Consider the following 72,089-nt stretch of genomic DNA (forward strand, 5'->3'; position numbering starts at 1 on the left):
CCCCAAGTGCTGGGACTAAAGGCATGTACCACCATGTCCAGCACCTTTGGAATTTTATGATCACAGATAAAAAATGAAATTCAAATGTTTATGAATTTGCATATATGTCTATTTTTGGTATAAAGTATGAAAGGCTAATTATAATAAAATCTAAACTCAACTTTGTACATAAACTGAAATAAGAATATTAATTTTTAAAATATATATATTTAAAATATTTCATTTATTTTTTCATGAGAGAAAAAGAGAGAATGGGCATGCCAGGGCCTCTAGTCACTGCATATGAACTCCAGATTCATGTGCCCCCTTGTGCATCTGTGTGTCCTGGGGAATTGAACCCAGGTCCTTAGGCTTTGCAAGCAAATGCCATAGCCACTAAGCCATTTCGCCAGTCCTCTAAAAATATTTTATTTGTTAATTTGGGAGAGAGGCAGATAGAATAGGGAAAGAATGGGAGCAACAGGGTCTTAAGCTACTCCAAATGAACTTCAGAATGCATGCTTCACCTTGTGCATCCAGCTTATGTGGATACGGTGAATGGAACCTGGGTCCTTGGGCTTTGGAGGCAAGCACCTTAACTGCTAAGTCATCTCTCCAGCCCCAAAATATTAATTTTAAGGACAAAATGAAACTGCCAAGGATAGTCTTTTCTGTAATTAAAAAATATATGATGGTATGTTTTGTAACAGTATATTTTGACCAACTGGGTAATTACAAAGAATGACAGAATGCTTGTCTTTAAATGGTCAAATTTTACAATATATTAGAAATGACAGCTTTTAAACATTTTATGTATGTGATAGGAAATTTTATCTGTCAACTTAAAAAATTTAGAGGAAGTCTATAGTTTCTCAAAGCTATTTTAGGACATACACAGCCACTGGTTGCCTCACTAAAACCATATTCTAAGGAATACTAAATGTTGTAGCCACATCCTTAGAGCTGGGTCAAACATCTAACTGGTCACAGTTTATGGGGGGAAGGGGGTTATATCAGGCTTACAAAATCCAGGGGAAACTCCATCAATGGCAGAAAATGCTAGCTCACTCCACCATGCATCACAGCAGAGAAAGAGAGAGGTGAGGGGGAGAGAGATAACACCAGGAAGCACTAACCACCCTAGCTCAAAGCTCCTCTGGACAAACCCACTAGGGTTGGACTCAGTTTTACCCTTGTAGTTTAAAAGGATGGCCCCCAATATATTCAGGATTTTACTAAAGTTTGTAATTTAGATCTACAGCCACATGGCTGGAGGAGATGTCACTGCGGGTGGGTCCTAGAGTCCTGTCCTAAGGTGTGTGATTGGATTTGGAATTTCAGTCTAAAGACATACAAGGTGCTTGAGATTTGCCTGTAGTTTTAAAAGTATGCTTGCTTGCTTTTGGGTGGTGGTTTTCTCTCTGTTTGGACAGGGCCTGTGGAAGTGGTATAACTTCTGTCATTATGGAACTTCCCCTGGATCTGTAAGCTTCAAATAAATTTTCTTCTTCCCATAATTTGTGCTTGTGTTGGAAGCTTATTACAGAGATACGTGGTTGATGAATGTCATTGGAGATAAGATGGGGGCTGTGTTCAATACATAGATCACTATTTGTAATATGAACCTTTTAACAATATAAATTCTGCCAATCCATGAGCATGGAAGGTCTGTTAATCTTATTGTATCTTTTTCAATTACTTCTTCCATAGTTTAAAATTTTTATTATTGTAAATTTCTTTTGTCTCTTTGGTTAGGTTTATTCCTAGTTATTTTCTTTTGGAGTAACTGTGAATGGGATATTTTTCTAGATTTTTTCCATCAAGTTCAGAAGAGGTTTTAGTGCGTTGGTTTTGTATCCTGCTGTTTTATTAATGGTGTATATCTTAGGTAAGTGTTTTTTGTGTCATCTTTAGTGGGTTGCATTCCTGGAATGAATATCTCTCCAGTCTTGGGCTTTGCTTTTTTGGGAGGTATTACTGCTTCAATCTCATTGTTGTGGCTCTACTTAAGATGTTTATATTCTCCTGAATTAATTTTAGTGTGTTATATATGTCTAGGAGTATATCTATTTCTTTTAGATTTTCTAGTTGCTTTGAGAATATAAATTTTTCAAAGTATTCTCCCATACTTTTCTGGATTTCATTGGAATCAGCTAAAGTGCCTCAATTTACATGTCTAATTTATTAATTTAAATTTTCTCTACTTGGACATGAAAGTACAAGTAAAACCTCATTTCAATAACCACTTTCATCAATCAGATTAAAGAAACTTCAGTTAATCTTTACCATAGATCAAACAGACTTAACAGACACTCACAAAATATTCCATCTAGTCGCCTCAGAAGGCACACCCTTATTGGCAGCCCATGGTTTGGCTAGGAGTTTGTCAATGTTGCTTATTTTTGCAAAGAACCAACTATTCATTTAATTAATTTTTCATTGTTTTTCAATTTTCTTTTAATCTCCATTTATTTAATTTATATCAGAATTTTTTTTCAACTCTTACTATCTCCTGTTTTTAGGTATAGCTTGTTTTCCAAAGGAGTAGAGATATGTCATTATGTTTTATTAATTTGAGATTTCTCTGATTTTTTAAATTCAAGCATTCATAGGCATAAACTTCCCTTGTGAGACTGCCTTTGTTGTTTCCTGAAAGGCTCTGTAAATTGTAGTTTAATTTTCATTTTAAGTTTTTTTCCCTGATTTCTTCAGTGACTCAGTAAATATTTGAGTGCATTATTCAAACTACCTGGCAACATGGCATCACCAGCTGTGCCCCTTATAATAGCTACTCTCCTGAGTGGCTCTGTAGGAGCAACCAAATGCAAAACCTGGCTAGCTAAAAGGTGGGCTAACCTTGGACACCACAGCATTTGTGTGTTCTATGTATATTACATATAATGATCATAGCAGTTTCTCAGGATTTGCCAATCTGTTGAACTGTGAGTGTGGGAGAAAAAAATATATGCAAATAATATCAAGTCAGCATTTGTGTTTTGCATCATTAAGTAAAAGAAATAAAAATATATCAAAAATAGTGTATCATTCAGTATCCAAGTATTTGCGCAGTTTCTGTGGCTTCTTTTGTTAATGGTTTCTACTTTTATTTTGCAGTGGCATAATAAGACACAACAATCCCAGTTCCTTTGAATATTATTAAACTTGCTTTATTGCCCCAAATCTAATTTCTTTTAGAGAAAATTCCATGGGCTGCTAAGAAGCTCTGAAGCTCTTTAATAGAATATTTGTGTTTCTTAAGTGTATTTGATCTATGGCGAAGATTAGTTCTGATTGACGAAAGTGTGTATTAAAATGATGATGATTATTATTATAAGGTTTTACTTTTACTTTTAATGTCCATTAGTGTCAGTTTTATGAAACTGGGAAGCCACAATATTTGTTGCATATATATTTTCCATTGTTATTGTAAATCTATTTTCTTTATTAAAATGTGGCTTTTGGCTGGGAACACAGATCAAGAGATAATTGTGCTTGCTTGAAAAGCTTCTTGATTTGGGTTCTATTTCCCAGTTCCCATGTAAAGCCAGATGTGCAAAGTAGTACATACATCTGGAATTCATTTGAGGTGGCCAGAGACTCTAGCATGCTTGCAGCAGACAGCTTCAGGTTCACTGAGATGAACTTCCAGACCAGGCACAGTTATAGGGAAAGGGATATTTATTGAAGCTTACAGATCCAGGGGAAGTTCCATAATGGCAGAAGAAGCTGGTCTGCCTTCACAGGCCCAAGCAGAGAGAGAGAGAAGAGAGAAGCACAAGCCAAAAGCCAAAAAGCCACACAGCACAGCACACTTCAAGAACTCTAGCTAGGTACACTTTGCATATCTTTAGATTGAAATTTGAAACCCACCACCACACCTTAAGATCCACCCAGTGATACTGCCTCCAGCTAGGTGGCTGTGGAATGCAAACCACAAACAAATAAACAACTGAATATATTGGGGGCCATCTGTTCTATTCAAACAACCACATTCCACCCTGGCCCCCAACAGATTTATAACCATCACACATTGTAAATTGTACTCAGATCAATCAAAAAGGTCCCTACAGTCTTGACCAATTTAAGATACTAAGTCCTGTAAAAATCAAACAAGTTCAATATTTCTAACACATAAAGGCAAAGAGTAAACATTTTCAACTGGAATAAGGCATAGCAAGGAGAGACTAAAACAATGCAAACTCAACCACCATCAAACAAACATCAAACTTCTGCAGTTCAAGTCTGATACAACCAGAGAATGACAGTCTTCACATGTTCCAATTCTGCCCCTCCAGCTGGGCAGAGTAGCCAGGGAACACTTCCATCTCAGGCCAACAGTGCGCTCTATGGTAACCCTTGCACAGTCCTGGTATATACAAAACATCTTGAGGTCTTCATGCAAACCATAGTCCATCTTCCAAAGGCTCTTTCAGCCTATCAGGGCATCAGGCCCTATCTCATGCCACATCTCAGTGGCAGCTCCTGGAAGCATGTGCAATTCACTACCACTCCTTGCATTTTTCATGCTTCTGAAACCAATATCAGGTATGCAAGACACAGCCATTTCTTAATTCACAGGCAAAATAAATCATAATCTTGAAAAGCAGTTTCCTTCTCCAGTCAACTCTTTCCAAAAGTACTTGCATTTCTATGATAGTCTTTCTTCAGACATCCTTTCCATGGTAAATAAATTGGACCATCTTCCTTTAAGATTGTTAATTTGTTTGACGATAGCAGATTCAGTAACCTAAAACCAGTCTCAGTGCCTGTAATTTTAACTTGCTTGAGGTTTTCCAGCTTAAAATCTTAAATCTCTCAGTCCAGTATCTCTAGCCAAGTACATCAGTCCATTACAAATTTAACCTTGATCAAACTGTCTGGGCCTGGGCAGCAGGACACAGACAGCCCTTATGCCAGTAGCCCAGTTCCAACAAAGTTGTCTGCAGTCTTTCCTTTCCCTTACAAAGCTCATAAGCCAAGCCTTGAAGGTCAATGCTGCCTGAACTTAGCACTCTCAGACTCTCATCAGAATAGTCCATAAAACTTGGCTTACCACTCCAGAAGACATCTTCAGTTGCAAGCACAAAGTCCATGTGTATTCCTCCAAAACAAAGTTTTCAAAATATCAAAATCAAAATGGCCAGGTTCATCTCAGTCTACTACTAGGTACCAAATTCTGTAGCAGACAGCTTCAGGTTCACTGAGATAAACTTCCAGACCAGACACAGTTATAAAGGAAGGGATATTTATTGAAGCTTACAGATCCAGGGGAAGTTCCATAATGGCAGAAGAAGTTGGTCTGCCTTCACAGGCCCAAGCAGAGAAAGAGAAAAGAGAAGTACAAGCCAAAATCCAAAAATCCACACAGCACAGCACACTTCAGGAACTCCAGCGAGGTACACTTTGCATATCTTTAGATTGAAATCTGAAACTCACCACTACACCTTAAGATCCACCCAGTGATACTGCCTCCAGCCAGGTGGCTGCAGAATGTAAACTACAAACAAATAAACAACTGAATATATTTGGGGGGCATCTATTTTATTCAAACCACCACAATGCTCATTCTTTCAAATAAACAAATGAAATAATTTTTTAAATGGGACTTTATGTCTTCTAATTTGGGCTTGAAGTCTACCTTATCACACAACAAAACAGTTGCATCAGTTAATTTTGGTTTCTATTTGCTTGATAGATTAATTTCTTTTTTTTGATTCAGTCTGTGGGTAGGTGACTGACTATGCCAGTGATGTATATTTCTTGAAGAAAACAGGTAGACCTTATTTAGCACATTCATACATGTTTACAATGGTTTGATCACACTCATCCCCAATAACCCTCTCTTGTCCCCTCCACTAAAACAATTATTCACAATCCCCATCCTACTTATATGTCTTTTTTTTTGACCCACTGAATTATTTTAGGGTGATATGCATGATAATGGGTGTGAGGCTATTGAAGAATGGACAACCCACCAGTGACTATACCATTGAAGGGATGACTTCCCCTTTTCCAGAAATCACCTGCCATTAGCCACTCTGGGAGGTCTGAGTCTCATGAACCTCCTTCCCCATCCATGATGACATATTGACAGACTCAACCTTGTGCTAGAAACCACAGTTTCTGTGAGTTAATGAGTGTAGAAGTCACATATCCAAAAGACAGCATTCCATGGCCATCATTACTATCTTCTTGCACTTATATTCTTTCCTTTCCTTCTTCCTCAAGTTTCTCTGAGCCTTGCAAGGTATTGTTTAGAGTACAAACCGACCACTTATTCATTAATTTTGAAGCTACTATACACCTTGGAATTAATCACTTCCCATTTAGTAAGAAACTTCTGTGATGAAGGTTGCAACCAGTGCCAATATATGGGAATGAACATAAATATTTAAAAGGCAGTTTGACATGTGGACCCTTTGGCATAACCAAGTAGTGAGTGCCCCTGTCGTCATGGCTATATCCTAGCCATAGGCTTTTGCCCAGATTTATACTCCAAGGCATGATTTCCCTCTTGTGAAGTGGGCCTCAAATACATTCAAAGAGTAGCTAGTTACTCCTGCAACTTTCATGCCCCTTTTCACTAGTGGGCACATCTTGCTTGGTAGGTTGGTTCTAAGGCCCACAGCTGTGTAAGGCCATTTATGACTTTTCTTACCCTTTAGTTTGCATTGTACCTTCTGGCATGAAAACAGAAGGATCTTCCTGAGCCATTACAGCTGGGTTTCTTTAAGTCTTGCAACCAAAGCATGTAGTACCTTCAGCAATAGGGACTTACCATCAAGATTTTTCAGGCAACCAGAACAATGACAATAGCCAATATTATTTTAGAGGCCTCTGTAGTCTCCCTGAGCAATAACTCATTAAGAGGTACCTTATTTTTTTTCTTTTTCCTGTTTTTTTTTTTAATTTTTATGAATATTGTTTTGTTTAATAAACTCTCCAAATGCATTTATAGCACATAATTCTTCTTTAAATTATCATTACTATGAATTATTAACAACAAATTTTGTATGGATACATCATGTGTTGGTACCCTCTTTTCCCTTATCTCTGCCCCATTCCACTGGGGACCCTCCTCAGTGGGGTTTCGTTACAGATTTGTTGGTAGGCCATATAATTCACCTATTTAAACTATGTAAGCCAGGAGCTGGAGAAATAGCTCAGTAGTTAAAGTGTTTGACTGCAAAGTCTAAGGACCCACATAAAACCAGATGCACAAAGTGGTGCATATGTCTGTAGTTTACAGTGGGTAGAGATCCTGGTGTGCTATTCTCCTTTCTTCTCTCTCTCTCTTTCTCTTAGCCTCTTTGTCTCTCTATTTCTCAGTTAAATAAATAAAATATTTAAAAAATATATAATCCAACCTGGGTGTGGTAGCTCACACATTTAATCTCAGCACTTGGGAGACAGAGGTAGGGGGATTACCATGTGTTTGAGGTCACTCTTAGACTACATAGTGAATTCCAGGTCAGCCTGGGCTAGTGTGAGGCCCTACCTCAACAAACCAAAAATGAAAAAAAGGTAAGTCAGTGGTGTTTAGCATAGTCATATAGTTGTCTGACCATCTCCACAATCAATGCCAAACATTTTTTTAATTTTTTTTGTTTATTCTTATTTGAGAACAACAGGGAGAGAAAGAGGGAGAGAGAGAGAGAGAGAGAGAGAGAGAGAGCGAGAGGGAGAGAGAGAGAGAGAGAGAGAGAGAGAGAGAGAGAGAGAGAGAGAATGGATGCACCAGGGCTTCCAGCCACTGCAAACAAACTTCAGATGTGTGCGCCCCCTTGTGCATCTGGCTAACGTGTGTCCTGAAGAATTGAGCCTCAAACTGGGGTCCATAGGCTTCACAGGCAAGTGCTTAACCACTAAGCTATCTCTCCAGCCCCAGTGCCAAATATTTTTGTCATGCAAAAAGATCTTCATACCATTCAACCACAATTCTCAGACACTAGTTTGCATTATTTATATATAGATTTGCCCATTCTACATTTTTCATATGCATGGAATCATACAATATTTAATCTTTGGTGACTGGCATATTTTCAGGATTCATCTGTGTTGTAGTATGTGACTACTTCCAATCGTTTTTATGGTCAACTTATATTGTTTTCTGGGTAGACTATGTACTATATTCTATTTATCAGTTAATTAATTGGTAAACAATCAGCTTAGTTTTACTTTTTAGGTTTAATGGATAATGCTGCTATGAACATTTGTGTACATGATTTTGCATGATTAGATTTTAATTTCTCTTAGGTTTATATCTAAGAATGAACTGTGGATCAGATGAAAAGTCTGTATTTAGCTTTGTGGATATCTGTCAGACTGCTTTATAAAGCCTCTGTACCATTTTATATTTAGCATTAAAATTCACATTTCTACAAGGACATTAGCACTTATTTTCAGATCTTTTGAGCATTTTCATCTTAATTGATATGAAGTCTTTGCATTTCCATAAGAACATAGTTACACTTTCATGTGCTCATTAGTCATTTGTATATCTATTCTGCAGAAATAACTAGATAGATACTCTGCCATTGTTTAATTAGGCTATGTTTTTTTTTAATACTGATTTATCTGTGTTAATCTATGCAGAGACATAAATATATAATATATATAATTTGTGAATGTTTTTCTAATTAGTTTTTTCCCATTCATATAACTATAAATAAGGCATTGTATACATGTGTGTATATATGCATATATACATAAACCTGATATGAATGAATCTTAAATAAACAAAGCCAGTTAATAATAAAGTTTTAACTTATATACTTTGGTACATTCATGTATTTATCTTTAGATGTGTATACCCATGTATTACATAATACTATTAATTTAATACATTGCAAAATTTGATTTTCTAGTGTTTGCTAAGGACTTTGTGAGTAATTTTTTGAAATAATATATGTTGTTTACACTTCTGACAAGTTCATTGGTTCTTTACACATATGCTGGCCTCATAAAGTGGGCTTTTTGACAAAAAGTGCAATATCTAGCCGGGTGTGGTGGCACATGCCTTTAATCTCAGTACTTGGGAGGCAGAGATAGGAGAATTGCTGTGAGTTCAAGGCCACCCTGAGATTGAATTCCAGGTCAGCCTGGGTTAGAGTGAGACTCTACATTGAAAAACAAAGAAAAAAAGTGTAATATCTTTCTTACAGTATTGTTAGCATCCATATGTGATGCTCATTTCACTTTTTAAATTTTTATTTATTTATTTTAATTTTTGATACTTTCAAATATGTATATAATGTATTTTCATCTTATTTTCCCAATGACCTTGTCTTATTCCCCCTTACATTAACACCCTTCATCTTCTTATATTACTTTCATGCCCCATCCCACACTGGGTTAAATTAATGTTTCTGGCTTGATCATAAGTGGAAGACTATTTATCATGTAATAGGCAACTGGTCCGTGCCTACACCACCAACATGACTTCCTGTCTCCCAGAAACCACTGGCTTCCATCATGTACTCTGGAAGGTGTGGAGTTTCATGTATCCTTCCTCCTTTGAAAGTGATATATTGACAGGCTTAGTCTTGTACAGGAAACCACTGGTGCTATAAATATATTCTATTTATTTATTTAAGAAAGAGAGAGAGGACTTCCAGTTAAGATGGCGGCGTAGGCACCACACCAAAGCAGCCTAGGGAGGAAAAAGACCAAAAAAACTCAGCAAAATACACACTTTTACTAAAAAGTGAGGTGTATAGGAAATTGAAGCGGCAGCAGAGAAGTAGAAGAGTTATAGAGCATCCAGAGCCTGCACAGGCGGGAAAAGCGGCTCTGGCAGCTCGACCAACCGCCGCAGCTGCGGCACAGCAGAAAGCCGCCAGACTCGGCTCGAGCCGCAGGAAAAGCCAGGTGCGGGATTTTCCCTTTACACCGTGCTCTCCGCAACTCGGGAAACGTGAGGGGAGAGTGGCAGTGAGCAACGGAGGAGCAGACCGCGAGGTAGAAGAACACGTGGAACAGTGAGAGAACCAGAGCAGCCGCGGCTCCCTCCCCTCCCCCACCGCCTGAACCCAGCTCCAGCGAACAGAGCAGTGGCCCGGGTCCCGGCCACACCAACTTGGGCTGACAACAGGACCCAAACAGGAGCAGAGTTCGGCAGCAACATCAGCGGCTTCAGCACCGGTAACAGCGGCCCCAGCAGCAGCAGACCCAGGAGTGGCAGCAGCGGCAGACTCGGCAGCAGCAGCTTCAGGGGGAGCAGTGGCAGTGGACACAGCAGCAATAGCTTCAGCAGCAGTGGTGGCTCCAGCAGTGGCAGCTACAGCAGCAGCAGAGGCAGCAGCAGTGGCACAGTTTGCCCCATAGGAAAAGCAAGTGCCCAGCTTCAGAAATCAGAACAGCAGCCCGACGACCCAGGCAGGGTCAGAGGGAGGAGGATCCCCATGAATTCGAGGCCACCCTGAGACTACATAGTGAATTACAGGTCAGCCTGAGCTATAATGAAACCCTACCTCCAAAAAAAAAAAAAAAAAAATGAAGGCTGGAGAAATGACTTAACAGTTAAGATACTTGCCTGCAATGCTAAAGAAGCCAGGTTCAATTCCCCAGAGCCCACATAAGCCAGAGTCACAAGGTGCAGCATACATATGGACTTTGTTTGCCCATTCTCTCTCTCTGTCTGTCTCTCTCTCATAAATAAAATAAGATAAATTTTAAAAAGTTAAAATGGAGGAGAATGATTAAAGAAAACACCTGTGGTGTTTTGAATTAGGTATCCCCCATAAACTTATGTGTTTTGAATGCTTTGTTCCTGGCTGATGGCAGTGTGGGAGGTGGAGCTTGGCTGGAGGAGGCATGTTGTTGGGGCAGGCTTTGGGAAGTTATTTTAGCCAGCCCCCTTTGCTAGTGTTGGGCTCACTCTTCTGCTGCTGTCCCCTGATGTTGATAAGGATGATGTCCAGCCTCTGCTTTACAGTCTTTGCCTGCCGATTCCCCTCGAGACTGTAAGCCAAAATAAAAACGTTTCCTCCCATTAGCTGCTTTTGGTCAGTGATTTATCTCAGGCAACTGAAACAACACCTACAATCAACCACTGGCATCCATCACACACACAAACACACACATCACACATGAATATACATACATGCACACACAGACACATAAAAAAGATATGTGAAGTGATAAATGAAGAAATGAAACAGATATCTGGAGTGCTTCCCACATAAGTCTATATGGCAATAATGTGTGCCTTTTCCTTCATACTCAGACAGCAAGTTGTCACTCAGCCCAAACCAAGCTGTGGCAGAAGTGGTGGTCAGGAAATAAGGAAGCTCATTTTCATCCATAAATGCACATTCAATGATGACAGTATTCCAAATTTCACCCTCAATGCAGGATGCAAAAGAAAAGGGAGGCAATCCTTGATACTCCATTGCTGCATTAGTCATGCCTTTTAATTTTCTGTATTTCTTATGGCTTGAAGTTCAGGAGCTTTCCCTGAAGTCTTCCCCCTTAGAACTACAAATCTCTAGAGACATTAATTAGCTCACCTCCAAGAGCACCTTTCCAGTGAACCCATCCTATCTAATCTCCTCTGTCAGATAGTCACACTACTGTTTTCTTGCCTTAATCACCCCAATCATATACCAAACAGAGACAATTTCTACACCACAAACACACTCAAATCATTCGACCAACCAAACCAAAGCTATTGCCTGTGCCAATGCACCTTACCATACCAGACACAAGGTTCTCTTGCCCATGCTTCCTTATTACTCTCTCTACCTTCTGATGAGCCCTGATCTGAGTATGGTATGTCTCTTAGGAATTGTAACATACTACCATGTCTGAATAATAATAAAGCCTGCATTTTAGAACCATGGCTTATAGTCTGGTGAGGAGAAGAGCACTTCCATATGACTTCTCAGTGAAGTTAGAGGAGTTCTGAAAGGATCAATGGGAACATAGTGGGAGAAGCAACTGACATGAGCACCACAGAAGGTTTAAGTGGGGACAGCCAGCCTGAGTCCAAGCAACACAGGCAGCTATCCAAAGCCCAGGCTGGAAGGAGCATCCAATAAAGAGGAGTTGGCCTAGGGGAGAATTCAGGAAGAGAGCTAGAGGTACTGGTGAAGAGAAAAATTAAACAATATTTTGGGAGATGGGTAACTAAAGGAAAATTAAACTAACCTTGCTGTTTTTCCCTGGGAGAAACTTACATTGAGACTGTTGAGCAAACATATTCAGTCAACACAGGCTGGAAGAAGTTTATTTGGAGCCAAGAGACACTCTCCTTATAAAAATAGAAGATAGATGGATGCCATTTGGTTCCCACCTGTAGAACATGGTGGTTACTGTGAAGAGAGAATTCTGACTATTAGGACAGTAATCTCAGTCTGTACTTCAGTTAAAACAGGTTGGTGGTTGTGGAATCCTTTTATAATCCATATTTTTAAAATATTAGGGCTGGAGAGGTGTTTCAGTGGTTAACAGTACTTTCAAAGCCTGATGGCCCAGGTTTGATTCCCCAGTACACCTATAAAGCCAGATGCACAAAGTGGCCCATGCATCTAAAGTTCATTTGCAGTTGTAAGAGGCCCTGGTGAACTCATTCATTCATTCTCTCACTCTTTCCTTGCAAATAGGTTAAAAACTGTTTTTAAGAACATTAACATTAAGAATTTTCAGTTATTTTGGATGCAGTCAGGTGTGTAGAGTGAGTGGGAAGACTCCATGTTTAAAGGGTATTCCCCTCCTGATGGTCCCTGACTCTTTCATGTAGGAAGTACAGGGTTATATGTGGCATATGTCTTGAAGGGGAGGGTTGTGTCCCTTGCCTGCAAACTTTTCTGTAGATGTACCAGCCCATAATATCTCAGAATGTGACTATTCCCAAAGGAGGCTCTGACTAGAACATTGATGTTAAGTAAGGCCATAAAAGTGGCCTGTAATCCCATCTGACTTATGTTTTTTAATGTGAGGAAATTTCCTTCCCTGGTGGTCTAGTGGTTTGTATTTGGTGCTGTCATAATGTGAGGAAATTTTTACAGAAAGAGAAATGTGAGAGAGGTCACACACAGAGGAAGGAACATGTGAGGAACAGGTTGAAGCCAAGTACACAGGACTCAGGAGAAAGGCAACCTGCCAACACACTGACCCTGAACTTTCATCCTCCACAAATGCAATAATAACTTCCTATTGAGGAAGCCACACAGTGTATGATCCTTTGCCATGCAAGCCTAGCAAATGAATAAAGGTAACAACAGACAAGTTGTTAAAAACACAAATTGTCCAGGAAAATAAACTTCCTCAGCAGAAAGCTACAGAATTACCCTCTGCTGTCTTTCAGGTTCAACCATTCACTTGGGCAGTGTGTTGACTAATATGATACAATTCCACATAATCAACACTAACTAAAGGCCAGTCATAGTGAGGGACATTGAACAAAAACATATGTAATTCTTCAAGGTCATAGGTATTGGAGAATAGGAAAGAAGGACATGTTAATCAAAGTCCAACTTCAGCCAAAAACCCAAGACATCCTCTCTCACAGGTGTGACAAGAGTCCCAAAGAACTGAGAGCTATCCCTTGATAAGAACTGCCTTGTCCTGCAAGAGGAATGTTTAGGAAGGAAAGCAATTTGTGAATATCCACAGAGAAGTAAGGGTGGCTCCCTGTGAGGAATTCTGTGATTCAAAGCAGATAGTGGAGGAAGGAGAAAGAACTCTGAAAAATTGTAAGAGGGTAAGGAAATGACTAGATGTGTAAACTACATGTTATTCAAACATGAGGACCTGAGTTCATATCCACAGAACCCACATAAAAGCCAGGCATGGAAAAGCACACCTGTAATCCCAGTGCTAGTCAGGCAAAGACTGGATCTATAGAGCTCAGTGGCCAGCTAGTCTAGCCTACTTGGTGAGCTCCAGGTTCACTGAGAGAACCTGTCTAAAAAAAAAAATAATAATAAGGTGGAAGGAATAGATGGTAAGACCCCATTGCTGAAGACTCCACATACTTAGGCTGCAAAGCTCCGCTGGAACTGAGCTGATAACCTCCTCCATGTAGACCAGCTGACAGAAAGCTGGAGGAAGCCATTCTGCATGCTGTTCAATGGGAGAAAGAGAAAACATCAGTGAAGATACTCAACTGTGGACATTGCAAGTCTTATATTTGGCCATCCAGGCCAAATGAGCCAACAGGGGCAATAGTGGCATATCCATCATAGTGGAAACCAGCTGTCCTCTAATGGGACTGGAGGCCCGCTCCATGGGAGGGAATACATCCCTGATACTGAAAACTTATAACAACTTCTGGTTAAGATGGCAGCGTAGGTACCATGCCAAAGCAGCCTAGGGGGGAAAAAAGACCAAAAAAACTCAGCAAAATACACACTTTTACTAAAAAGTGAGGTGTATAGGAAATTGAACCAGCAGCAGAGAAGTAGAAAAGTTCCAGAACATCCAGAGCCTGCACAGGCGGGAAAAGTGGCTCCAGCAGCTCGGCCAACCGCCACGGCCACGGTGCACCACAAAGCCGCCAGGCTTGGCTCCAGCCGCAGGAAAAGCCAGGTGTGGGCGCTTCCCCTCACACCGCGCTCTCCGCAACCCAGGACATGTGAAGGGAGAGCAGCAGTGAGCAACGGAGGAGCAGACCGCGAGGTAGAAGAACACTTGGAGCAGCAAGAGAACCAGAGCAGCTGCGGCTCTCTCCCCTCCCCCACCGCCTGAGCCCAGCTCCAGTGAACAGAGCAGCAGCCCAGGACCCGGCCACGCCAACAGCGGGACCCAAGCAGGAGCAGAGTTCGGCAGCAACATCAGCGGCTCCAGCACCGGTAACAGCGGCCCCAGTAGCAGCAGACCCAGGAGTGGCAGCAGCGGCAGACTCAGCAGCAGCAGCTTCAGGGGGAGCAGCAGCAGTGGACACAGCAGCAGCAGCTTCAGCAGCAGTGGTGGCTCAGGCAGTGGCAGCTACAGCAGCAGCAGAAGCAGCAGCAGCAGTGGGTCCAGCAGCAACACCTTCAGCAGCAGTGGGTACAGTCCCAGCAGGGGCAGCCTGAGCAGCAGCAGTTCCAGCAGCAGGGGTGCTGATCTGCAGGGCTACACTTGCCAGGCTCAGTTTGCCCCGCAGGAAAAGCAAGTGCCCAGCTCCAGAAATCAGAACACCAGCCTGACGACCCAGGTAGCAAATTGACTGAGACCAAAATCATCCAAGGTAACAGGGATTGCAGCAGGGAAGGGTCTCACTTGGTTGCAAGCTGACTTGAATCCCTCAACAGACCAGAAATCTTAACCTCTTTGTTGATAGAGGATCTGGTCGTTATAATAACTACTCTTGCATACATACTTGGGGCTGTTTTTGATTGAATGTGTACAGTGTTTAGTTAAATTTTAGAATCTACCTGTATTTTATTCCACTCAGCCTGCTTGAATACTCCTATAGCAGGGAAACTCAACCCCTAAGAACATCTTTGTAGATACCCTGAGAGTCTTAAGAGCCACACCTAACACCTTAAGGTCCTACCCTGAAAATATATTACATCAAATCAATTGATACAGCTAAGAATACACAGCTAGCTAGAAAATCCAAGCATTAACTTAATCCAAGATGCAAAAATATATACATTATAACACAAGAAACACTAAAAAGCAAGATGATATAAATCCACCTAAAAGTATTAATGCATCAGAAATGTCCTCCAGTGAGAAAGAGTTAGAGGAAATGCCTGAGAAAGAGTTCAAAAGAATAATTATAAATATGTTCAAAGAGGTCAAAGAACACATGAAAACAATCAAAGAAGAAATCAAAGAGGAAATCAAAGGAATCAAAGAAGAGGCAGGACACCAATTTCATGAAATAAGGAAGGCAATACAAGACATAAATAGGGAAATAGAAATAATAAAGAAAAACCAGTCAGAATTACTAGCAATGAAGAACACAGTTAATGAAATAAAAAACTCTAGAAAATCTCACCAGTAGGATGGATGAGGGAGAGGACAGAATATCTAAGCTAGAAAACCAGGTGGCAGACCTAATGCAGTCCAACAAAGAGAAAGACAAACTTATAGAAAAGCATGAGTGGGAATTTCAAGATATTCGGGACACTATGAAAAGATCCAATATAAGAATTCAGGGCATAGTAGAAGGAGAAGAACTCCACTCCAGAGGCATAGTAGGCATCTTCAACAAAATCATAGAGGAAAATTTCCCCCAAATTGGGAAAGAGGTGCCAATACAGATACAGGAAGCCTTTAGAATCCCAGTCAGACAAAACCCAGAAAGAACCTCTCCTTGCCATATTATAATCAAACTTCCAAACACACACACCAAAGAAAAAATATTGAAAGCAGTTAGAGAGAAAAGTCAAGTTACCTACAAAAGCAAGCCCATCAGGATTACAGCAGATTATTCAACACAAACTTTTAAAGCCAGAAGGGCTTGGAGTGATATATGCCAAGTTCTGAAAGATAACAACTGTCAACCAAGGTTACTTTATCCTGCAAAGTTATCCATTCAAATAGATGGAGAAATAAAGACATTCCATGACAAAAGCAGGTTAAAGGAGTATTTGAAGACAAAACCAACTCTACAGAAAATACTTGATAGAATCCTCCATGCTGAACAAAAGGAAAAGCACACATATAAGGAACCTAGAAAAATCAAGCTATACTCAAATACCAGTTAAAAGAAGAGAGCACAGGTAGAACCAGAAACACACACACACAAAAAAATGGCAAACATAAATACACACCTTTCAATAATATCTCTTAATATCAATGGTCTCAATGCCCCAATGAAAAGACATAGATTTGCAGACTGGGCTAAAAAGCAGGATCCTACTATTTGTTGTCTACAAGAAATTTACCTTTCTACAAAGGATAGACATTATCTTAGGATGAAAGGTGGGAAGACGGTGTTTCAAGCAAATGGGCCTAGAAAACAAGCACGGGTTGCTATCCTAATATCAGATAGGGTAGACTTTAGTCCGACGTTAGTCAAGAAAGATAAGGAAGGTCTCTTTATACTGATTAAGGGCACACTCCAACAGGAGGACATTACAATCCTAAACATATATGCACCTAACATGGGGGCTCCCAAATTCGTCAAATAAACACTATTGGAACTAAGGTCACAGATAACACCAAACACAGTGGTGGTGGGTGACTTTAACACCCCACTCTCATCAATTGACAGGTCATCCAGGGAAAGAATAAACAGAGAGGCATCTGGACTAAATGAGGTCATAGAAAGAATGGACCTAACAGATATATACAGGACATTTCATCCAAAGGCTGTAGAATATACATTCTTTTCAGCAGCACATGGAACATTCTCTAAAATAGACCATATATTAGGACACAAAGCAAATCTTAACAAATTCAGGAAAATTGAAATAATTCCTTGCATTCTATCTGATGACAATGGAATTAAACTACAAATCAGTAGCAAGAAAGGCTATAGAGCATACACAAAATCATGGAAAGAAAGAGAGAGAGAGAATGGGTGTTCCAAGGCCTCCAGCCACTGCAAATGAACTCCAGATGCATGTGCTCCCTTGTGCATCTGGCTTACATGGGTCCTGGAGAATTGAGCCAGGGTCTTGTGGCTTTGTAGGTAAGCACCTTAACTGATAAGCCATCTCTCCAGCCATGGATGTTGAGTATTTTTTAAAAAATATTTATTAACAGGGCTAGAGAAATGGCTTAGAGGTTAAGGCACTTGTCTGCAAAGCCTAAGGACCCAGGTTCGATTCTCCAGGTCCCATGTAAGCCAGATTCACATGGTGGCACATGCATCTGGAGTTCATTTGCAGTGACTAGAGGCTCTGTCATGCCCATTCTCACTGTGCCCCCTGTCTTAAATAAGTAAGTAAATAAAAATAAGTCTTTAAAAACTCTTTATTAGCCATCTGTATTTCTTTCAAGAACTCTGTTCAGTTCCATAGCTCATTTTGAGTATAAGGTTGTTGTTGTGATGTTTGGTTTTCTGAATTAAGTATTTTATATATAAATCTGTCAATTATGTCACTGACAAAGATTTTCTTCCATTTTTAACTTCACTCAGTTAACCAATTTCTGTGTTATACAAAATCTATTAAATTTCATGTGGTCCTATTTGTCAATTGTTGGTCTTATTTGCAGAGTGACTGGAGACCTGTTTAGAGAATCCTTATCTATGCATATATCTTGTAGTATACTTCTTATTTTTTCCCTTAGCAGTTTCATAGTTATGGTATAAAAGTGATGTATTTGACACATTTGCAGTTAACTTTTGTGCAGCATAAAAGAGAAGGATATAGATTCATCTTTCTATATATGTAGATACTTAGTTTAAACAGCACCATTTGTTAAAGATACTCCTCTTTCTCCTATGTGCATTTCTTTTTTTTTTTTTTTGGTTTTTTGAGGTAGGGTCTCTCTCTAGCTCAGGCTAACCAGAAATTCACTATGCAGTCTCAGGGTGGCCTCGAACTCACAGCGATCCTTCTACCTCTGCCTCCCGAGTGCTGGGATTAAAGACTATGTCCGGCCTTTTTTTTTTGGTTTTTGCATTTTGTCAAAAAGGAGATGCTTGCAGTTTCATGGACTGATATACGGGTCCAGTATTTTATTATATTAATCTATGGGTCCACTTGTTGTGTCTGTACCATGCTGTTTTTTTATTACTGTGGCTTAGGAGTATAACTCGAGGTATGGTGATACATTATTCTTTTTGCTTATGATTGTGTTGGCTTCCTGGTGTCTTTTGTGCTTCCATATCAATTTTAGAATTTTTTTTTATTTTCTTGATGAATGGTGCTGGAATTTTTATTGATATTGCATTGAATTCATAGAGTACTTGTGATAGGATATCTATTTTCACAATACTAATTCTTCTGACCCATGAATGTGGGTTATTTTACTATTTTCTAGTGTGTTGCTCACTTTCTTCAGTGTTTTTTGTATTTAATTTTTTAAAATATTATTTAACTTGTTTGGAGTTGGGAAAAGAAGGAGAGACAGAGAGAAAATGGGAGTTCCAGAGCCTCCAGCCACTGCACATGAACTCCAGATACATGTGCCATCTTATGTAACTGGCTTTACATGGGGACTAGAGAATCTAACCCTGGTGTTTAGGTTTTGCAGACAAGCACCTTAACCACTGAGAAATCTCTCTAGCCCTCTTCAGTATTGTAAAGTTTTCATTGTAGAGCTCATTCACTTTCCCTATAAAGTTTTTAAGCTAATGTATATAGGATTGTTTCCCATGTTTTCTTTTTTGTATGTTTGTCATTGAAATATAAGTTTTTTAAATAAAAAATGTCCCCCATATCCTTATGTGTTTTTCATTAAACTTTATACTAAATTCCCAGATGGTAGAATCTTTTGGAGGAGGAGTTTTGGTAGAGAAGATGTGTCACTGGAGGAAGGCCTTGGGATTTTATAATCAAGCTCCACTTGCCAGTTCTAGCAGCATGCTCAGTATGGGGACTAATGTAACAGGATGTGATTCTTGCTTGTGCCATCCTTTCCTCACCATGATTAAGCTTCCCCTTAAAACTTTAAACTGGAAATAAACCCTGTCCTTTTTTCAGGTGTTCTGGTCATGTGTTTTGTTCAAACACTGAGAAGTAACTGACATAGTATATAAGAGATCTGATGATTTTTTGTATGTGAATTTCATACTTCGTCACTTTGATGAAAATTCTTATCAGTTCTAGTAGTCTTCTGGTTGAGTCTTTAGAGCCGCTTATATATAGAGTCATATCATCTGCAAATAAGGACACTTTAGTTTTATTCTTTCCTGTTTATATCCCTCTTATTACTGTCTCTTGACTTATTCATTTAGCCAAGCATTTCAATGTAATGGAAAGGGTGGATAATCTTGTCTATTCTTAATCAGGGTGAAAATGCTTTGCGATTTTTCTCCATCTAGCATGATTCTGGCTATAGGTTTATCATATAAAACATTTGTTACCCTAAGACATATTCCTTCCATCCTTAGCTTTCCCAGAACTTTTAGGATAGGATGTTGAATTTTGTCTGTATCAATTAAGATGACCATGTGATTTCTGTTCCAGAGTTAATTTATGATTCCTGTATGTTAAATTATTTCTACATCTTTTAATGAAGTCTACTTGATGGATTCCCACAGCTGTCTGTCACTGTGAGTCTAGGACAGGTTGAATCCAACCTTCCTTACTTGTATTTTTTACCCTATTCTCAGCCTCACCCATGGCAGTTAAATTTAAATAATAGGTTCCCTATCAAGTTGACACTTAGCCACAGCCCTCTGAGCTGGAAAGAATGACAGAATGGAATTTCTCTTTACTGCTAGCTCAACTTTCCAGAGAAGTCACTGTCTCAGCAAGACTTACAACTTAATTTGAGGCTACAGAACTTGTAAGTATGTTATTTGTGGAGAGGACTACCAGTGTCTTCATTACACTGTCTCTCTTAATTTTGCATGAGGATTCTACTTCTGCTCCATCACAAAAGAAAGCCATGTGACTGTGGCTGGTGTGTTTGGGCTGGCTATTCCCTTTCTCTTGCTTTTTATTTCTCCTCACTTGTCAACTGTTCTCTCACCCCTTTTGTGAATTTCCAAAGCTCTAGATCCTCTTTCTCTTTTAGAGCTTTTTTTTTTTTTTTCTTTCTTATTCTGACTTCTCCTTCCCCATCATCTGGAGATAGCCTGTAATCTGACATCTTACTCAAAAGTACTTAAGCCTAATTTTCACCACATTTAATGGAGCAACAAAGGCCATGTGTTCAGGTTTGGCAGTAATGAGGCAAGAAAAATAATCATCTCTCTGGAAAGATCAGAAAATACTTGGAAACAAAAGTAAAATATCCTTCAGGCAAAGGATTCATACCTATGAGCAGCACAAGATCAGCTGACTAGAGACAAATAGGCTACAGAAGTAGTGGGTACATTATGAACAAAGAGATGCAGGAGAGCCATGAAAGATGTATAGCTTAGGCCTGAAATATGATGCATGAACCATAAGAAAAGATTTTCTATGCACAGTTAAGACTCAGGTCAATGGTAACTTCTAGGTAAGGCTTCCTGCCCTCTCCTTTCTCCATATACCAGCATTGCAAGAACAACTACTTGAAGAAGAAAGGTGGATTGTGGAAACATGACCAAGGGCCAGATACTCTATGAGTGGAGAGACACAGAATCAGTGCAGGCTGTGAACTTGGAAGCTGAAACCTAACTGTTGGGGCAATCCCTCAGTACACAGCAATGTGGGAAACTGAGAATTAACTGCTGAACTCAGCACAGTTGTGACAGAAACTCAATCCAAACAGTATTTTATTTAAACTCCACTGGGTATCTACATACCCTCAAATCTGGTTTTACAAGTCTGAAGTGGAGTTACCAACTACATCTTGCATCAGTGCAGTTTGTCAATGAAGCACCAGATGGAGAAAAGGAATTCTAAACTTGTGCCCCCAAGTAATAAATTCTCACTGATAATATAATATTTTTAAACTATTGTATTTTTATTTTACTTTGTCTTTTATTTTTTTATTCTCCTTATATCTTCAGTCTTTCATGACTGTCTCTAAGTGGTTTTGCTTTAGTTTATGTAGCTTGATTAGGTTGTATGATGGCTTTGCACATTTTTGCACCTATTCTATCATATACTATTATATTTCCTACCCAAATCATATACTTTCTCTCAAATTTTTAAGTAATTTTCCTCTTCTCTTCCCCCTCCTTACTTCTTCTCTATAGTCTTACATAGCTTTAGCAGTTTTTTAGCTACAAGAAATTCACCTCATTATCAAAAACAGACACATTAGAGGAAAAGGAAGGAAAAAGGTATTCCAAATAAATAGAACTAAGAAACAAGCCAGTGCCACTGTTTTAATAACAGAAAAAAATAAACTTCAAACCAAAAATTTATCAGAACAGATAAGGGAACTCATTTTTTATTTTTATTTATTTATTTAAGAGCGACAGACAGAGAAAGAGGGAGAGAGAGAGAGAGAGAGAGAGAGAGAGAGAGAGAGAGAGAGAGAGAGGGAGAGAATAGAATGGGCACGCCAGGGCCTCCAGCCACTGCAAAGGAACTCCAGATGAGTGTGCCCCCTTGTGCATCTGGCTAACGTGGGACCTGGGGAATAGAACCTCAAACAGGGGTCCTTAGGCTTCACAGGCAAGCACTTAACCACTAAGCCATCTCTCCAGCCCATGGGAACTCTTTTTATACTGATTAAGTGAACAATTTGTCAAGAGGAAATTCTAAGTTTAAACACATATGCCATGAACATTGGTATATCTCCTTTCATAAAATAAATCATATTATATGTAAAGACACACTCATAATTGGTGACCTCAATAAATAACTCTCACCAAGTGACAGATAATTCCAACAAAAAATAAGTAGAAAAACATCAGTGTTAAATGACATCATATGTTAAATGGACCTGATATCTACAGAGTATTTTATGCAAAAACTACAGAATATACATTCTTCTAAAAACCCCATGCAAATTCTTTAAAAAAATAGAGATGGTTTAGCAGTTAAGACTGCCTGTGCAGCCTAAAGACCCATGTTCAATTCCTCAGAACTCACATAAGCCAGATGCACTAGGTGGCACATGAGTCTGGAGTTTTGTTTGGAGTGCCTAGAGGCCCTGACATGCCCGTTTTCTCTCTTTCTCTCCAAACTAAAAATAAAATATAAAAATATAGATCATATAATATGACACAAAGCAATTCTTAGCAAATAAAAGACAATTGAATTTTTTATATTCTTATATCACTTCACAATTAGGTAAAATACTACCAGAAGCTAGAGAAACTACATAACATACACAAATTCATGAAGAGTGGAGATTTTTTACTGATGAATGGGTCACTAAAGATATTAAGAAGATGTACAGGTTTCTAGAATTAGTTGAAAATAAAATCCTAACATACCATAACCTCTGCAATGCAATAAAAACAGTCCTAAGTGGGATGTTTATAACTACAAGGGCCTACATTAAAAAATCAGAGATCTCAAATAAATAGATGATGCTCTTTAGGGTCTTAGAAAAACAAGTTTTACTTCTACTTTCATATTATATATTCATACATGAGTTTATGTATTTTTATAACAGCTGTGATCCACAAACAGAAACATGTTTCTGAGACAGATTTAATTTCCTTAATATGTTATTCTCCAGTTGTATCCATTTTTCTGCATGTGACTTAATCCTTATTTTAAAAAAAAAATACTTTATTTTTTAAAATATTCTATTTATTTATTTGTAAGCATAGAGAGGGATTGAGACAGACAGAGAGAGAGAGAAAGAGGGAGAGAGAGAGAGAGAGAATGGACATGCCAGGGTCTCTTGCCATTGCAAATGAACTCCAGACACACACATTACTTTGTGTATCTTGTTGTCCATGGGTACTGGGGAATCAAATCCAGGTCATCAGGCTTTGAAAGCAAGCACCTTTAACCATGAATCTATCACCACAGCACTAATTTCTTCTTCTTTATGATTGATAAAACTCTCTCTCTCTCTTGGTGTGTGTGTGTGTTAATTTGTGGATCATAGATTTCATACTGATACATAAAATCATGTATGAATATGTAATATGAAAGTAGAAGTAAAACTGTGCATGAGAATTAAGTGGACTAATAGGAGAGAAAATAAAAACAATAGGGATGACACAGTGGGAATATGCTCAAAGTACGTTATATACTTTTGTGAAAATATTCGTACAAAACCCATTACCCAGCCCCCAAGAAAAACTCCCAAAGTAATATGTAGACAACAAATATTTTTAACAAGGCAAAATTCTAGAAAAGGATTTGATCAAACAAAAATATACATGCACTTTATTTATTTATTATTTGAGACAGAGAAAGAGGCAGAGGGGGGGGGGGCTTCTAGCCAATGAAAATGCGTTCCAAACACACGCTCCCCTACATGCATCTGGCTTATGTAGTTTCTGAGGAATCAACCTGGGTCCTTAGCCTTTGCAGGCAAGTACCTTAATCGATGAGCTATCTCTCCAGCCCACATGTGTTTTATTATGAAAAAAAGCAATATTGCTGGTATTTATTTTCATTTATTTTTTACAGAGAAGGGGAGAGGGAGTCAGAAAGAGAGAGAGAGAGAGAGAGAGAGAGAGAGAGAAAGGAGAGAGAGAATTGGCACACCAGGGCCACAGCTACTGAAATTGAACTCCAGATGTTTGCACCACATAGTGGGCATGTGCAACCTTCCACTTACCTTACTTTTATATGCCTGGCTAAGTGGGATCTGGAGAGTAGAACACAGGTCCTTAGGCTATGCAGGCAAGTGCCTTAACCACTCAGCCACCTCTCCAGCCCTCTTCCTGGTATTTTAATGTAACCTCCACCCAAGTTTCTTTCTTTAGCTTCTTCAGTAGATTAGCTAGACAGCAAGTCACATGGATACTCCTGTCTGCCTCCCAGGGTTGGAATTACAGGCATTTGCCACCATACCTAGAACTTTATGTGAGTACAAGGGATTCAAACTCAGGTCCTCACACAACAAGCAGTTTACCCATGGAACCATCTCCCCAGCCCTTAGCATTTTTTAAGAATGTGAAATATTTTTGTTAACTCTAGTTACCATGTTGTACAATAGAACTCTGTTAAGCCTTATTTTTAATGGTTAAGCAAAAGCAGTGGAGGTAGTTCATGCCAACAATCCTAGCACTCAGGAGGATAAGGAAAGTAGAGTGTTGTGATTTCACAGCTAGCCTGGGCTTCTTAGTCAGTTCCAGGCTAACCTAAAATGTTAAATAAAAGATAATATCTAGAGAACAATGAAAATATTGGTAAATATTTCAAGAAAGTTAATTTAGTTTGAGAGATGTGAGCTGAGGATTGGCTGTGTTTGTGATTTTCTGTCTGTAACTGTCTTTTAGACCATTCCCTTTTTTTCTGTTGATTTGGTATAGCTCAATGTTCTACATTGAACTTGGAAATGTTGTACATGAGAAAGGACTCAGAAATATTTTACATAGTGATAATCAAATAATTGTGCCTGTTAACAAACTTGTGCTTCTAAAATTTCTGTTTTTGAGCTTTAAAACTATGCAGTTACTATTTCAAAATCATGAAAAAAGGTGAATTGAATAAAAAGCTAGGTCTGATTTTAGAATAACAACAACAAACAACAACTAAGGTATAATGTGTTAACAAAACATGATCGGTCCCCATTTTTTAATGATAATTGTATCAAACTGAGCTCTCTCAGAAAACATTTGCAGAAGATTGGAACTACCTAATGTCTTCTATTTTTCCTATTGGTAAGTACAATCTAAATGAAATCTCAAAGAATTCTAATTACTTGTGTTTTCAGAATTAGTGAGAACAAGTCAGGACTTGTTGGAACTATTCTGAAGACAGATTGGGCCATTTCCATTTCTCTGAAAGTTGATCAATCTAGTCAATACAAGGTTAATTCCTTCCTGAAATAGCTTGAATAAAAGTCTTAGGTGTCTTAAAATAATAGCACAGCACCATTAAAATAAAATGTTATGAATTTAAGAAGTTAGAATAGAAAACTTAATTTCTTTTGAAATCTTTTTGACAAATATCATCAACATCTTCTAAATTTAAACTGTGTTGAACCTTTCCATGTTCTCAGTAGACAAGAGGTGGAAAGAAACAATGTTAATTAGATTGCAGCTTATGACCCCAGAACTTCTCATTAGCTCAGTGATGAATCAACTAAACCAGTTTGGCATAATGAAAGAACTTGATTAACTAACTGAATTTCTAAATATACAAATGAGTGGCTTTGTTTTTGCAAAGAAACAGTATTTGCTCAATAATAGCAACAACAAAAGCATGCATGTGTACACACACACACACACACACACACACACACATACTCTAGTTCACAAAACTAGACTTGGGTGAAATAATTTCTTTAGTCTGTCTTTGGGGCCCTATTTAGGAAAAATAGATGTTTATTCATGTCTTCCCAGAAAAAGTCTCATAATAGGATGTATCTGTGATATCTATTAAGCAGCTCTACCAAAGCTAATTTGGGAACATTTGAACATGTGGCAAAGGCAAATTTAGCCTTGGATCCTCCAGGTTCTCTTTAAATATCCTATTGTGCTGAAAAGCCAGCAGCAGTTATCAGTGTATTTACTATTGCATTCCCACAGGGACATTGGTCCTGAAATACTGAGGGTCAATTGGAATTTTAGTCTATCACCAAAATTTGAAAGATGAAGTACTCTAAACCCTCTTGGGTGCTGACCTAATGCAGCAAGTAGAAAAGTCCACATATGACCTCATATGACAGGTTGCTGGCCAAACATGGGAGTAGGCATGCTCAAGACATTTTATAAGTTCAATAAAACATAAGTGAACTGTGGGTTTAAACTTGGGTCAGATTCTCTAGACAGCTCATTATGTATCTGCAAATATTCTAATACCTCAAAAACTGCAATTCAAGTACTTCCTGCCTGAGTATTGTGGATGAGGGGCACTTGATCTATCATAATGCCTTTAGGCTGTCAGCTTCAAGGAGATATTTGAATTTTCATGAGCATTGGTAGGGATAGCCTGTTTAATGATTTATATTTCCAGTAGATGTTCGTGAAAATGAGGATTGGGAATTCTCAAACATCAACCTACAGATAGTTCTTATGTGCTATTATGGATGCTGGCACATGTAAAGAATACAGGTAGTATAAAATCAGAGCTAATATCCAACATTAATTTCATTCTTCATGCAGCCTGAAGCAGGAGTCCCCTGATATCTCAGGGATATGAGCCTGTTTCTTGAGCAAAGATTGGGATGCTCCAGAAATGAAGAGACTCGGTAGAATAGTAAAAGTAAAATACTTTATTTCAGAAAGCTCCCTTCATGATGGGAGGGCCTCAAGAGCTCTGAGTCCACTTCTGTGGGCAGCAGGACTGGCTTTTACAATCTCTCTCTTGTCATGGTAATGAGGAACTAGAGTTCAGCTCACCACATTAGCTCCCTCAAGACATATAGAATTGCTGGCTTTTAAAAGGTTTTTCTCTTCTTTTCTAACTTCTGCTTTTGTGCTTAACTTTATAAATAAATGATGCCTGGCATTCCCCTGATCCATTCCTTATCTGCCTATCCCCATCAACTCCTCTCATAGATTACTACTTTTATTCCTATTGGAACAATAAAAAGTGAGATTTGAAAATTTGCAACTATTAGACGCTAGGATCAGGAGGGAATGAAGGTATTCAACCATGAAGATTTACTGAGTATTATCATATGTCAGTCTTGAATCAGGTACATAAGTGAGGTAACAGGCAGTGTCTTCCCCCTAATGGTACTTGATAGGATAGTGGTGGGAGCTAAAAAGTAAGCGAACACACATTGTGTTATATGCATATAATTTGCATGTACATTATAATATTGTGAAGGAAAAGGAAGGATAATGAATCAATGAGGAAATATCACTGTGGAATTGGCACACCCCAGCAGTGACTTTGTACAACAGTGCCTTCACCTCCTCCTGAAAACAGATCATGGATGACAGGAGTTCTTGTGAAAGACAGGCTCACTCTGGAGTGAACCAAAACAGGAACTTGGAGGGAGAAGGCTTCTTTTTTACAACAGTGACAAAGTTGTTTGTTTGTTTGTTGTTTGTCTGTTTCCAAAAAATGAGAGAGCATCTTCAGTCGCTGTGTCAAATGAAGCACAGAGACTTGGGACTAAAAAGTGCTCATTCTGTTTGATTACCTGCCCCCTGTGGAGTGCTTCTCTTTTTGAAAGTGACAAAACTTTTCTCAGCTTTGGATAAACTGAGCTTAGAGGTTAGAGCATAGGATACTCAGTGGTCACTAAGCTCCTCAAGCCAGGGGCTCTTGAGTTCTAGTCTTAAGAACTGTAAAGAATGAAGAGTGTAAACACAATAGAAGGGTAGGCAAAGGAGGGTTTACTAGAATGTAAAACAGAAAGTGAAAGTAAAGCAGAAGTCTGGAGCGTGGCAAATGGTATCATGTCCACGTAGACTGGACTGATTACTTGGAATGTACCTGGGTTCTTCTGATAGACTAATGGTTAGATACCCTGGGAGATGGGTTATGATCCTTAAGGTATACTCCCACCTCCAGTAACCCTTTTCCTTCAGCTAGACTCGACTTTCTAAAGGTTCCATAGCTTCACAAAACATGGCCACACATTAGGAACCACATGTGCATACACAGCAGTATGCAGGGAACATTGCAGATCCACATTATAATAGAATCATTGTAAGGAAAGTATATGAGAAAAGCAAAAGAAAACACCAAACTTCATCTCTCCAGATAAACTGTTTATTAGAGAAAATAGCGAAAGTCCTCAGCTTTAACACAGGATGAAGGCTGAAGCACTGAGCCAGGCTAGGGTGTAAGCTTATAAGGAGGATCCAAAGAAAAACAGACTGGACCAAGTGCAATTGATAAGAAAATTGTACCTGTTTGTGTCCTTGTTCAGAATAGGTTTCTTCAGCCAGGAATATCTAAGGGAGAATGAATACTCTGGTCCTTCACAGCCATCTAGGCTAAGGGGAGTCCATCAATCAGGAAAGGGTTCCAAATTTCTTTATTACCCACAAGCGTTAGGGATAGTTATTTACTCTTTATTTCCCTTTAGTTTTCAAGGAAGGCTATTAACCTTTCAATCATAAATCATCAAAATAATTCATGGTGGTTTATTGCCTATTAAATCCTGTTTTATAAATGATAACTTCTGAACTTGAAGACAATGTAGCTCCAATCAATTTTTTAAAAAAAATTTAAATCATAATAAATTTACAAAAAGTCTACCTTTTATGAAGTCTTTTAAGACAGGGAATTATTCACCTGAAATTTTAAGACTTAAATTTCTGATTTCCCTTCTATAAGCAAGAAATTCCTTCCCAGAAGCTTGGGGTGATCTTATACTTGGTAAAACATATCTTGTCACCATTGGGTGGACACTTGGTACTCTCATCACTATAAGATCCATGGTATTGCCTCTTTTGACTGTCGGAGGCATTCTTCCCAAACAGGGCAATGTTGATCCTCTCTACCCAACCAGGGGAGGTGCATAAGCATCACTCTTTCTGATGTTCTTGCCTCTGCCTCTTCAGCAATATCCTATTGGCATGTGCCACCATGTCCAGCAAGTGTCCCTCTTTCTAAAGTACTACATTCTACAGAGGAGGCAAAGCTTTTCAAGTCATCATGTCAGCTACCTTACCCCTTCTGATGCCATTGTTGTGAGGAAGAGCCATCACATACTGCCATAGTAACAAAGACTTTCTGGCCTGTGGATTCACCAGTTAGGCATTATCCAACAAACACATGACACAACTCATTGATCTCTCTTTGCAGTAATGAGATTCCTCTTTGTGGATTTCCTGTTTGTCAACAACAGATTAATATTTGCACAGGATATGCCTGAGGACATGGAACACCATGAGCCTTTGGTGTGAGCTAAGACACAAGGAGCTCAACAGCTTGTACAAAAGACTTGCTTATGGCATAAGCATGTTCCAAACCAAACTGTTTGCTTCAACAACCTATGATATGCCCTATTTCAGGAGTAATAAATATTTTTTCAGTTCAGCCTAAACTGTTCATGACATTTACTGCCTTAATATCTCAGTAAAAGCTTTGAGTAAAGTTAGTTCAAGGCCTCATTCCAATGGACTACATTGACCCTCCTTTAGATTCCATCTTGTGTGTTGCATGGTCATATCATATCCTTGCACATATGCAGATGGGTATCTACACTGTCTTAAAATCGCTAACATGTATAAATGCAGTGATGAATGTATCTTTATGCTACAGCCAGCATCCATTGTGAAACAAAGCAATTGCATTTTTAAAAATTGTATACTTAATTGGGGGGGGGGGACAGAGAATGGGTTTGTCAGGTCCTTCAGCAGCTGCAAAAGAACTCCAGATGCATGTGCATCTGTTTTATGTGGGTACTGGGGAATAAACCTGGGTCCTTTGGCTTTGCAGGCAGGTGCCTTAACCACTAAGCCATCTCTCCAAGCCACAGTTGTGTTTTCTGCCAGCATTCCACAGAAAATACTGTCAAATCATCCATTATCTTTACTTTGAAAATTGGTTATCTTTATTATTGACCATATTGGAAGACAAAAGAAAGAGAAGAAAGAGGAGAAATATGCCTGATTAGGTAATTACACTCTTCTTGCTCTGCAGGAAATTAAAAAAAAAAAAAATCTCTTTTATATTTTCATTCCTTTGAGCTACTTCAAAATGCAGTTAAGGAACTCAGGAAAGAATTCAAATGTTAAAAAGAAAAATCTCAGAGAGCCCCCAGAGCTGCTCCTTGCCTGCCCACCTGCAGCTGTGCGAAAGAAAGGAAAAAAAGAGGAACCCAGGGACTATTTTTCTTTTCCTTTTAAAGACTCATCACTTTCTCTAGTCTTGGGTTCCTAACTCCCCACACCTTCTTTTTGGGGGGTTAACATTTTGTCACATCAATGGACTCGGGGAGACCGAGTCATTTCTGTAGGCGCTGTGAGTCCCACCCCTGCACTTCCCTGGGCACATGACGCTGGTGCAGGGAAGGGTCGCTTTGATGGCTGCAGAACTGGAGAGCTGAGGTTAGGGAGGCACTTGTTGCTGCACCTTGTGGGCTGAAGGAGGTGGCCACGTGTCTGTGTTGTGGGACTGCTGGGGAGGAAGCATCCCGCCGCCGCTTCCTTCGCCCGCGTCTGCTGTGGTCGCGACCTGCCCCCTGGACCAGGAGCGAAGTGGTGTGGGCAGACCGGCCCCAGCCTCCCGCCCTGCGGGTGACTCAGGGAAACGGGCTGCTGCGGCTCCGCCCCCCCCCATACGCCCTTAATGTCACTTGAACAACCTGACGCCCATCCCCAGCTACAAACGAGCATGCTATGCTGTACTGTAGCTCGAAGGACAGTGAAGCCATTTGCGAACATGCTGACTTGCGATAGCGTTTCTGAGAACATTTCTGGTGGACTTGATCAACCAAGTGATGACTATTGGGGACTAGAGGAGGAGGTGTCCAAGGAGTTGTCTTCAGAATGATTCTGAAGGAACTGGACAAGCATTGTAACAGGAGTTTTTAGCCACAATCAATGAGGAGTCTTAAAGATTTAGAGCATTAGATTGTGTATGACTGGCCCAACCTCAAGGGTCTTCTGGGACCAGAGGGATGAACTGTTTAGTGGGATCAGCTGGACATTTCCTGTAGCTTAGCAGCATGGGTTGTAGGAACTTCAAAACCAGAGCATCTAAGGCCTTGTGTTCATGCCTTTCATCCCAGTGCTTGGGAGGCAGAGGTAGGAGGATCTCCATAAGTTCGAGGCCGCCATGAGACTATATAGTGAATTACAGGTCAGCCTGAGCTAAAGTGAGACCCTACCTCAAACAAACAAACAAACAAACAAACAAAAAAAAAAAAACCTGGAGCATCCGTGTCTTGCAATGGCACTAAGTTGTCTATGGCATTCATTATTGATCAGTAATCGTCCCAGTGTTTTCTTAATAAAAGGATATGATATAATATATCATAATAGTACCAATACAATAAAGGACTAAAGACTATAGTTCCATGCTGTACATCTGTAATAGCTTTTTTTTTCCTTTCCCAGGAAGCTCTTGATATATTAAAAACAACAACAAACAAACAAAAAGCCCTCAAGTCCACACTAACTTTTAAGATGCTTTTCAGCTGAAGAACATAAAACCCTGAAGAGTATACAATAATTTTATGTAAGCAGTTTTGATTAGAGGAATTTGCATAGCCACTCTAGTTGCTTTAATTGTTTTCCCCAGTGTTCTCTCATACTAAGAATGAAGGAAGACTCTGGCAGGTAGGGCAGGAATCTGTTCTGTAAAGAAAAGATGTGCCACCATGTTTTTTTTTTTTTATTTTTTTATTTTATTTTCGAGGTAGGGTCTCACTCTAGCCCAGGCTGACATGGAATTAAATATGTAGTCTCAGGGTGGCCTTGAACTCACTGCGATCCTCCTACCTCTGCCTCCCGAGTGCTGGGATTAAAGGCGTGCACCACCACGCTTGGCTATGTGCCACCATGTTGTAGGGTTGATTTACCCTTGCAAAATATTTTTTTATTTTCTCAAGCTAAGTACTGGAATATCTTCACTGTTCTATAACATTTGGAATCACTTTAAAATATTCTTTAGTGCCTTAAGTCCCCTTTGGAAGTGGACATATTCTACATTAAAATTCAAAGGGAATTATTTTTTTTTAATTATTTATTTATTTATTTGAGAGCGACAGACACAGAGAGAAAGACAGATAGAGGGAGAGAGAGAGAATGGGCGCGCCAGGGCTTCCAGCCACTGCAAATGAACTCCAGACGTGTGCGCCCCCTTGTGCATCTGGCTAACGTGGGACCTGGGGAACTGAGCCTCGAACCGGGGTCCTTAGGCTTCACAGGCAAGCGCTTAACTGCTAAGCCATCTCTCCAGCCCCAAAGGGAATTATTTTTGATAACAGTAATGCCAATAGCTTGATCAAATCACATTTTCCAACCTCAGAATTTGGAATTTAAGAACTATAGAATGAATAGGTCACTGTAATTTATTAATAAATGTTTTGTATTTTTATACACACCCTCTATAATTTGAAGTACTTTTAGAATCCCCAAAGTAGCTGATTTTACTTGGAGTGAAACAGCTAACCATACTGCAGTGAGGTCTGTTAACGTGACTGCTGCATCATTACACATGAAATTCTACAGTATGCATTTCCAGAAATCATTGAGTATGAAGAAGAAATGGACTGTGATATTGCAGATCATTTCAAACACCTTGCTCTTATAATCGGTTAATACAGTTTTTTTTTTTTTTTTTTTGGCAAGGAAAAAAAGATGCTTATCATAAGATTATGCTATCTAGATTTCCAACAGCAGAGATATAGCAGAAAGTTGAAACCAATGATTTCAGAAACCCCAAAGCCTGAGACACTAACTTTCCTAAGCTATACCTGAAAGGCATTGTTTTCAGAGACTCTTAGGAACAGCAAAAGCCAAATCATGCTACTCAGAATACTTATTTCTACCTAAAACAGACTGATCCAATGCATGCCTCATCACCCTGGCCTGTGATTTTAGATGATTTAGTAAGATAGCCATGTTAGTAAAATAAAATGTCAAGATCTTTCCATTTGAAGCAATTTTTACAGAATATTCATCCACAGCAAGTAGGTTTTTGCACAGCAAGTACTATTAACAAAAACTACACTACTCGGTTTGTTATTTTGAAAAGTTCTAGTTCCTCAAAAGCTATATAAGGAATGTATATTATTGTACTGTTTTGTAAGCCAGGAACAATGATGTCTAAATACGTATAGCCCTCAATGGAAGGACATCTCAAAAAAATACACAAAAGACTTCCAGTTAAGATGGTGGCGTAGGAACCACATCAAAATAGCCTAGGGGAGGAAAAGCCAAAGAAAACCCAGAAAAATGCACACATTTACTAAAAAGTGAGGTGTATAAAAAATTAAAATGACAGCAGAGAAGTAGGTGAGATCCAGAGCATCAAGAGCCCACACAGGCAGGCCAAAGCAGCTCGGGCAGCAGAGACTCTGGCAGCAGCATCAGCAGAAGCTGGCATCTCTGGCTAGGACAGGGGCAGCAACGGCTCCAGCAGTGGCAGCAATGGCTCCAGGAGCAGCGGATCCAGCAGAGGCAGCTTCAGCACTGGTGGGGCAGTGGCAGCAACAGATCCAGCAGTGGGCCCTGTCAGGTCTGCAGGGCCACAGCTGCCATGCATGCTTGGCTTGCCCTGTAGGAAAAGACAGTGAACAGATACAGAAAACATAACAGCAGTCCAGTGAACCAGTCAGCCTATTTGAACCCACAGGGCACCAAAGGACACAAGAAAAGCACAGCATAACTGGACCAAAATCATCCAAAAAGGTAACATGGATTGTACCAGGGAAGGGTCTAACTTGGTCACAAGCTGACTTGGAACCCTCAACAGACCAGAAATCTTAACCTCATTGTTGATAGAGGATCTGGTTGTTATAATACCTACTCTTACATAAATACTCAGTGATGTCTTTCATTGAATGTGTACAATGTTTAGTTATATCTTAGAATCTATCTGTATTTTGTTCTGCTCAGCCTACTTAAATACTCACTAGGAACATTTTTGTAGATACTCTGAGAGTCTTAAGAGCCACACCTAACACCTTAAGCTTCTACCCTGAAGATAATATATTAGATTGATTGATACAGCTAAGAATGCCCAGCTAGCTAGAAACTTCAAGCATTAACTTAATCCAAGATGCAAAAATATATACATTATAACACAAGAAACACCAAAAATCAAGACAAGATAAATCCATCAAAAAGTATTAATGCATCAGAAATGACCTCCAGTGAGAACAAGTTAGAGGAAATGCCTGAGAAAGATTTTAAAAGAATGATTGTAAATATGTTCAAAGAAGATAAAGAATAAATCAAAGGAATGAAAGAGGAAATCAAAGGAATCAAAGGAGACACAGGACATCAATTTAATGAAATAAAGAAATCAATATAAGACATGAATAAGGAAATAGAAATAATAAAGGAAAACCAGTCAGAATTACTAGCAATGAAGAACACAGTTAATGAAATAAAAACTCCATAGAAAATCTCACCAATAGAATGGATGAAGTAGAGGACAGAATATATAAGCTAGAAGACCAGGTGGCAGATCTAATGCAGTCCAACAAAGAGAAAGACAAAGTAATAGAAAAGTATGAATGGGAATTTAAAGATATTCGGGACACTATGAAAAGATCAAATATAAGAATTTAGGGCATAGTAGAAGGAGAAGAATTTTACTCCAAAGCCATAGTAGGCATCTTCAACAAAATCATAGAAGAAAAGTTCCACCAAATTGGGAAAGAGGTGCCAATGTGGATACAGGAAGCTTTTAGAACACCAGCCAGACAAAACCTGGAAAGAACCTCTCCTTGTCATATTATAATCAAACTACCAAACACACAGTCCAAAGGAAAAAAAAAAATATTGAAAGCAGTTAGAGAAAAATCAAGTTACCTCCAAAGAAAAACCCATCAGGACTACAGCAGATTACTCAACACAAACTTTGAAAGCCAGAAGGGCTTAGAGTGACATATTCCATGTTCTGAAAGATAACAACTGTTAACCAAGGTTGCTTTATCCTGCAAAGCTATCCATTCAAATAGACAGAGAAATAAGGACATTCCATAACAAAAGCAGGCTAAAAGACTATTTGAAGACAAAACCAGCTCTACAGAGAATACTTGAAAGAATCCTCCATGCCAAAGATAAGGATAAGCACACATATAAGGAACCTAGAAAAAACAAACAATACTCAAATACTAGTTAACACAAGAGAGCAAAGGTAGAGCTGGAACTACAAAAAATAGGCAAACATAAATACACACCTTTCAATAATATCTCTTAATATCAATGGCCTCAATGCCCCAACCAAATGACATAGGTTTGCAGACTGGGTTAAAAAGCAGGATCCTACAATTTGTTGTCTCCAAGAAACACACCTTTCAACAAAGGATGGACATTATCTTAGGGAGAAAGGTTGGAAAATGGTGTTTCAAGAAAATGGGCCTAGAAAACAAGTAGGGGTTGCTATATTAATATCTGACAAGGTAGAATTCAGTCCAATGTTACTCAAGAAAGATAAGGAAGGTCACATTATAGTGACTGCAACAGGAGGACATTACAATCCTAAACATAAATGTACCTAACATGGGGGCTCCCAACTTCATCAAATAAATGCTATTAGAACTAAGGTAACAGATAACACCAAGCACAGTGGTAGTGGGGGAGTTCAACAGCCCACTCTCATCAGTTGACAGGTCATCCTGGGAAAAAATAAACAGAGAGGCATCTGGACTAAATGAGGTCATAGAAGGAAAGGACCTAACAGATATATACAGGACATTTTATCCAAATGCTGCAGAATATACATTCTCTTTAGCAGCACATGGGACATTCTACAAAATAAACCATAAATTAGGACACAAAGTAAATCTTAACAAATACAGGAAAACTGAAATATCTCCTTGCATTCTCTCACCACAATGGACTCAAACTACAAATCAATAGCAAGAAAAGCTATAGATCGTACACGAAATCATGGAAACTAAACAATACACTACTAAATGACGAATGGCCCAATGAAGAAATCAAGAAGGAAATCAAAAACTTCATAGAGTCAAACAATAATAAGAACACAACATACCAAAATTTCTGGGACACAATAAAGGCAGTTCTAAGAGGTAAATTTATAGCTTTAAGTTCCTATATTAAGAAATTAGAAAGGTTGCAAGTAAACAACTTAATGCTTCACCTTAAAGCCTTGGAAAAAGAAGAACAAGGCAAACAAAAATCAGTAGATGAGAATAAATAATAAAGATTATGGCAGAAATTGAATGCAATGGAAACTAAACAAACAAACAAAAAACCCAACAATCCAAAGAATCAATTAAACAAAGAGTTGGTTCCTTGAAATGATAAACAAGATTGATAAATACTTAGCAAATCTGACCAAAAGAAAGAGACAAGAGACAGAAATTAATAAAGTTACAGATGAAAAAGGCAGCATCACAACAGATATCAGAGAAATTTAAAAATCATAGGGACATACTATAAAAACATATACTACACTAAGTATGAAAATCTGGAAGAAATGGATGATTTCCTTGATTTATATGACCTACCTAAACAAAATCAAGATGAGATTAATCACTTAAATAGACCTATACAGTTATCAAAAATGTCCCATCTAAAAGAAGCCCAGGCCCAGATGGATTCACTGCTGAATTTTACCAGACATTCAGAGAAGAATTAACCCCATTGTTTCTTAAGTTTTTCCAAAAATAGAAAAACAAGGAATCCTACCAAACTCCTTCCTTGAAGCCAGTATCACCCTGATACCAAAACCAGGCAAAGATAGAACAAAAAAGGAAAATTACAAACCAATCTCCCTCATGAACATAGATGCAAAAATCTTCAAGAAAATATTGGCAAACAGAATACAAGAATATATCAGAAAGATCATTTAGCTGGACCAAGTAGGCTTTATACCAGAGATGCAGGGATGGTTCAACATACACAAATCAATAAATATAATACATTATATAAATGGACTGAAGGACAAAAATCATATGATCATCTCATTATACACAGAAAAATAATTTGAGAAAGTCCAACATCCCGTCATGATAAAAGTCCTACAGAGACTAGGAATAGAAGGATCATATCTCAATATAATATAGGCTATTTATGACAAGCCTACAGCCAGCACATTACTAAATGGGGAAAAAGTGGAAACTTTTCCACTAAAATCAGGAATAAGACAAGGTTTCACTGTCCCCACTTTTATATAATATAGTACTGGAAGTCTTAGCCATAGCAATAAAGCAAGAGATGCACATGAAAGGGGTACAAATTGGAAAGGAAGAGATCAAGTTATCATTATTTGCAGATGACATGATTCTATATATAAAGGACCCTAAAGACTCTACCAGCAAACTATTAGAGCTGATAAACACATACCACCATCTAGCAGGACACAAAATAAATACATAGAAATCAGTAGCCTTCCTATATGCAAACAACAAACACACAGAGGATGAAATCAGAGAATCACTCCCATTTACAATTGAAGCAAAGAAAATAAAGTACCTTGGAATAAGCCTAACCAAAGAAATAGAATATCTCTACAATTAACACTTTAAAATGCTCAAGCAAAAAATTGCAGAAGACACTAGGAAGTTGAAACACATGCCTTGTTCCTGGATTGGAAGAATCAATATTGTGAAAATGGCAATCTTACCAAAAGCAATCTTCACATTTGATGCAGTCCCCAAATTCCAAAAGCATTCTTCATGGAAATATAAAAAACAATCCAAAATTCATCTGGAATCACAAAAAAACTCGAATATCTAAAATAATACTGAGCAACAAAAATAAGGCTGGTGGTATCACCATTTCTGATTTTAACATGTGTCCTGGGGAATTGAGCCTCAAACCGGGGTCCTTAGGCTTCACAAGCAAGCACTTAACTGCTAAGCCATCTCTCCAGCCCAAACTTCACTTTTCAAACAGCTTGAGGGTCTGGATAAATGGTTCAGCAGGTAAAGGTGCCTTGCCTGCAAAGCGTGCTCCACTGGGTTCAATCAATCTTACCACAACCATATAAAATCCAACAAGTGTCCATTCACAGCAGCAAGAGATTCTGAAACAGCTTGAGCTGGCTACACTGTAAATGAAGGAGTAAAGGCATCTCAGCTATTCAAAGAGTAATCTGAAATCAGAACTTTAATCTTTTGTACCAAATATTTAGAATTAAGATTTCAATGAAGCCCTAAGAGATACACTTCAGCATTATCTGAATAAGTTAACTGGGTTTGCCATTGACACATCAGCTTGGAAATACCTTGGCTTTCTAAGGCTACTGACATGAATCCCAGCAGGATTAATTTAGGTCTCCATTTTCCCATGGAATATAAAGAGCATTGTATCACATGCCAGTAAGAAAGCAATTGTCGCTGGGTGTGGTGGCGCATGCCTTTAATCCCAGCACTTGGGAAGCAGAGGTAGGAGGATCACCATGAGTTTGAGGCCACCCTGAGACTACATTGTGAATTCCAGGTCAGCCTGAGCCAGAGTAAGACCCTACCTCAAAAAACAAAAAACAAACAAACAAAAAAAGAAAGCAATTGGAAATTGTCCTTTGGATCTCAGGCATTGGTCAACCTACAGTGTCCAGAGGTTTTTTTTTTTTTTTTTTTTTTTTCTTACTCTAGCCCAGGCCGACCTGGAATTCACTATGTAGTCTCAGTAGCCTCGAACTCATGGCAGTCCTCCTACCTCCGCCTCCCAAGTGTTGGGATTAAAGGTGTGCACCACCATGCCTGGACTCCAGGGGGTTTTGACCCTACATGGAGCAGATAGATCATAGGTAGAGCTCCTTACAAAATATGAAAATTAAACCTTGTAAAACAAAACAAAAGCCATTCTATTTTAGTATGAACTGGATCTGAGCTTATAAAATCATTTACTGTTAAGGCTTATCTTAAAACTTTGTATAAACAAGTTTTATAATGTGGCATGCATGGATGGCAGTAAGATGTATGAGGATTCCCTGTGGATCACCACCAAGCTTGTTCTAAGTGACAAGCCAAAATGAGTCTTGTGGGAATCAACGTAGAATCACATCATCTTACACAGAGGTCCCTCCCCTGGTTTCTAATGGCCAAACTGGATCCCAGCAGAGGAATGAAATGGCTCCTACTCTTCCCTTACGAAATATCAGTCCAGACATGGTGGTGCACTCCTTTAATCCTAGCACTTGGAAGGCAGAAGTAGGAAGATCACTGAGTTTAAGGCTACCCTGAGACTATAAGATTAATTCCTGGTCAGCCTGGGCTAAAGTGAGAACATATCTCAAAAAAAAAAAACAAATTAAAAAAAAAATAAAAAGAGAGCTCAGGCCTCACACTTGTGATCTTAGCACTCAGAAGGCCACAGACCAAGGCAGGAGTGAGTTTCAGGTCAGCCTGGGCTACTGATGGAGGCACATCAAAAGCACTTACCTCAGAAAACTGGTTTAACAAGCAGGGCTTGTTGTACAATGGTAGCATGTCTTTTTCCAGAAAGTTGATTTAAATACAGAGCATTATGGATAGGAAAATATAAGAATATTTTAACTCTGCAGATCAATAAAATCTTCCCCAAACCAGTTACCAGGAGCCTGAGAGGATCTGGAGAATGTGAAGGCAATGACGGTAGCAATGTGGGAATAGTTTGTTGTAGACTTGCCCATCACTAAATTCATACACCTATCTCTTTTTCTAACCTAGAGTTATTCCCTATAGCTCAGAGCAATCACAACACGTTCCTTCAGCAATCTTCAAGTTTTGTTGCACAAGGGAGATCTCAGTAGCCTTATTACATGCCTTATTAATTATAGTACATTTTTCCTTCCACAGAATGGGATAGTTGAATACTAAAATTTAGTAAAGTTTTGGATAAGTAGTAATGAATTATATTATAATTATAGAAGAAGAAATTATAGAAGCTGAGGAGCTTGCTAGGTTAACCCCTCCCAATGACCCCGCCTTGATGATGTATATTGGTCATGCATTGTGGAGTTAGCCCACAGTTATTGGCACGATAAATGTCTGTGCATATCATGACCCAACATGTGACTCTGACATTCTTTCTGCCCCCTCTTCCGCAAAATTTCCCTGAGCCATGTTGGGTTCATTTATGTTCTGCTTCAGTGCTGAGGTGCTGAGGGCCTCTGAGGCTCTGGCTCTCTGATTTGGTAGGAGGTGATTTTTGTTGGTCTCCTTCCCCCTTGTGCTGGTATCTGATTCATCAGGAAAAGAGCACCCTTGCTTGTTTTGTCAATTTTTCTTAGTTTCAACCAGGGCCCTTTTGAGCTACAGTGGGATGGCTCTCTCCTTAGCATCTGCATGTATCTGAAAAAGAGAAGCAGATTCTCCAATGGAGAATAAGTTAACACAAGGAAAAATGAGATAACCCTTACTTTTTTGATAGGCAGTTTAATAGGAGTAGGTCCTCTTGTACCCCATGATTGATGGTAGCTTGATATTGGAGGGTGGGCTTATGTTTGGATATGGTTCTGACTTGTTTTCCAGCTCCAGCTATGGGTCTCGTATCACTGAGCAGATCAGTTAGCTAAATCAAGATCAGTTCGTTCCCCACCACGTATGTGTGCCACTATTGCACTTGTGTGGGCATCATACCAGGTTATTTGTTGCTAATTAGGTTAGACCATGAGATGCTTGGCCAGATATTGGTCATTTCCCCCCAGTCACCCATGTAGCACCTTCTGGCACTAGACACTCTGACTGTGTGAGGACTGACTGTCTCCTGGCCTCCAGCCATGCATTCCATTTTCCGTGTCAGCTGCGTATGGAGTCTTCAGCAATAGGGTCTTACCACTGACCTTTGGTGGGTCATCAAGTACTCTGACAGAAGTCTGTCTTTCTTTTAGGAAACCTTGTAGGTTTATCTGATTAAAAGCTCATTGTGGATGATAGCCCCATGCTGGTAGTGGGGGTTACAGGTCAGTGCCCACTAAGAAAATGAGGAAAAAACATAACTAATATACACGAGTTAGAGAGGAGAGAGAGAAGGGGGGAGAGGATGAGGGAGGGAGGGAAGATGTAGAAGATTTAGGTTAGTCTTGATCCAACCCTCTCCAGTGTCTTGTGGTTCAGGTGTTTCCTAAGGGAATTTTATGGTACCATTGCCATTTGGGTCCAGATTAGTGTTTCCCACCCCTTCGGTGTCCTCCCATCCCTCCCCATCCATCCTAGTGTCTAGTCCATGAGATACTTGCCGGGTATGTAAGGCATCTTGGGTGGATTCAGGTTAGGTGTTGTAGATGAGTGAGACTATACGATGATTTTTTTTTCTGTGATTGGGTAAGTTCACTGAGAATGATCTGTTCCAGGTTCAACCATTTTTTCTCAAATTTCTTTGTGTTGTTTTTTCTTACTGCTGTATAGAATTGCATTGTGTAGATATACCACATCTTAGTTATACATTCTTCTAGTGACGGACAATTGGGTTGATTCCCCCTTTTAGCTGTTATGAATTGAGCCGCTACAAACATGGTTGAGCAAATCTCTCTGGCCTGTGGTCTGAAAGTTTTAGGATAAATGCCCAGTAAGGGTATAACTGGGTCTGTTGGTATCTCTATAGTCAGCTTTTTCAGGAGTCTCCATATTGCTTTCCAAAGTGGTTGTACCATCCTACATTCCCACCAACAGTGAATGAGTGGTCCTGCTTCTCCACATCCTCTCCAGCATTTATTTTCATTTGATTTTTTGATGTTGGCTATCCTTATTGGGGTAAGGTGGAATCTCATAGTTGTTTTAATTTGCATTTCTCTGATGATTAGGGATGCTGAACATTTTCTTAAGTGTGTGTTTGCCATTTGTATTTCTTCCTCTGTGAACTGCCTGTTCAACTCTGGGCCCTGTTTTGTGAGTGGGGTGTTTGTCTTGTTATTGTTTAGAATTTTGAGTTCTTTGTAGATTCTAGAGATTAGGCCTCTATCAGCTGGATAACCCGCAAATATTTTCTCCCATTCTTTGTGTATTCTATTGGCTTTCCTTATTATATTCTTGTCTGTAAAGAAACTCTTCAGCTTCATATGATCCCATTGGTTGAGTGACTGTTTAAGAACATGAGCCACTGGGGTTTTGTTCAGGAAGTCTTTTTCTATATCATGGAAAGTACATCCTAAATTTTTCTTCCAGTATTATTCGAGTTTCTGGTCTTATGTTGAGGTGTTTGTTCCATTTGGATTTGAGTATAGTGCATGGTGAAATGTGTGGGTCAAGTATTAGTTTCCTGCATGTGTTTATCCAGTTTGTCCAGCACCATTTGTTGAAGATGCCATCTTTTTTCCAACCTATATGGTTCAGGCCTTTGTTGAATATCAAGTAACTATAGTTGCTTGACCCAAAATCTGGGTCCTCAAGTCTATTCCATTGGTCTGTACTCCTGTTTTTAAGCCAGTACCATGCTTTTTATTATTATTATTATTATTACTATGCTTTGTAATATAGCTTTAGATCAGGTATGGTGATGCCAACAGAGGTATTTTTTTGCTGAGGACATGTTTGGATATGCGAGGCCTTCTATTTTTCCATATGAAATTTGAGATCATTTCTATCTCTGTGAAGAACACTGTAGGGATTTTAATTGGAATTGCATTAAATCTATATATTGCCTTTGGTAGGATTGTCATCTTCACAAGGTTAATTCTGCCTATCCAGGAGCATGGGAGGTCTTTCCATCTTCTCAAGTCCTCCTCAATTTCTTTTTTGAGAGTTTTTATATTTTCCTTGTATAGATCTTTTACTTCCTTGGTTAATGTTATTCCAAGGTATTTTATTTTATTTTTGTTGGTATTGAAAATGGGACTATGTCCCTTATTTCTTTTTCTGTGAGATTTGATTTGATCCCTGTCATGTTGTGGTGGTAGAGGTGTGTTGGTGTTTTCATGGAATTTGAAATTTTTTGTGTCTATTCTGGGTTTGGTTGTTGTGATCTGCTTCTTGTAGGCATTTGTGTTTGGTTATTTGTTTCTTCTCTGTGGAGAATTTCCTGGAATACTTTCTGTAGTTTTGGTTTTGTGTTCATATAATTGTAAAGCTGAATTTTGCCATGGAAAGTATTTCTTTCCTCATCTATTATGAGGGAAACTTTTGCTGGGTAGAGTAGTTTGGGTTGGAAGCCATAGTTTCTTAGAGTTTTGAGAGTTTATTTCAAGGCCCTTCTAGCTTTTAAGGTTTCCATTGAGAAGTATGAAGTAATTCTTATGGGGTTTCCTTTGAAAGTGGTGTGCTATTTTTCCCTAGCTGATTTTAGGATTTTCTCTTTGGTGTCAATGTTTAGGGTCTTAATGATAATATGTTTTGGGGAGTTTCTCCTTTGGTCCAGTCTGTTTGGAGTTCTGTTCACTTCTTTTATCTTGATGGGCCTTTCTTTTAAGAGACTGGGGAAGTTTTCTTGAATTATTTTGTTAAATAAGTTCTCCATGCCTTTGGTCTGAAATTCTTCTCCTTCTGGTATTTCAATGATTCTGATATTAGGATGTTATATGTATCCCACAGTTCCCTCATGTTTTGTTCACAGGAACTTTTGAACTTACTGAAATTTTTGAACTCTCAAACTATTTCTTCCATCTTGTATTCCAGATCATTGTTTCTATCCTCCTATTCGCTGACTCTATTCTTGAGAGCCTCTAGAAAGTTTTGGACTTGTTCAATTAAGTTTGCATTTTCTACTACTTTCCTATTTATCACTTCCATCATTCTGTCCAGCTCCCTTTTCACCTCATTTTCTGATTTTCTTGATGATTCTTGGAATTCATCCTTGCATTTCTTTATGTTTTCATTTAGTGTGGCCAGCTGATTTTTAAGGTCCTCTTGTTTTACACTCTCCCTCAACTCTCTTAGCTCTCTTTGAATTCCTTCCAATGTCTTAGCATATTGCTCTAGCTTACTGACGGTAGCATCCACACGATTATCGGTCCTTTGTTCCTTTCCTGCAAGTTCTAACACTAGGTTGGTCAGGGTTGCATTGCTCTTAGCTTCCACTTGATGTTCTGATCCTAAAAACTCTTCTATGTTTTGGTTAGATGTAATCCTTGTTGGACTGGGTGATCTATATGGATTTTCTTGCATTTTATTTTTCATGTTATTTCTTTTGCACTGTGGTCTACCCATGACAGTGTATGAGCAGGTAGGTGGGTGGACCAGCCTGGGCTCTAGCGCAATGAGAATCCAAGGTAGCCTGGGGCAATTGCCAAGCAGCCTGGGTTTTTACTCTGTCTTGCCAAAGCCGCCTATCTACTGCCTGACAGGGGTGCCAAAGTTGCTTGAATTCTCACCGAGTAATGCACCAAAGCTGCCTGCCTTCGAGCTTGAAAGGGGAATGAGGTAGCAAGCACTGAAGCTGCCAAAACTCTGGCTTGGAACACTGGGACATGTAAACAGTTGGCATTCTCCCACCAAAGGGGAGTGGGGAATGGGTGGTGACGAACAGGTAGGTGATGGCACCTGTGTGCTGGCGCTAGTGACTCACTGTGGGCTTGTGTGGCCCTTGCTGTGGGACTGGGCCTGCTGCACATGCAATTGTAGTGCAGAGGTAGCTGCTGTGGGCACAGGATCAGGGCACAGCAGAGGCTGGCCAGTGGGCATGTGATCGGAACACAGCAGCAGGTGGTCTGGCAGCCACGTGATCACAGTGGCATTGTTCCCGCAGGTGTGCAAACCGAGCACAGCAAAGCAGGTGGGTGCGCAGGATCAGAGCACATTGGTCGAGGTCCCTGGGGGTGGGGAGATCCCCATGGGTGTGCAAATGGAGCACAGCAGTGGAGTTCCTGGCGGGTGTGTGAACGGAGCACAGCGGTGGAGGTTCCCGTGGGTGTGCGATCAGAGCACAGCATAGCGGTCTGGTGGGCATGCAATCAGAGCACAGCCACTTGGGGCTCGGGGCTCGGTGGCTGTATGGGGGGGTAGCCTACCCACCCAAGAGGGGATCCACGATTCCCTTTTTTCCCCAACTCTGTGCCCTCCCTCTGGCAAGAAAACCCTGATAATCCTTAATTTCTTGCCTTTCTTTCCCCGGTATTTGCAGTGCAGCTAGGTGGTCGCCATCTTGGGGCAGATGATGCACTTTTGTTCACTGTCCCCAGCGTGCCTTATTCCACTAAGGGAAGGAATATTTTCGTGTAAGGATTTTCAAGAGATGAGCAGTGAGTACAATAAGTGGTATTCTAAGAGTCATCACCTGTCACTCTACACCATTTGCAACATTATGCAACATCCTCTTCTGAGTATTCACCTGAGGGACAGGGAAGGAGGGAGGGGAAAAAAGAAAGAGGAAAAGGTAGCCTTTGACTGTTGGTCAGAACTCCCTCCACAAAATAGGACTTAATTGTTTATGTTCCAATTGTTTAGTGGGTTGTTTTAAGAGCTTTCTTGATTTCCTAATAAGGGATTGGAGAATAATTAGAAAATTGCAAAATACAAAATAGTTTCAGACTCAATTGTAATATATAGATATTGTGGGAAATGTTCCCCCTATGGCAATGGGAACCCATGTCTATTTGTCCCCAGATGGGATACAGATAACAAACTAAAGTACAATAACAACAAAACCAATTTGGTGAACCAATGAGTTTAATGAGATTACTTACAGAACAAGGTGAGGGGTGCCTTACAGAAGTAATGGACTACTCAAAGGCAGTTATATTGTGGTAAGAAGCTAAAAGTTGAACTGATTCATTGAGTTACTGAAAGAGTTAATTGCTAAGGAGCTAAACTTATCTTTGTCAACAGATGAAAAAAATCCCAAAGACAGGACTGTCCAGAAAGGGCTCAGAAGGACAATAAGAAGGAACTACAGTTTTGGCTTAAGCAAAGTCAAGTGGATTCCATTGTTAGAGTAGTCTGACTACAGAAATGATTGATATCCAATTGACCAATCTTGTTTGTCACTAACCTCCCCACCCCCAGCTATGAAAACTAAAAAATCAAAGTAAGATCTCAGCTTGAGGCCAGAGCTTCTTTTGGAAGCTATTCAAACTCTTTGGCCCCCAATAAATAACTTCTACTTTCACTCATTCTGGCATTTGAAGTGATCTTTCCATAGAATTTTTGCAACATCTCTGGAGGCCCCAATAAGATTTTCCTTTGCCACTGTTGGATCAGAGGTGAGACTAAACCAACTAGAATGATGTGAAAGTAGAGAAAATTTACCACCTCAGCATCAGGATATTCTTTATTGAAGAGTGGGCAAATAATGATGGCAGGAACAGATTTGAAGCTGCTACACTGAGCCGTCTGAGCTGGATATTTAAAGGGAAGAGACAGGTAGGGAAGATAATGAGGGAAGGAGAGGGAAAGGGGATATAACAGATCCATTTCCTTTCATGAGTTGTTTCCCCAGGTAGTACTCCTAGGTTTTGACTAGTTTTTTGATGGACAGTCAGTTTGCATAGCTCCTTCAGCAGGTGACTTTATCAGGTTGTGGTTTGGGAAGTTACCCCAAAGAATTTAAGAATTTACTCTGTATTAAAACCTGTTCCTGGGTTAGCATGTCACAGTAATTTCTGTGACTGTAATGACTTATTAACCCTTACATTCCAGATTCTGAGGACAAGTAAAATGAGAAAGGTCAATGAATCAGGTTTCTGAACTGCTTCCTGATGACCAATAAGACAGAGTTGGGGTAGGGTATTCATTTCCCTAGGGTCCAGATCAGGGTGGAATCTCATTTGAGTAGGCATTCTGGCATGATGTTTTGATCTTTTGGTTGATGCTAGTTCAAAAGGATAGGAGGTGGGAGACAGGCTATTAGGGGGGTGATCCATTGTGAATGCAGGGACACAGGAAACATTGAGGTACATTAATTTTAGAGTTGACCCATTGGCTGATGAATTAGAGCAGACAGGGAGCCACAGTTATGATGAGAAGGATCAGATGATCCAGAAAAGAGCTTAGCCATAGGAATCACTGTCCTAAGCCTGACCAAAAGTGGCTTTTGTGGATTTTCTTAACCACTTGTTTTGTTTGGTCTATTTGTTGTTGGATGATATTGGAATTGTCTGATATTGAAGCAACACATATCAGGGAATTGCTGATAGCCAATATGATGGGTTTTTTTGACATTTCATTTTTTTTTCTTTATTAGTTATGTACATACTCATTGTGTAAATAGTAATGTTGGTACCATTGTTATCCTCCTCCCTGTCTTACCTCCTCAGAAGGGACCCTCCTCCTTGGGGATTGTGGGTTGTGCATTATGGGGGTAGATGTAAGTTATGGGTAAGAGGCAATGTCTCTGTGCATAATGCCCCAACTTGTGGCTCTAACAATCTTTCTGCCCCCTCTTCCATGAATTTCCCTGAGCCATGTTGGCTTCCTTTTAGGTCTATTTCAGTGATGAGATCTTGGGAACCTCTGAGTCTCTGGATATCTGGTTTGGTAGGAGTTCAGTGTTCTTGTTTCTATGTCCTTCACCCTTGTGCTGGTACCAGATTCACCAAGAAAGCAGCCCTCTTGCTCATTTTCCCAATTACTCTGCTTCAGCTGGGGCCCTAGTGAGGTATGATGGGCTGAATCTCTCCTCAGGTTCTGTGTCCATCTGATGTTTTAATAGTAAGAAATCAATAGTGACTCTCTTTGCTAATATTGTGGTACAGAGCTCTTTTATTTTATTTTTTTCATTAATTTCTACCAAAACTCATGCAGTAAGATTGGTGGTTTTGCTAAAAATGCAGGCCGACTTGAAGATTTCCTTTTGAATACCCACTACACAGCCTGGTGTGGGCAAAAGAAAAGCTGCCACAACTTTCATGTGTACAGGACCTAGGAAGATTAAATAGTCACCACAGACTGAGGGCAAGCTCTGGGTTATCTGGCAAGGGAACATGAGAGATTGTAGCAGAGGAAGGATATAGCCAATGGAACAGATCCCAGAGAAATTGACAGGCAAAGCTTGAAAGGCAATCTTATTGCAGAAAAAGACCCATTCTGGGGGTAATTACTTACTGGTGGGAGGGGAGATGTTTTGTTCAACCATTCAAAGGTGATTGAAGGGGGTTAAGAGATGGTTGAGAGGGGGTAAAGTGGATGCATAGGCAATGTTGTTGGATGACTAAGGAGATTAGGAGTGCTGATTCTGTGTGGTGTACAGGATGGTCTTGTTTTGTTATTTTGTCTCCAGTAACATTAACATATTATTATATTTAGTGGACAAACCCATAAGATTGTTAGCTAATAGTTGATGGAATGGATTGCCTTCCTTTTGTGGGTTTTACTTGTTTATTTATTATTAACAACCTTCATGATTGTAAAAAATATCCCATGGTAATTCCCTCCCTCCTCCCTTTTTCGCCTTTGAAACTCCAATATCCATTATTCCCTCCCCCTCTCAATATTTTATTTTGATGTCATGATCATTTCCTCCTATTATGATTGTATTGAGTAGGTAGTGTCAGGCTCTGTGAGGTCATGGATATTCAGGACATTTTGTGTCTGGAGGAGCATGTTGTAAGGAGCCCTACCCTTCCTTTGGCCCTTACATTTTTTCCACCACCTCTTTGGCAATGGATCCTGAGCCTTAGAAAGTGTTATAGAGTTATTTCCAGACTGAGCCTTGCTCTGTCACTTACTCTCAGGACTATGGTGCCTTCTGAGTCATCCCAAGGTCACTGCCAGTTGAAAAGAGAAGATTCTCTAACCAAAAGTGAGAGGAGCATTAATATATGGGTATAAACATTAAGAGAAGTTCATACTGGGAAGTTTGGTGAGTACAGTATTTACATTTAGCCAGACATCAGCAGACATTACACCCTTAGGGCTCATACCTACCCCTGTGGTAGGCTTTCAGTATCAGGGATGTATCCCGTCCCATGAAGTGGGCCTCCAGTCACATGAGATGGTGGCTGGTTTCCCCCATAATAGACATGCCACTATAGCACCCGTTGGCTCATTTGGCATGGCTGGCCACATATAAGGCTTGCAGTGTCCACTGCTGAGTATCTCCACTGGTGATTTCTCTCTCTCCTATGCATGCAACATAGCTTTTTCCAGCTTTCTGTCAGCTGAGCTACATGTAGGAGGTTTTCAGTTCAGCTCTAACAGAATTTCTCAGTGACCTCACAGCCCAAGTATGTGGAGTCTTCAGCAATAGGGTCTTACCATCTATTCCTGGTAGGAAACCAAGGGCCTCAACAGTGACCTGTAATGTTTTGAGGGTATCAGGGACCTCTCTGGCCAACAATTCCCTGGAAGGTATCCCATCCCTGGCACTGAAATTTTTCTAATAACGATCTATGGCTACTGTATGTTCAAATATACAAAAAATTAGGTTTCCATATGACCTATTTATATCCTCTTAGATTTTTATTAGCCCTCACTCCAACTTTCCTTTACTCAATCTCTTCCCCTGACCTCACTTAGGCCTTGTCACCCCTATTAATCTGTTCTTGTACTTACATATATATAATACCATCCTATTAAGATCCCCCTCCCTCTCTTTCTGTTCCTTTTGTATCTCCTTTATAGCTTACTGGCCTCTACTACTGAGTTTATTCCTACTCACACAGAAGTCCAATCATTTGCAGCTAGGACTCACATGTGAGAGAGACCATATGATGTTTGGTTTTCTGGACCTGAGTTACCTCACTTAGTATAATCCTTCCCAGATCTACCCATTTTATTGCAAATTTCATAACTTCCTTTTTCTCCTTTTTGTATGCAAAAGTTTGTTCATAGTATCAACAGCCAATCATACCCAGAAATTGTGGTATTTGAAGACTCCAGGGAGCCCCTAGGAATGCTTACATTCAACACAGCCCTCAGGTAGACAGTGTCTGTAGGGACTCCTTACTTAAGGTTCCTACAAGAGTGTTGTCCTGAAGCTTGAGTGTGTGCTGAAGTCTTATAAATTCTAAAGTTTATGTTGTCTTTTTTGGACTGGTCTGTAAGATTTTTCCATGATCCCTGTGTAAATCCCTCACTGAATATCTCTTCATCATCTTTATGCCATCTAATAGGACCAATTATAGTATTAGGGCATGTAAATGTACAACTTAGTATTAGGGGAGATCCTATGATTACAGGTCCTATTTGGGCCACAGAGAGGATACTTGTATCTGAATAATCATGCATGATAATAAGCATCATAAGGATGATAGGACAATGAGGCATTGAACATGTTATGTTGCATCTTTAGGAGGAGTTAAGGAAAGTATTAGGAGAGAGAAGGGGCCTTACTAAAGAGTTGCTGTGAGAAAAGGAGTTATCAGGGTGTCCCCTAGGCTCCTAGGGGAAGAGGAGGCAGTATAAGGCAATGTTAAAGAACTGTATCTGTTCCAGCATGAAGGAAATGAAGATTACATGTAACCAGAGTAGTTCCGTGGCATTCACAAGGTTGTCAGATGTGGAGATCAGCAGGGGCATCAATCATAGGTCCTTCTGTATATGACTCAGGAACAGATTAAATAGTTGGGTGGTGAGTACAATCTGGCAGGTCTGTTTCAAGGTGGTCCTGTTCATGTATAGGAGGAAGTTTAGTAGTCTTTAAAGGGGGGGGGCATGGGTATTATATGGAAATGGGGAGGAGGAGAGGAAGTTGAAAATGGGGCTCTTTTCAGATAGGAGAGATGAATCCAGGATGTGAAGCCCTGGAGTTTGGCTGCAGTGAGTGTCAGCTGGATAACCTTGGGGGGCCCCTGCCACTTTGAGGATAAAGATTTTGGGGGGAGATTAGAGATATAATCCAAGTTCCCTATCTCTAAGTTAGGAAGAGAAGCATCCTGATGAAGGCATTGTGTTTCCACAGCTCTGATCTGAACAATGGGAGGAGACCAGTAGACAACATTGGAGGGAGTAGAGGAGAATCAGGAGACAAGACAGGGGTACTATAGAACTCCTACACATGAACTCAAAGGGACAAATCATGGAAAGTTTTTCTGGTAAAGCTCTCAGTTTAAGCAGTGCTAGAGGTAAAATTTTGATTCAATCTCATTTTAGCTCCAGGGTTAGCTTTGTGAGAGTTTCTTTGATGGTAGGGTTAGTTCGCTCAACCTTGCTTGAAGACTGGGTATGGTAGGGAATGTGAAACTTCTAGGGAATCTGTAAGTAGTTGGCAATGTTTTGGGAGATAGAGTAAACAATTATCTGATTGGATGGAGGATGGCAGGCCAAATCGGGGAACTATTTCTGTAGTTAAGATATAAGCCACTGTGTTAACTCTTGTTTGTGGTGAGCAAGGCCTCTACCCATCAAGAAAATGTTCAACAATTGCCAAGAGATATTTGTGTCATTTGACAGGAGGGCTAGGGGTAAAGTCTATTTTCCAAGCCATAGCTGGTAAGTGGAAGCACATTTGGTATGTATGAAATTGTTGGGGCCAGATATTGGAGTCAGGATGTGTTTTTTGATAGATATCGCAGGAATTTGTGAGAGCTTTGAGGAATTGTCTACTTGAAGGTTGAAGGAGGGTGTGGATTTGTTGGAAGGAAAATACAGTTGATTAGAAGGATGAATGTAGGTAAGACAGAATCTCTCAAGTGAGAGAAGTGGGGATAGGGGAGGCTGGGTATGTCAAGAAAGGGGAGGGGAAAGGGTATTTTATGGGCCAGATTGACAGTGTGATTGCTTCAAAGAGAAATGTACTGTCTGTCTCAGATGACCACAGCTGTAAAATGATTTCTGCCTTACAGGGGAAAAGAGAAACATCTAGAATGTCCTGAACTAGGGATCACTGATAATTGGGGTCCCTTTTTGGGTGATGAAGCCCCTTTCTCTCCAAATCTGGTTACTTGTGTGGATAACATCATAAGCATATATTTTTATTTCAAATAAATGTATCCTGAACTGATTCATAAACCTAAAAATCAAAACCATAACCAAAACAAAAACACATGGGATATTTTGATATATGTACACATTATGCAATGGTCATATCAAGTTAAGCATATCTATATACTATGACACTTCACTTTTCTCTATGATGAAAACATTTATTCTGGCAGTTCTTTAAAATATATATGGTTTGTTATCAAGTTACCTTACTATGTGGTAGCATACCAGGAATGCTTTATCCTATTTACCATTTTTTAAAATTTATTTATTTTTATTAATTAGCTTTTCACTCAGTGAATGCAGTCAAGTTGGTACCATCATTAGGCTCATCCATGTCCTCCACCCTCCCCTGACCCCTCCTTGTTGAGGTATATGTATCATGCATTGTGGAGTTAGCCCACAGTTATGGGTAGGATAAATGTCTCTGCCTATCATGACCCAACATGTGGCTCTGACATTCTTTCTGCCCCCTCTTCCATAAAAGTTCCCTGAGCCATGTTGGGTTCATTTTGGGTCTGCTTCAGTTTTGAGGTGTTGGGAGCCTCTGTGCCTCTGGATATCTGATTTGGTAGGAGTTGATTGTTCTCTGTGTTGATCTCCTTCACCCTTGTGCTGGTACCAGGTTCACCAAGAAAACAGCACCCTTGCTTGTTTTGCCAATTATTCTTAGTTTCAGCTGTGGCCTTTTGAGGTATCATGGGGTGGTTCTCTCCTGAGGATCTGTGTCTGAAAAAGAGAAGCAGACTCTCCAACAGAGAGTAAAGTTAGCACCAGACAAATGGGATAACACTTATTTTTTTGTAGAGAATTTAATAGGTGTAGGCCCTCTTATAGCACACGATTGGGATAGCTTGATAATGGAGAGCAGGCTCATGTTTGGATAGGCTTCTGACTTGTTTCCCAGCTCTATCTATGGGTCATGTTCCACTGAGTAGATGAATTAGCCAAATCAAGAGCAGTTGGTTTCCCACCATGGCTGTACATGACTATTGCACTTGTGTGACCATCATGACAGGTTATTTGCTGTGAAGTAGGTTAGACCATGAGTTGTTTGAACAGATATTGGTCATTTTCTCCAAGTTGCCCATGTAGCACCTTCTGGCACTAGACATGCTCTCTGTCTGGGGACTGACTCTCTTCCAGCTTCTAGCCATGTCATTCCATTTTATGTGTCAACTGCATATGGCGTCTTCAGTATTAGGGTCTTACCAGTAACATTTGTGGGTCATAAAGTACTCTGACTAAAATCTGTCTTTGTTTTAGGTAAACTTGTAGGTCTCTATGATCAAAACCTCATTGTGGATGATAGCCACATTCTGGTACTGGTAGTTACAGGTCAGTGCCCATGAAGAGAAGGAAAAAAAAGTTAACTAATATAGAATAGTTATAGAGAAGAGAGAGAAAGAGAGAAACTTTAGAAGATTAAAGTCAGTCTTCATCATACCCTCTCCAATACCTGTGGCTCAGGTGTTCCCTCTAAGGGCCTGGTGAAGGTTCAACCATTTCTTCAGCCTTTTAGGATGTACAATTTCATGGTACCATTGCCATTTGGGTCTATATTTGTGTGTCCCACCCCCTCCCTTGACCCTTCCTCCCCACCCACAATATTGTCTAGTCCTTGAGATGCTTACTGGGTATGTTGGCATCTTGGGTAGATTCAGGTTAGGTGCTGTAGATGAGTGAGACTATGAGGAGATTATCTTTCTGTGATTGGGTAAGTTCACTGAGAATGATCTGTTCCAGGTTAAACCATTTTTCCTCAAATTTCATTATGTCATTTTTTTCTTACTGCTATGTAGAATTCCATTGTATAGGTATACCAAAACTTAGTTATCCATTCTTCTATTGATGGACATTTGGGTTGATTCCAGCTCTTAGCTATTACAAATTGAGCCTCTATGAACATGGTTGAGCAAATCTCTCTGGACTGAGGTTTAAAGGTTTTAGAGTACATGCTCAGAAAGGGAGTAACTGGGTCTGTTGGTATCTCTGTAGTCAGCTTTTTCAGGAGTATTCATATTGCTTTCCAAAGTGGTTGTACCATCTAACATTCCCACCAACAATAGATGAAGGTTCCTATTTCACCACATCCTTGCCAGCATTTATTTTCATTTGATGTTTTGATGTTTGCTATCCTTACTGGGGTAAGGTGGAATCTCATAGTTGTTTTAATTTGTATTTCTCTCATGATTAGGGATGGTGAACATTTTCTAAAGTGTGTGTCTTCCATTCTCTGTGAACTACCTGCCCAGATCTTTGCCCCATTTTGTGAGTGGGTGGCTTGACTTTTTAATGTTCAGGTCTGTAAATTCTTTGTAGATTCTAGAGTTAGGCCTCTGTCAGTTGGATGACCTGCAAATATTTTCTCCCATTCTGTGGGTAATCTATTGGCTTTGTTTATTGTATGTTTGTAATGAAACTCTTCAGCTTCATGTGATCCCATTGATTGAGTGACTATTTAAAATCATGTGCTACTGGGGTTTTGTTCAGAAAGGCTTTTTCCATTCCCACGTCATGAAAAGTTCCTTTTATATTTTCTTCCAGTAGTATATGAGTTTGTAGTCCTATATTGAAGTCTTTGATCCATTTGGACTTGAGTGTTGTACACAGCAAGGTGTGTGTATCAAGTTTCAATTTCCTGCATATGGTTATCAAGATCCTTTAGCACAATTTGTTGAAGATTCTGTCTTTTTTCCAGTCTATATTGTTAGGGCCTTTGCCAAATATCAAGTAGCTATAGTTGCTTGACCCAAAGTCCGGGTCCTCAGTTCTAATACTTTGGTCTATACTCCTATTTTTATGCCAGTAGCATGCTCTTTTTATTACTATGTCTTTTTAATATAGCTTTAGATCAGGTATGGTGATGCCTCCAGAGGTATTTCTTTTGCTAAGGATATGCTTGGATATGTGAGGCCTTCTGCCTTTCCATATGAAATTTGAGAACAGTTTTTCTATTTCTGTGAAGAACAATGTTGGTATTTTAACTGGAAATGCCTTAAATCTGTATATTGCTTTGGTAGGATTGCCATCTTCACAATGTTAATTTTGCCTATCCAGGAGCATGGAAGGTCTTTTCATTTTCTCAAGTCTTCCTAAATTTCTTTTTTGAGCGTTTTTATGTTTTCATTGTATAGATCTTTCACTACCTTGGGTAATGTTATTTCAAGGTATTTTACTTTTTATGGTTGCTATTGAAAATGGGACCATATCCCTTATTTCTTTCTCTGTATCTTTGTCATTTCCTTAGAGAAAGGGTACTAATTTTTGTGCATTGATTTTGTATCCTGCTACTTTGCTATAGGAGTTAATCACCTTCCAGAATTTTGGGATGGAATCTCTTGAGTTGAGTCTCTTCTGTATATAATCATGTTGCCAGGGAATAGAACTAACTTAAGTTTTTCCTTTCCAAATTGTATCCCTTTCCATTTCTTTCTCCTGTCTTATTGCTTGAGCTAGGACTTCCAGTCCTATGTTGAAGAGCAGAGGTGAGAGTGGACAACCCTGTCTTGTTCCTGATCTCAATGGGAATTCGTGCAGTCTTTCTCCATTAAGTATTATTTGGTGCTCAGGAGCTTTGTATATTGCCTTTATTATTATTTAAAATTTTTTTTATTTAATTAAATACTTTTGTGTTCAGTAGATACAGTCAGTTTGGTACCATTATTAGGCTCATCTGTGACCTACCCCCTCCCCTTTGCCCCTCCTTGTTGAGGTATATGGGTCATGCATTATGGAATTAGTGCACAGTTATGGGTAAGATAAATGTCTTTATTATTTTAAGATATGAATCAACCATGCCAGTTCTCTCCAATGTTTTATAATGAAGTGATGTTGCATTTTGTAAAAGGCTTTTTCTATATGTAATGAAATGATCGTGTGATTTTTGTGTTTAGCCTTGTTCATGTGGTGTATTACATTGACAGATATCTCTATAGTGAACCACTCTGTATTCCTGGGATGAATCCCACTTGATCAAGGTGGATAATGATTTTGATGTGTTCTTAGATTTTGTTTGTGAAGATTTTGTTCAGTATCTTTGTATCTAAGTTCATCAGGGAAATAGGCAGGTAGTTTTCTTCTCTTGTGGCATCTCTGCCTGGCTTTGGAATCAGGGTAATACTAGCTGCATAGAAGGAGTTGGGGAACTTTCCCTCTTCTCCATTTGTGTGGCACAGTTTGAGAAAGATTGGTTAGAGTTCTTCCATGAAGGTTTGATAGAATTCAGCTGAAAAGTGATCTGGTCCTGGACTCCTTGGGGAGGTTTATTTTTTTGCTAGGTTTTCAAACTCAATGAGAGTTATATGTGTGTTTAGGAGATTAATCTACTCTGAGTTTAGCTTTCATAGATGGCATGTGTCCAGAAATTTATCCATTTACTCCATATTATCCAGCTTTGTGGAGTAGAGGTTTTTGAAATAAGTCTTGATGATTCTCCCAGTTTCACTTATGTCCATTGTGATGTCTCCTTTTTCATTTTGAATTTTGTTAATTTGAAGTGTCTCTTTTTTGTTGTTGTTGTTTGATCATATTGGTCAGGGGTTTGTCAATCTTATTTATTTTTTCGAAGAACCAGATCTTTGTTTTGTTAATTTCCTTGTTTTCTTAGTTTCCAATTCATTAATTTCTGCTCTAATCCTAATTATTTTTCCTTCTGGAGCTTTTTTGGTTGGATTTTTCTTGCTTTTCCAGTGCCTTTTGGTGGATGGTTAGGTTATTGATTTGAGGTCTGTTTGTCTTTGTTGTGAAGGCATTTAGTGCTACGAATTTTCCCCTGAGGACCACCTTCATTGTGTCCCATAAGTTTTGGCATGATGTGTTCTCATCATCATCCATTTCTAGAAATTTTGCAGTTTCATTTTTTATTTTGTCCACTGTCCATTGTTAATTCTGCCTATCCAGGAGCATGGGAGGTCTTTCCATCTTCTCAAGTCCTCCTCAATTTCTTTTTTGAGAGTTTTTATATTTTCGTTGTATAGATTTACTTCCTTGGTTAAAATTTTCCAAGGTATTTTATTTTTTTGTTGTTGTTGCTATTGAAAATGGGACTATGTCCTTTATTTCTCTTTCTGTATCTTTGTCTTTTGCATACAGAAATACTACCAATTTTTGTGCATTGATTTTGTATCCTGCTACTTTGCTATAGGAGTTAATCACCTTCAGGAGTTTGGGGATGGAGTCTCTCAGGTCTCTTACATATACTATCATGTCATCAGCGAATAGAGCTAACTTAACTTCTTCCTTTCCAAATTGTATCCCTTTTATTTCCTTCTCCTGTCTTATTGCTTGAGCTAGGACTTCCAGAACTATGTTGAAAAGCAGAGGTGAGAGAGGACATCCCTGACTTGTTCCTGATATTAATGGGAATTCCTCCAGTCTCTCTCCATTAAGTATTATTAGGGCCTTTGAAGCTTTGTATATTACCTTTATTATGTTAAGATGTGATCCATCCATGCCAATGCTCTCCAATGTTTTGATCATGAAGTGATGTTGTATCTTGTGAAAGGCCTTTTCTGCATCTATCAAAATGATCATGTGGTTTTTATGTTTAAGCTTGTTTATGTGGTGTATTACATTGACAGATTTTCATATGTTGAACCACCCTTGTGTTACTAGGATAAATCCCACTTGGTCAAAGAGGATAATGCTTTTGATGTGTTGTTGGATTAGGTTTGCAAGTATTTTGTTCAGGATCTTTGCATCTAGGTTCATTAGAGAAATAGGCCAGTAGCTTTCTTTTCATGTGGCATCTCTGCCTAGTTTTGGGATTAGGGTGATACTAGCTTCATAGAAGGAGTTGGGTAGCTTTCCCTGTTCTTCAATTGTGTGGCACAGTTTTAGAAAGATTGGTTTGAGTTCTTCATGAAGGTTTGGTAAAATTTGGCTGGGAATCCATATGGTCCTGGACTCTTCTTTTTGGGGAGGTTTTTCATTACTTTGTCAATCTCCATGAGTGTAATGGGTTCATTGAGGTGATTATTCTGCTCTGAGTTTAGCTTTGGTAGATGATATGCATCATCCAGGAATTTATCCATCTCCTCCACATTTTCCAGTTTTGTAGAGTAGAGGTTTTTGAAATAAGTCCTGATGATTCTCACAATTTCACTGATGTCTGTTGTGATCTCTCCTTTTTTGTTTTGAATTTTGTTAATTTGGAGCCTCTCCTTTTTTTGCTTGATCAAATTGGCCAGAGGTTTGTCAATCTTGTTTATTTTTTCAAAGAACCAGCTCTTTGTTTTGTCAATTGCCTTAATTGTTTCCTTGCTTTCCAATTCATTAATTTCTGCTCTGATTTTAATTATTTCTTTCCTTCTGGAGCTCTTTGGGTTGGATTTTTTTGTTTGTCCAATGCCTTTAGGTGGATGGTTAGGCTATTGATTAGGGATCTTTCTGTCTTTTTTTATGAAGGCATTGAGTGCTATGAATTTTCCCCTGAGGACTGCCTTCATTGTGTCCCATAAGTTTTGGTGTGTGTTCTCACTGTCATTCAATTCCAGGAATTTAGGAATTTCATTTTTTATTTCATCAACTATCCATTTATTGTTTAAGAGTGTACTATTCAGGTTCCAGTTGCCATTGGAATTCTTGGTGGGTTTTTTGTTGATTTTTAGGAACATGGCATTATGATCTGATATCATGCAGGGAATTATATCAATTTTCCTAAATAGGTGGAGGCAGTCTTTGTGACCCAGTATATGGTCTATTTTAGAGAATGTTCCATGGGGTGCTGAGAAGAATGTGTAGTCTGTGGATTTGGGATGGAAAGTTCTGTAGATGTCAGTTAGGTCTAAGTGTTCTATGGTTTTGTTGAGCTCTCGTACTTCCCTGTTGAGATTCTGTTTGAATGATCTGTCTATTACTGATAATGGTGCATTGAAGTCCCCAGCTATAATGGTATTGGTGGTTATTTCTGTTTTATTGTCAAGTAGGTTTTGTTTTATGAACTGTGGTGCCCCTGTGTTTGGTGCATACAGATTTATGATTGTAATATCCTCTTGATGGATTGTTCCCTTGATAAGTAGGAAGTGGCCTTCTTTGTTTCAGGGTTTCCATTGAGAAGTCTGAAGTAATTCTGATGTGGTTTCCTTTGAAGGTGGTATGCTGTTCTTCCCTAGCTGCTTTTAGGATTTTCTCTTTGGTGTCAATGTTTAGAGTGTTCATGATAATATGTCGTGGGGAGTTTCTCCTTTGGTATATTTGGTTAGGAGTTCTGTTAGCTTCTTGTATCTTGATGGGCCTTTCTTTTAAGAGACGGGGGAAGTTTTCTTCAATTATTGTGTTAAATAAGTTCTCCATGCCTTTGGTCTGAAATTCTTCTCCTTCTTGTATTCCAATGATTCTGATATTAGGACGTTTACGTGTATCCCACAATTCCCTCATGTTCTGGTCATAGGAACTTTTGGACTTACTGAAACTTTTGAACTCTCTAACTTTTTCTTCCATCCTGTCTTCCAGATCAGAGTTTCTATCTTCCACTTCACTGACTCTATTCTTTAGAGCCTCTAGCGAGTTTTGGACTTGTTCAATTAAGTTTGCATTTTCTACTACTTTCCTATGTATCACTTCCATCACTTTGTCCAGCTCCCTTTTCACCTCATTTTCTGATTTTCTTGATGATTCTTGGAAATCATCCTTGCATTTCTTTATGTTTTCATTTAGTGTGGCCAGCTGATTTTAAGGTCCTCTTTTTTTTTTTTTCACTCTCCTTCAACTCTCTTATCTCTCTTTGAATTCCTTCCAATGTCTTATCATATTGCTCTAGCTTAGTGATGGTAGCATCCACACGATTATCTGTCCTTTGTTGCTTTCCTGCAAGTTGTAGCAGTAGGTTGTTCAGGGTTGCATTGCTCATAGCTTCCACTTGATGTTCTTATCCTAAACACTCTTCTATGTTTTGGTTAGATGGTATCCTTGTTGGACTGGGTGATCTGTCTGTATTTTCTTGTATTTTATTTTTCATGTTATTTCTTTTGTGCAGTGGTCTACCCATGTCAGTATATGGGCAGGTAGGTGGGTGGAGCAGCCTGGGATCTAGCTTAATGAGAATCCAAGGCAGCCTGTCACAGTTGCAAGCAGTCTGGGTTTTTGCTCTCTCTTGCCAAAGCCGCCTATCTACTGCTTGACAGGGGCACCAAAGTTACCTGAATTCTCACCCAGTAATGCACCAAAGCTGCCTGCCTTTGAGCTTGAAAGGGGACTGAGGTAGCAAGCACTGAAGCTGTCCAAACTCTGGCTGGGAACACTGGGACCTGCAAACAGTCTGCGCTCTCCTGCCTTCAGCGAGTGGGGGATGGGTGGTGATGGACAGATAGGTGATGGCACCTGAGCTGGCGCTAGTGTCTCAGTGTGGGCTTGTGCGGCTCTTGCTTTGGGACTGGGCCCATTGCAAGTGCAATTGTAGTGTAGAGGCAGCTGATGCAGGCAGGGGATCAGGCCACATAAGAGGCTGGCCGGTGGGAAGCGATCAGAGCACAGCAGCGGGGGTCTGGCAGCCTCCTAATCACAGCAGAGGTGGCCCCCACCAGTGTGTGAACCAAGCACAGCATGGCGGGCTGGATTGTGTGATCAGAGCACAATGGTGGAGGTCCCTGCATCAGCACAGCAGGCTGGCGGGTGCACGATGGGCTGGCAGGCACGCGATCGGAGCACAACCGCTTGGGGCGCGGGGTGCAGCAGCTGTATGGGGGGGGTTAGACTACCCACCTGAGGGGGGATCCATGTTTTCCTGTTTTTCCCCACTCTGTGCCCTCCCACTGGCAAGAAGACCCTGACACTTAATTTCTTGCCTTTCTTTCCCCAGTATCTGCAGTGCAGCTAGGCAGTTGCCATCTTGGCCAGAAGTCCATACTATTTCTTTTTATTAAATTATTTTAAAATAGGGCAGCTCCTACAATCAAATATCACACAGAAAATACCTTGAAAGTTTTACCAGTCTTTTGTCCAGTATAGAATTCTTTCCTCTATCTCTTGACTTAGACCTAGAATCTTTGTCTGAATACAGCTTGCAATAAGAAGCTCTCTGTTTTGAAAAGCACCCAGTTGCTGGGTGAAGAACAATAAACTCTTTAGAACTTATTACAGTTGGAGCATCTCAAAGCATAAAGTTTAGAGAGAGGACTGTCGACACTATGTAGTAGCCTTCAGTTTTCAGTCCTCAGTGAGAAGACTTCACAGCAGGATGAAGAGGAGTATGATACCATGTCATTACTTGTTTCACCAACAGGTTAGTTAGATCTGTCATTGCAGTAATCCCTGAAGTACTAATAATCATGTCTCTGATTTGGCATTTTCTTCCACTTAGAGTACTCTCAAAACATCATCAGCAGAATCAGAAGTTCCTAAAGGCACCAAGTGCTTGGCCTTTTCTCTGAGCACTAGCTCATCTACCCACATGAAAACACTAGGAAAGGAAAGTTTGAAGTTACTAGGTTTGAGGATAGTGGCAACAGAGACCTATCAGAAGCATTTGGACATTTTACCAGTAAAGTATTCTGTTTTTATTTATTTTATTAGAGACAGAGAGAGAATGGGCATGCCAAGGCCTCCATCCACTGCAAAGAGATACATTTCTTTCTTGCTTTTTTTTTTTTTTTTTTTACATAAGTTATAGTTTTATATCCCCTCTTCCCAGGACCTCATTTCCCAGAGGGTCCTCCCCAGTAGGATTATTGGTGTTTACTGTGGGGCAATTAGGACCTCTGTTAGTATGGGGGTGGCTGTGCCTCAGGAAATTTCTAGGCTCCTACAACCTTGCTGCTCCCCTTCTGCAACAACTCCTGAGTGTTGGCATGTGTGTTCTCAGATAGTGTTGACATCTCTGTAGTCTCTGTATTTCTGTTCTGATGTGTTTCATTTCACCACAGTGTTTGTTGCTATTTTCCAGCATCTGGATGTTGAGCTAGCATTGGGAGCAAAAACTCATGTAGCTGTTTCCTCCACAGTTTCTTCTGGACCCCAGTAAATGTGGTAGGTGTGGCACATCTCATGAACAGCAGTGAACTATTCTTTCTAGTCAAATTGATGGATCTGGAATCTCTCCAGTGTTCTATGATTAGTGGGTCTAATATCATTCAGGTGGTTTTCCAATTTCTCCAAGCCATTTGTTGAAAATTCTGTCTTTTCTCCAGTGATTGCTATTGGCTCCTTTGTCAAAGATTAGGTAGATATAGTTACTTAAACTAAGGCCTAGATTTTCAATTCTGTTCCATTGATCTATATGTCTACTTTTGTGTCAGTACCATGTTGCTTTATAACTATGGCTTTATAGTATAATATAACATGAAATCATTTATCTTGAGAGCTTGAGAAATGTTTCTTTTGCTGAGGATAATTTTGGATATCTAAGGCCTTCTATTTTTTCTATCTCTGTGAAGAATATTGCTAGAATTTTCATTGTTATTGCCTTGAATCTATATATTTATTTCGGTATAATGGCCATTTTTACAATATAGATTTTTCCAGCCCATGAGCATGAGGGGTTCTTTGCCTCTCCTGGTATTCTCAATTTCTTTCTTCAGTGGTTTTATGTTTTCATAGTATAAGTCTTTAACTTCTTTCATAAGTGATATTCTAAGATATTCAATTTTTGAGGCTATTGAAAATGAGACAGCCTCAATGATGTCTTTTTCTGTATGTTTGTCTTTAGCATATAGAAGGCTACTGATTTTTCTGTGTTGATTTTGTATCCTGTCATTTGTTGAAAGAATATTTATCACCTTTATAAAATGTTTTGGTGGAGTCTTTTGGTTCACTTATATAAAATCATGTTATCTGTAAATAGGGTTAGTCTGACTTCTTCCTTTCCAATCTAAGTACCTTTTCTTTCTCTTTTCTCATTTCTTGGTCTAGGACTTCTCTTACTGTGTTAAATATCGGTAGCAAGAATGAGTACCTGTGTTTTGCTCCCAATCTTAATGGGAACACTTTGAGTCTTTCTGCGTTTAGTATGGTTTGGGCCTTAGGTGCTTTATGTATAGCCATTATTAGGGCAAGCTATGGTCCCTCCATCTCTAGTCACCCCAGTGTTTTGATCACTAAGTGATGCTGTATTTTGTCAAAGACTTTCTGTGCATCTACTGAAATAATCATGAAGTTCTTTTGTTTAAATTTATTTATGTGGGGCATTATGTTTATTGATTTCTGTATGTTGAACCAATCTTATATCTCTGAAAGAAAGCCTGTTTCATCAAGGTGAACAATGCTTTTGATGTGTTCTTGAATTCTGTTTGTAAGGATATTGTTGAAAATTTTTGTGTCTAAATTCATTAGAGATATCAGTCCGCAATTTTCTTCTCTTGTGGCTTTGTCTAGTTTTGGTATTACAGTAATGCTTGCTTGGTACAAGTTCAAGCACACTCCCTGTTTTCCAATTGTATGAAACAACTTGAGAAAAAGTGGTTTTAGTTCTTTGAGGAAGGTTTGGTAGAATTCAACCAAGAATCTATAAGGTCCCCCCCCCCTTTTTTTTCTGTTTTGTTGCATTTTCAGTCTCATTGGAGGTAATAAGTTTGTTTAGAAAATTTATCATTTCTGTGTTTAGTTTTGGTAGGTGGTATGAACTAGGAATTCACCCATTTTTATGGAAAAGGGCATTTGGAAATATGTCCCAACGATTCTTCCAATTTCATTGTGGCAGTTATGACCTCTCCATTTTTGTTTCTAACCTTGTTATTTGAGAATTCTCTTTATTTCTTTGATAAAACTGACCAGGGGATTGTCAATATTGTTTAGTTTTTCAAATAAATAGCTTTTTATTTTGTCAATTTTTAAACTGTTTCCTTAATTTCCAATTCACTAATTTCTATTTTGATTTTATTTATTTCTTTGTATCTGGAACTCTTAAAATTGGATTGTTCATGTTTTTCTAATTCATTTAGGTGCATGGTTAGTTTATTAATTTGAGGCCTCCTTATCCTTATTATGAAGGCATATAGTGATATACATTTTCGCTTAGGACTTTCTTCATTGTGCCCCATAAGTTTTGGTATGCTGTATTTTCATTATCATTCAATTCTAACAATGTTGTAATTGCCTCTTTTACTTTTTCCACAACCCATTCATTGTTTAACAGTGACTTGTTCAGTCTCTAGGCTTTGGTGTGTTTTCTATTGTTTCTCTTGTTAATTTCTAGATTTAACTCATCATGATCAGATATAATGTAGGGAGTTATATCAATTTTCCTGAATTGGTGAAGGCATGTCTTATTATATGATCTATTTTAGAGAAGGTTATATGAGCTGCTGATAGGAATGTGTATTCTGTGGAATTAGGGTGGAATGTTCTGAAGATGTCTGTTAGGTCTAATTGGTCTATGGTGTTGTAAAGCTCCTTTATTTCCCTGTTAGTTTGCTAGTTGGACGATCAGTCTTGGATTATAGTGGGGTATTAAAGTCCCCTTCTCTGATGCTATTTGGATTTATTTCTGGTTTGATCTCAAGTAGATTTTGCTTTATCAGCATACTGCTTCTTTGTTTAGTACATATAAGTTTATAATTCTGATCTCCTCTAGTTGCATCATTTCCTTGACAAGTAAGAAATTCTCTGTGTCTCATTTGATTACTTTTGGTTTGAAGTTTATTTTGTCAGATAGTAGCATAGTCACACCAACTTGTTTCTTATTTTACTTTTTAAAATTTATAATTTATTTGAGAGGAACATACAGAGAGAGAAAGAGGGAGAGAGAGAGAGACAAAGAGAGAGAGAGGGAGGGAGGGAGAAAATGGGTGCACCAGAGCCTCCAGCCACTGCAAAGGGACTCCAGATGCATGTGCCACCTCGTGCATTTGGCTTACGTTGGTACTGGGGAGTTGAGTCTTGAATCAGGGTCCTTAGGCTTCATAGGCAAGAGCTTAACTGTTAAGCAATCTCTCCAGCCCCTTGTTTCTTATTTTCATTTGCTTAGGAAATTGTTTTCCACTCTTTTGCCCTGAGGAGGTATCTATCCTTAATGGTGATGTAGGTTACTTGTAGACAGTAGATGGATGGATCCACATTTCTTATCTAACAAATTAGCCTGTGTCTTTTGATTGTGGAGCTGAGACCACTGAAGTTTAGAGTTATAACTGAGGTTTGATTTAATCCTTGCCTTGTTGAAGGCTATATGGTGATTGGTGCATTCTTGAGCTTTGAACATTTTCCTATATGTTCTATTTTTTTTTCTCCTCTAGTAGGCTATTGAGGTTGGTTGTTCAATTCTTCTGTGGACAGTATTTTCTAAAATATTCCCTTCAGAGTTGGCCTTGTATTCATATATTCATAGAGCAAAGAGTAAAAAGGAGCTAATTGCTGTAGTAAAAGATATTTTAAAAGCACAAGGAATTGGGATTGCATCAAGTTCTTTAGGCAAATTTTTTGATTTCATTAATAAAACAAGACCTTGGTTTATAGAGCAGGGAAATTTTGATTTGGATGCTTGGGATAAAGTAGGGAAAGAATTAAATGTCTTTTTACAAACTCATGGTCCTAGTAAGGTTCCGGTAATTGATTTTTCCTTATGGTCTTTGATAAACGATGCCTTGGGTTCAGGTACAAAAGATAGTTTAGTGAAGCAAATGTTAGATCACACTCAAGATGTTATTGAAGAAATTAGAAATCAAAGCTCTGAGAAAGGGACACCTGTAATTCACAAAAAATTGAATAAAACATTGCAACCTTTACAAGTTTCTAAGGAAAATAGTGAAGAGGAAGAGGAGAAATTAAAGCCAGAAGAAGCAGCAGATTTAGAGGAGGCAGCCGCTAATTATCATGCAGATTGAGACCCACTGCATCCCTCTGCCCCCATGCCCCCCCACACAAGTATATGTAGCAGAATTTTAAAATGACATGGCAGCTTTAAAGGAGAGAGTAAACCTAGAGAAAGAAAAAAGAAAGCTAAAAGATGAGTTAGATAGTATTATTAAAAAGCCTTCTGAAATTGTCCACATATCTTCATTGCATCCTACTCAGCCTGTTTTTAATTGCTCCCCCTTAGAAAGGGTGATACAGAAAGCCATGGAAGAAGGTTATGAGGAAGCATGAGCTTTCCCACTGGCTTTTCCAGTAACTGAATTTCAACAGAGTAATCAAATGATGAGGCACTATATTTCCATTAATTTTAAAGACATAAAAGAATTGAAAACAGCTTGTGCACAATATGGACCAATATCACCATATACTATGTCAATTGTAGAAGCATTGGCAAGGAAAATCCTAACAGCAGATGATTGGAAGTCTATAGGCAAAGCTCTTTTATCAGGAAGAGGATATTTAATTTGGAAAGTAGAATTCTATAGCTTATGCAAAAAGACTGCAATGTTGAATCAACAGGCAGGAAATGGTAATTGGAATGTTGATATGCTTACTGGGGAAGGAAATTATGCTGGGAATGACAATCAAATTGCATAGCTTCCCACTGTTTATCAACAAATAGCCACCTCAGCTCAGCTCCTAGAGCTTGGTTTAGTCTTCCTTCAAAAGGAGAAGTTGCGGGGGAGAATTTAACTAAGATTATACAGGGTCCTGAGGAGAATTATGCTGATTTTGTAGATAGATTGATAAAAACAGCAGGGAGAGTATTTGGAGATGCTGGTGCTGGTATGGACTTTGTAAAACAGCTTGCTTATGAAAATGGAAATAGTGACTTCCAGTTAGGTTGGCGGTGTAGGTACCACGCCAAAGCATCCTGGGAGGAAAAAAGACCAAAAAAACTCAGCAAAATACACACTTTTACTAAAAAGTGAGGTGTATAGGAAATTGAAGCAGCAGCGGAGAAGTAGGAGAGATCCAGAGCATCCAGAGCCCACACAGGCCGGCAAAAGCGGCCCCGGCAGCTCCGCCAACTGCGGCAGGGCGAACCAGAAAGCCCCCAGGCTCGGTTCCAGCCACAGGAAAAGCCAGGTGCGGGAGCTTCCCCTCACACTGGAGATCTCCGCAACTCAGGAAACGTGAAGGGAGAGTGGCAGTGAGCAGTGGAGGAGCAGACAGCAAGGTAGAAGAACACGTGGAACAGTGAGAGAACCAGAGCAGCTGCGGCTCCCTGCCCTCCCCCACCACCTGAGCACAGCTCTGCGAACAGAGCAGCGGTCCTGGGACCTGGCCACGCCAACTTGAGCAGTCAGCGGGACCCCAGCAGGAACAGAGTTCAGCAGCAACATCAGCAGCTCCAGAACCGGTACCAGCTGCCCAGCAGCAGCAGACACAGGAGTGGCAGCAGCAGCAGACCCATCAGCAGCAGACTCAGCAGCAGCAGCTTCAGCAGCAGCAGTGGCTCCAGAAGTGGCAGCTACAGCAACAGCAGCAGCAGAGGCAGCAGCAGTGGTGGGCCCAGCAGCAGCAGCAGCTTCAGCAACAGCAGTGGCTCCAGAAGAAGCAGCTACAGCAGCAGCAGCAGCAGAGGCAGCAGCAGTAGTGGGCCTAGCAGCAGCAGCATGAGCTGCTGACAGACCCAGCAGAGGCAGCTTTCGCAGCAGCAGTTCCAGCAGCGGGGGTGCTGATCTGCAGGGCCACAGTTGCCAGGCATGATTTGCCCTGCAGGAAAAGCCAATGCCCAGCTCCAGAAATCAGAACAGCAGCCTGACGACCCAGGCAGCAACTTGACTGAGACCAAACTCATCCAAGGTAACTGGGTTTGCACCAGGGAAGGGTCTCACTTGGTCACAAGCTGACTGGAATCCCTCAACAAACCAGAAATCTTAACCTCTATGTTGATAGAGGATCTGCTTGTTATAATAACTACTCTGGCATACATACTTGGGGCTGTTTTTGACTGAATGGGTACAGTGTTTAGTTAACTTTTAGAATCTACTGGTGTTTTATTCCACTCAGCCTACTTGAATACTCCCACAGCAGGGAAACTCAACCCCTAGGAGCACCTTTGTAGATACTATCAGAGTCTTAAGAGCCACATCTAACACCTTAAGCTACTACCGTGAAAATATATAATATCAAATCAATTGATACAGCTAAGAATACCCAGCTAGCTAGAAAATCCAAGCATTAACTTAATCCAAGCTGCAAAAATATATACATTATAACACAAGAAACACTAAAAAGTAAGATGATATAAATCCACCTAAGAGTATTCATGTATCAGAAATGACCTCCACTGAGAGAGAGTTAGAGGAAATGCCTGAGAAACATTTCAAAAGAAGGATTGTAAATGCGTTCAAAGAAGTCAGAGAACAAATCAAAGGAGTCAAAGAGGAACTTAAAGAGGAAATCAAAGGAATCAAAGAAGATGCAGGACACCAATTTCATGAAACAAAGAAGGCAATACAAGACATAAATAAAGAAATAGAAATAATAAAGAAAAACCAGTCAGAATTACTAGCAGTGAAGAACACAGTTAATGAAATAAAAAAACTCTGTACAAAATCTCACCGGTAGAATGGATGAAGGAGAGGACAGAATATCTAACCTGGAAGACCAGGTGGCAGATCTAATGCAGGCCAACAAAGAGAAAGACAAACTTATAGAAAAGTATGAGTGGGAATTTCAAGATATTCGGGACACTATGAAAAGATCCAATATAAGAATTCAGGGCATAGTAGAAGGAGAAGAACTCCACTCCAGAGGCATAGTAGGCATCTTCAACAAAATCATAGAGGAAAATTTTCCCCAAATTGGGAAAGAGGTGCCAATACAGATACAGGAAGCCTTTAGAACCCCAGCCAGACAAAACCCAGAAAGAAACTCTCCTCGCCACATTATACTCAAACTTCCAAACACACAAACCAAAGAAAAAATATTGAAAGCAGTTAGAGAGAAAAATCAAGTTACCTACAAAAGCAAGCCCATCAGGATTACAGCAGATTATTCAACACAAACTTTTAAAGCCAGAAGGGCGTAGAGTGATATATTCCAAGTTCTGAAAGATAACAACTGTCAACCAAGGTTACTTTATCCTGCAAAGTTATCCATCCAAATAGATGGAGAAATAAAGACATTCCATGACAAAAGCAGGTTAAAGGAGTATCTGAAGACAAAACCAGCTCTACAGAAAATACTTGATAGAATCCTCCATGCTGAACAAAAGGAAAAGCACACATATAAGGAACCTAGAAAAAACCAGCTATACTCAAATACCAGTTAACAGAAGAGAGCACAGGTAGAACAAGTAACACACACACACACACACACACACACACAAATGGCAAACATAAATACACACCTTTCAATAATATCTCTTAATATCAACGGTCTCAATGCCCCAATGAAAAGACATACATTTGCAGACTGGGTTAAAAAGCAGGATCCTACAATTTGTTGTCTCCAAGAAACTCACCTTTCTACAAAGGATAGACATTATCTTAAGGTGAAAGGTTGGAAGACGGTGTTTCAAGCAAATGGCCTAGAAAACAAGCAGGGGTTGCTATCCTAATATCAGACAGGGTAGACTTTAGTCCAACGTTAGTCAAGAAAGATAAGGAAGGTCACTTTATATTGATTAAGGGCACACTGCAACAGGAGGACATTACAATCCTAAACATATATGCACCTAACATGGGGGCTCCCAAATTCATCAAACAAACACTATTAGAACTAAGGTCACAGATAACACCAAACACAGTGGTGGTGGGTGACTTCAACACCCCACTCTCATCAATTGACAGGTCATCCCGGGAAAAAAACATACAGAGAGGCACCTGGACTAAATGAGGTCATAGAAGTAATGGACTTAACAGATATATACAGGACCTTTCATCCAAAGGCTGCAGAATATACATTCTTTTCAGCAGCACATGGAACATTCTCCAAAATAGACCATATATTAGGACACAAAGCAAATCTTAACAAATTCAGGAAAATTGAAATAATTCCTTGCATTCTATCTGACCACAATGGAATTAAACTACAAATCAGCAGCAAGAAAGGCTATAGAGCATACACAAAATCATGGAAACTAAACAATACACGACTAAATGATGAATGGGTCAATGAAGAAATCAAGAAGTAAATAAAAAAATTTATAGAGTCAAATGATAATGACAACACAACATACCAAAATCTCTGGGACACAATGAAGGCAATTCTAAGAGGTAAATTGATAGCCTTAAGTGCCCATATTAAGAAATTAGAAAGGTCGCAAGTAAATGACCTAATGCTTCACCTTAGAGCCTTGGAAAAAGAAGAACAAGGCAAACCAAAAATCAGTAGATGGGAAGAAATAATAAAGATTACAGCAGAAATTAATGAAATAGAAACAAAAAGAACAATCCAAAGAATTAATGAAACAGAGAGTCGGTTCTTTGAAAGGATAAACAAGATTGATAAACCCTTAGCAAATCTGACCAAAAGAAAGAGAGAAGAGACACAAATTAATAAAATCAGAGATGAAAAAGGTAACATCACAACAGATTCCAGAGAAATTCAAAAAATCACAGGGACATACTATAAAAGCATATACTCCACAAAGTATGAAAATCTGAAAGAAATGGATGATTTCCTTGATCTATATGACCTACCTAAATTAAATCAAATGAGATTAATCAGTTAAATAGACCTATAACAAACATGGAGATCCGAACAGTTATCAATAATCTCCCAACTAAAAAAAGCCCAGGCCCGGACGGATTCACTGCTGAATTTTACCAGACTTTTAAGGAAGAGCTAACACCATTGCTTCTTAAGATTTTCCAGGAAATAGAAAAACAAGGAATTCTACCAAACTCCTTCTATGAGGCCAGCATCACCCTGATACCAAAACCAGGCAAAGATAGAACAAAAAAAGAAAATTACAGACCAATCTCCCTCATGAACATTGATGCAAAAATTCTCAACAAAATATTGGCAAACAGAATACAAGAGTATATCAAAAAGATCATTCACCCTGACCAAGTAGGCTTTATCCCAGAGATGAAGGGATGGTTCAGCATATGCAAATCTATAAATGTAATACATTACATAAACAGGTTGAAAAAATCACATGATCATCTCATTAGACACAGAGAAAGCATTTGACAAAATCCAACATCCCTTCATGACAAAAGTCCTACAGAGACTGGGAATAGAAGGAACATATCTCAATATAATAAAGGCTATTTATGACAAGCCTACAGCCAACATATTACTAAATGGGGAAAAACTGGAAGCTTTTCCACTAAAATCAGGAACAAGACAAGGATGTCCACTGTCCCCACTTTTATTTAATATAGTTTTGGAAGTCTTAGCCATAGCAATAAGGCAAGAGACACTCATAAAAGGGATACAAATTGGAAAGGAAGAGATCAAGTTATCATTATTTGCAGATGACATGATTCTGCACATAAAGGACCCTAAAGACTCTACTAGCAAACTGTTAGAGCTGATCAAACCTACAGCAATGTAGCAGGATACAAAATAAATACACAGAAATCAGTAGTCTTCATATATGCTAACAACAAACACACAGAGGATGAAATCAGAGAATCACTCCCATTCACAATTGCATGAAAAAAAATAAAGTACCTTGGAATAAACCTAACCAAGGAAGTAAAGAATCTCTACAATGAGAAGTTTAAAACCCTCAAGCGAGAAATTGCAGAAGACACTAGAAAGTGGAGAAACATCCCTTGTTCCTGGATTGGAAGAATCAATATTGTGAAAATGGCAATCTTACCTAAAGCAATCTACACATTTAATGCAATCCCTATCAAAATTCCAAAGGCTTTCTTTATGGAAATAGATAAAACAATCCAAAAATTCATTTGGAATCATAAAAAAACTCGAATATCTAAAATAATACTGAGCAACAAAAATGAGGCTGGTGTATCACCATACCTGATTTTAACCTATACTACAGAGCCATAGTAAAAAAAAACACCATGGTACTGGCACAAAAACAGACATGTAGATCAGTGGAACAGAATAGAGGTCCCAGATGTAAGCCCAAGTCGCTATAGCCACCTGATATTCTATAAAAATGCAAAAAATACTCATTGGAGAAGAGACAACCTCTTCAGCAAATGGTGTTTTGAAAACTGGATATATATCTGCAGAAGGATGAAAATAGATTCTTCTCTCTCACCATGCACAAGAATTAAGTCCAAATGGATTAAAGACCTTAACATCAGACCTGAAACTTTGAAACTGCTAGAGGAAAAAGTAGTGGAAACCGTTCAACATGTTTGTCTTGGCAAAGACTTTCTGAATACAACCCCAATTGCTCAGGCAGTAAAACCCCAGATTAATCACTGGGACCTCATGAAATTACAAAGATTTTGCACTGCAAAGGACACAGTTGCTACGTCCACGGCGACCTCGCCTGTGTAGCAAGCAGAGATGCTTCTGTACTGGATGAGAGCTGAGGACAG

This window comes from Jaculus jaculus, chromosome 3, assembly GCF_020740685.1.
Source record: "Jaculus jaculus isolate mJacJac1 chromosome 3, mJacJac1.mat.Y.cur, whole genome shotgun sequence".
Taxonomy (NCBI): domain Eukaryota; kingdom Metazoa; phylum Chordata; class Mammalia; order Rodentia; family Dipodidae; genus Jaculus; species Jaculus jaculus.